General features: G+C 41.1%; 2 protein-coding genes and 1 pseudogene across 2 annotated transcripts; all 3 read left to right on the top strand.

Moving 5' to 3' along the window:
* Nucleotides 1-24,996: 24,996 nt before the first annotated feature.
* LOC111749961 (granzyme A-like) lies at nt 24,997-40,142 on the top strand. The gene is made up of 5 exons (XM_023545453.2): nt 24,997-25,074; nt 32,394-32,541; nt 33,859-34,000; nt 37,486-37,758; nt 39,468-40,142. Exons 1-5 carry the CDS (start codon nt 25,014-25,016, stop codon nt 39,618-39,620), a joined length of 777 nt encoding a protein of 258 aa, XP_023401221.2. The 5' UTR covers nt 24,997-25,013; the 3' UTR covers nt 39,621-40,142.
* Nucleotides 40,143-46,945: 6,803 nt separating this feature from the next.
* LOC111749992 (granzyme A-like) lies at nt 46,946-55,937 on the top strand. Its single transcript, XM_064271938.1, has 5 exons — nt 46,946-47,073; nt 50,601-50,739; nt 52,599-52,734; nt 52,926-53,198; nt 55,710-55,937. The coding sequence occupies exons 1-5, from the start codon at nt 46,974-46,976 to the stop codon at nt 55,869-55,871; spliced, it is 810 nt and encodes a 269-aa protein (XP_064128008.1). The 5' UTR covers nt 46,946-46,973; the 3' UTR covers nt 55,872-55,937.
* LOC135228202 (small ribosomal subunit protein eS1-like) lies at nt 47,080-50,592 on the top strand (annotated as a pseudogene).
* Nucleotides 55,938-60,948: the final 5,011 nt, after the last annotated feature.

Genomic DNA, 60,948 nt, shown 5'->3' on the forward strand with positions numbered 1-60,948 from the left:
GCTTGATCCCATTGTTGGAGGGCAATAGGGAGTGGTGGGAACTATGGCAAATTGGAGAATGAATGCTCCTTCTAAAGGTGCCTTCTACTTATTGCCTACTTATTGCTCATGAATGGGATCGCAGACCTAATGTTGCCAGATATTCTGATTTTTCAAGAGAAAACAGATCCAGATTTTTATGACAAATCTTCACATTTTAAAAAGATGAAAACTAACTTATTTTTTAAAACGCATTGATCCATACCGTGAAGATCAAACTAAACACACAAGTGATCAGAATGTAATCCATGTGTAGCCAGCTGACAACCTCTGCTTATTTTTCTAAGCAGGGATTTAGTGCTTTAAATTCATTTCTTGGAGAGAGATAAATGTTCTCATGTGAGCAATTGCTCGCAGGAAACCAGGAGTCAAGATGTGAATCTTCATCATAGCTGGAAAAATGGAACTGGACCAGCCTGGAGGAAGCTCAGACTGCACAGCTCTGTTGACTTACTTGTGGTGCTATTTAAGAATTAATAATCCAGCCTTGGAAAAATGAACTGATGGAGGACTCTTGTAAATAACAGGAGTGTCCTTTGGGGGCCTAAAGGTAAGACCAGCTGCTATGGGTTAGAGTTAGAATTTTCCCTATAATGTTTGGACATTCCTACTGTCAACCAGAAAAAGAATTTAGAAGTTGGAGGATGAGCCCTAGAGTGGTGATGGGAAAATTTTGCAAACTGACCTAAGCCAGTTTGTCCATTGCATACACTGTCAGGTTCTAGCTGGTAAATATCTGCAGCCTCTAGTTTAGAGGTGACAGCAGCATGTCTTCTCCCTCTATAACCTCCTACCAGGCGTTTCATTTCAGCGCTGCAATGAAAGCAAAACTGAGACAGAATTCTGCGACTAATACAAACCTTGTTCAGCAAGCAGGACGAAAATACCCAGGAAATTTCTAGCTGTCCTTTAGAAACTGAAACAAGCACATTGCATGATAGGTTCACCCTTAGGTAAATACAAAAATTTTTTGACAGGAGTATTAGGACAAACTCCTACTATTCAGTGGTACAACATAGGACTAAACAGTTTTTGTCCTAGAGTTCTATCATAAATGTATAGACTCCCCTGATTCTTATATTCTGTTCAAGCAAGAGTTAAGATACCTGTACAGCCTTTATAAGCAATCATACATGTTAACATTTCATCAATGAAAACATATTCCTATCATCCCTTGTACTACCCAACCAAACCTTCGGAACAGATTTAGATAATGATATTGGAAGCATTTGCTGCAGTCACCTCTGAGTGAAGACTTCTGATTAGAGTCCTTCAAATGCTAACTTCCCCTCACGTGTGGATTTCCCCTACCAAAACCCAAGGTGTGAATTAATGTTGATACACACATGAACATATACACACATATGTACACACACGAACACATACACATTCCTGCACACACACATAATACAAAGTCACACACATGGCACATCCATCCAAGCACATGCATGGGTACATGCACACACACATATGAACACATGCACACACACAAACACATGCACACACACGTGCATGTACACACACACACACACGAGCATCACTGGCTAAAAGCTCGATCTCTGGAAACTACTTTTGAAGCTGTACGTACTCCTTCATTGATATTTTGACCTTCCATCAGTTACTTACCCTCTCTGTACCTTACTTTCATCTTCTGTAAAATTGGGATGGTAATAATGCCTACCTTACAAGATTGTTATAGGATTAAATTAGTTAATACATGTAAAATGTTTAGAACAGAGCCTGATATAGAGTAAGCTCACATGAGTCAGAATTGACTCAACAACATACGGGTTTCTTTCGGTATAGAAATGTAAGAAGTCTCTGGGTGGCACAAGCAGTTAAGTGCTCAGCTGCTAACTGAAAGGTTGACGGTCTTAATCCACCCCCGGGTGCTTTGGAAGAAATGTCACAGCCATTGAAAACCCTGTGGAGTGCAGTTCTACTCTGAAACACCTGAAGCTGCTATGAGTGGGAATCGAATTGATGACAATTGGTTTGATTTCATTTTAGTTTCATGGAAGTGTAAGCAGTTTGCTTTATTACAGGTGTAAATATTGTTAGTGATCATTTAAAAGTAAATGAAAGACAGCATACACAATAGAGAACTCCTTCCTCTCTGTTGAGTTTGGGTGGGCAGCATGAGGTTGCTGAGAATCTGATTCTGAGGAGCAGAAATAAGCTGGATGGAGCTTCCGGGTGTGGGCAGGAGGACATCGGCCCCTTCTGCAGAGCCACAGGCTGGGATCTGAATGGAGACAGGGTGGAGGAGCTTATGGACTCCAAGGGCAGCCACATCAAGTAGGCAATTGCAAGTCACTCTTTGTGTTATAATTCCCTTTTATTACCCTTGAGACATCAATAAAAATCTTACTACAAGTGACAGCCTGGCCAAGCAATCCTATGGAGAATTAAGAGAAAGGATATGTCTGCATTTGGGCCAGAGAAATAAAAAAAGGGGGAGAATTGGCCTGAGGAGCTTGTTGGGGTGGGGGAAGGTCCAGTGGGCTGTGGTTGAGCAGAGTCAGTTTACATCCAAGTGACTGGAAAGGCACAGATGCAGTATGGAAAACCCCCAGACAACCAGACAGGAGAGAATCCTAAAAGGAGGGAGTTGAGGCACTCACACAGTCGCAGACTTTAACTGTTAACATAATAACCTTTAAATTCTCAGACTACTGAGACCTAAGGGCTGTTTGGTTCACACACATAATATGGATAAGTAAACTAAAGCTCAGTGATGATAGCCTAAGGTCACACAGCTAGTAAAATAACACGGCTAGCATCTGCACCAAGTTGGGCTGATCTTAAAATCCATGCTTTGTGAGTATGTTGACTAAGGGGGGTTTCTGAAAAAAAGAGTGTGGAGGATTAGGCAGATTTAGGCAGACTGTATGAACACTATGGGGAGAAATTTTATAAATTGAACACTCTAAGGTGATACCTAGGAAGAGATATTAGGAAATCGCAATTGGCAAGCTAGAGGGTTAGGAGGAAGTAGAAGTATTTTTTGCCAGGAAGTGGCTGGCCAACTGACCAAGAAAAGGGTAAGTCATGTGATCATTGAATGAGGACAGGTATAAATGATCATCCGTTAGGCAGAGTCCACTGAATATACACAAAGTTCACGATTCTAGAGGAAAAACAGAGAAAACAAAAAAGCACACTGTCCAGAAAAATTGCTGCTTGGCAGGTGGGCCCAACTGGCCATGGGCCACAGTCTTTTTTTTTTATCCCTGGCCACAGCTTCAATGTAGAGAGGAAACTTCCCTGTGCCAGGGAGCTAGTGCCAGTCACACTGTGCTAGTGACCAGATCTGTAACTTCCTGTGTGTCTCAATGTGCTGGTCTGCCTGCACAGGAGGCGAGGGATCCCCCTGAGAGCTGAGGTGTTGCCTCGACCTTCAAGATGATCCCCAGCTCCCACTGAAGATGAGATAGAAGTGCAGTGTCCTTGAAAGCAGGACAGTCAGTGGTGTGCTGGTGAATGTTTAGTGACTGGCTCTTGGGGCAAAAATTCTGATTGGCAGTGTTTACCAATTTCTGTGGTATAAATGCTCCAACCATGGCCAATTTCAAGCTATCAGTGTGACATCACTGAATGTGGAGTCGGGTGATGACGCACCATTACATAGTACAGAAACGATAGACGTAGGTAACCTCTAAAGCGTAGATACCAGTAACCAGGAAGTAGTGGGTTTTGAGTATTTACTACCTATGTTTTTTAGAATTTATTTAATTGTGTTTATCTAATTTAATTTTTAATATTGGCTGTTTAACGATGGGCTTGCAAAGTGCATGAAAGTGTAACAATTGACTCTAGTGAACTGGGACAACTCCAGCACGCCACTGAGTCAGTGTTTTACGGATAAGTATTGACTAAAAGGTGAACTAGCGAAAGGATAGGCTTTTTACAAAGGGACAAATCATCTGAGCAGTTAACACAAAAAACGAAGTAGCTCTAAAGCAGTCTCAGGTGTATTTTTACTTACACCAAGTCAGTTTGCAAATTTTTATCAGAATTTGCTGTACTGGTTTACTTTATGATTTGTCAAATTGCAACTTCTGTCATTCACTCATCCCTCTACAGAAATACCATAACCCATCCCGTCTTCTACATATCTCCATTATTAAAAAAAAGAAAAATAGGCATCATCTTTATAATTTTATCTGTCTCACGTATAAGCCTAGAGCGGGACAGAGGTTGGGTGGGGAGAAGATTGAAGATGAACAGGATAAGCTGGTGGTTAACATCGCTTCTACCACAACACAGTCACTCTGTATCAGTAATTTTAACACTGCACTCAAAAAACAGATGGGCAGACAGACACGTGCAGAAATCAGCAGGACGTACTAGAGCATTAAAAATCAAAGAGATGGTGGATAATCCCTGCTCAGGAGGAGTTTTGTTCATCAGTGTGTCCCAGTGCCCAACACAGTACTCCGCAGGACCGTAGTACATCAGTGACCATTGCTTCTCCGTCTTTCAGAGGCAAGCTCAGTGCCCTTGACTGTAGAAAAGCCTACTTACTCTACAAGAGGGAATGATAAGCAAATGAATTTACCCTGCGAGAAAATTCCACTCCCTCCTACAGCAATGGCTCCCACCTGTGCAGAGCTCTGAGCAAGCTCTTCTTAAGAAAGTTTATCTTGTTTGGAGGGTTTACATGGAGTTTATAAATTGTACAGCTCACCTCCAAATGTCCATGAATTATTAAGAAGGTAGATCCATTGGTGCACTCAGCCGCTAACTGAGAGGTTGAATGTTTGAATCTACCTGGAGGTGCCTCGGAAGAAAGGCCTGGCGATCTACTTCCAAAAATCAGCTCCCTATGGAGCACAGCTCTTTGACACTCATGGGGTCGCCATGAGTTGGAATCGACTCAACCGCAACTGGTTTTATTTTGTAACAGCTGAATGAGCAACCACATCAAGCTCAGTTTCTCCTTAGACTGGTACTGGCCTCAACCACGATGGATTTAGTTTCTCACAAGAAATCTTCAGGTTAGTTTACAAAGTTGCTGGCCACCAATAGAGTCTAGCCACTGGCTGGCTCCAAAGCTTTAAAGGAGATTTTATTATTCTCACCAGAAGGTATTTCCTTAAGGTCTAAGTTTTGTCCCTGGGCAAAGCCCCCCTCCTTGAGCTCCTGGCTATAAATTTCATCTGATTTAAATTGTTTTAGTGAATCTGCTGTCAAATATTTAAGAATGTTGACATTCTAAATATTTAGTATGTTATTATTAATATCAAAGGTGTGGTGAAACCCACGCCAAATGGTGCACTACGGATCAGTAAGTAAACACGATTAAGCCCGTGTGTACCTGGCTTACTGGGAGACAGTGTAGAGCATACCTTAGAGTTATCCCAACCAAGGAGTCGCTTACCGAGGGCTGTTTCCAGGGGGTGTTATCTCCCCAGTATTTCAAGCCCGCCCTGCTCATGGGTAAAGTGATTTCCAGCAGCCAGAGAAAGCTGTAGGCAAAGATTTGCAGGTGCTTGTAGTTGGAAGCTGTTGGTTACCATACACATGAATGGTAAATCCTGAGGGTATGTGGTCAGGGTACAATAACTATATGGTATTTCATCACATTACTATACCATTGTTTTTCTATTTGCTTTGAGAAGCATAGGAATTAATCACCTAATTTCAGAAATTTAGAATAGGTACCAAAAAAAAGGGACATATTAAATTGTTTTATAATCAGTGCTGTGAAAAGCTGAAGAAGGTATCATCGTTCGAAAGGTATTCTTAATTTTTCAGCACCCTGTATGGCATCCTGTACCTACTTAATTTATGGAATTATCATCCACAGCCTGTGAAAATGTTTTAGCAATAGCCATTCTGGGGCTCTCTGATGTTCTTCCCATCCTTACTCTAAACCCATATGCACCCAGGGTCTTCCTCATGCCAGAATAAAGGCAGTGTTAGATTAAAAAATACAATGTTTTTACTTCAAGCCCTTTCTCCAAGACACAGTTCACTTACAGTTGTGTGTTTCCAGTGTTTGTGAAGAGGGGCCAACTTAGGAAGCCAGGAACCTCTGCCCCAGTGTGCCCAGTGCTGTCGAGTCGATTCCGACTCATAGAGACCCTATAGGACAGAGTAGAACTGCCCCATAGAGTTTCCGAGGAGCGCCTGGCAGATTTGAACTGCCGACCGTTTGGTTAGCAGCCGTAGCACTTAACCACTACGCCACCCTTTAGTGTCCCAAAAAAGTTGGGCACATAGGTTTGCTGGTGGTATATGTGTTTAGAGTTGCTTGCCTGCCCCCTTCAGGATAGTTGTCAGGAAGCCATCAATGAAGGCAGTGTTCAAGGTGGTCTACAGGCACACTTCTTCTCTAACTACAAAGGGACAAAGATATCTCTGGTCCCCAACTCCTTTCTCATTAGTACTAATGGAGGCAAGGTTGGAGCTCACTGCTGTCTTCCACATGATGCAGGAGGTGGATGAAAGGAAACCCTCCTAATCACACTCAGTCAACCCATGCTCCTACAAATTGAAGTGCTTGCTGTGCCGGCACACTCTCGCCTCTCCCTGCATTTCTGCATGTGCTCCCTCCACCACTCTCCCTCCACCTGGAGACCTTTCCACCCTCCAGTCTCTGTGCATCCAAATCCAACTCCACTCAACGCTCATATCAAAGGCCCTCTGCTCCACGATTCCTTACCTAAGCCCCACAGTTAGAAGTAATTTCGCCCTCTTTCTGGAATCCTAAAGAGCTTTAGCAACACTTGGCTTTTAGCATTTAACATTTTCTACCTTGTATTTCAGGTACTGATATTTCTGTCTTATCTCTCTTACTAAACTCTAACTTCCTTTAAGACAAAGCCTGTGTCTGATTTACCTTAGTGTCCCCCACAGAATGTTGGTTCAGCATCTTTCTCATAATAGGAGCTCAGTAAATATCTGGTGAATTAATAAGTGAACCAATGATTGAATAAGCGAAACCCGACAAGAAAAGACCAGCAAGCCTGGGAAAAGCTGTGCCACCAGCCACATTGGTTTTTCAAATACCTCTGCTTCTGGTCATGCCCTCCTCCCAGTCACCTCCTTTGCAGGAAGTGGATGCCATAAGGGAAGGGCAGGTCATCATCTTCAAACCCCTATCTCTACCCCTGGAGCATTTGAAATGCCAGGCAAGCCATAAACCCCATGTCCTCCTCTCTCTGCACCCCCCTTTTCCCATGGCTTACACTTGAAACAGGAGAGCCCAGATTCAACCAGGTAAGAGGCCTGAATATAGACCACAAATTTTCCAACTGTTCCCCAGAACCCTATAGTTCCAAGAAGATGAAGGAGCCATGAGAAGGAAGCTGGGATGGCAAGGCTCTGGGGACCACCTCCCAACACACACACATACTCACATTGTACTTCAGCCAGAGTGGTTCTGAGTTTCCTCTATTTTGCCTTTTAGTTTTCCACAGAAGATTTCCTGAGGAAAATAATAATGTCCTCCTCCTAAAAGTATATACATATTTGAAGAACACTGGTCTAGCCATGTGCTACATGTATAATTGGACTATGGACTCCAAGAGGGCAAGAAGCCAGAATTGTACCACTATCCCCTAACACCGGGCCCAGTGCCGTAAACTTAATTAGAAACTGTCTCAGTGGCACCAAACAAGATGTACCAAATACCTGGATCCTAGTTCCAGCTCTCTAACACTCATCTAACTTACTTACTTTGAACACGTCATTAGGAAATTGATAGAAAAGGACATTATACTTTGTAAACTAGAGGGTCAGCAAAAATAAGGGAAATAGTGAGATGGATTGCCACAACAGCCACAACAATGGACTTAAACGTACCAACGATCATGAAGATGGCGCAGGATCAGGCACTATTTCATTCTGTTGTACAGGAGGTCACCATGAGCCTGAGCCAACTTGACAGCAGCTAACAACTACAGTTCCAGCGCTAAAGTGAACCAATTGGGCAAATCCCTTCTCTGAGCTTTGGTTTCTCCATTTTTGAAATAGAGGGGTTGGTCTAGAAGACTTTAGTCCAATAGAACTTTTTTAAATGATGAAAATGTTCTATAGCTGTGCTGCCCAATATGGTAGCCACTAGTCACTTGTGACTAGTAAGCACCTAAAATGTAGACAGTGAGATCAAGGGACTGAATTTTAAATTTTGATTAATTTTAAATAGCTACATGTGGCTATCATATTGGACAGCACATTCTAGAAGATGGTCTCTAAGAATCCTTCCAGCTCTGACATTCTAGATCTTTCTAAATAACCTACCTCTGCCTCAACCTCACCCCTCCCACGTCAGGCCATTGTGGCTCTAACACCTTCCCCAACCATACACACATATAGAAGTGAAAGACGTTTGAATTCAAAGGACAAAAGTTAGAAGCAAGGATGGCGAGACTTCATTTCATGTACTCTGGACATGTTATCAGGAGGGACCATCCCTGAAGAAGGACATCATGTTTGGTAAAGTAAAGGGACAGCGAAAAAGAGGAAGACCCTCAACGAGATGAATTGACACAGTGGCTGCAATGATGGGCTCAAGCACAGCAACAATTCTGAGGATGGTGCAGGAACCGGTAGTGTTTCATTCTGTTATACATAGGGTCGCTATGAGTCAGAACTGACTCAGGGCACATTAACAGTCAGACAACTTCCTTGAAACAAACAGTAGGTGTCTCCCTTAACCTGAGACATCCGCTGTAAAATTGCAGCAGACGCTGTAGCAGCTGAAGCAGACTTTGGCTTAGTCAGTGCTGTGGCTCAGCTGTAACCAGGCCCAGGAACTGAGTCACTCCTCTACAGGAAACCCCTGAATGCCAGGCTACTAGACAGTTTCCCCAAGAAGCAGAAAATTAGGCTGCTTCCAGGCCCCTAGGTAGCTGTCTAGTCAGTCCCTTGAGATTTCTTACCAACCCCAAGGTCCCCTCCACAATTCCTCAAGCTTCCCATACTTTGCCCAGGACAAAGTCACAAAGAAAATATGGATTAGCATACATTTGTCCAAGACTGCATTCTGCAAATTATTTTGGCAAGACATTCCCCTAGCCCCTGAGGAGCTTCAGGTACTTCGTCTCAAATTATCCTCCTATTGAAGGGGCAGAAACAGTAGCTGCAAAGAAAATAAATGGATTTGAGTGGGGGTAATCCACAGGGCACTGAGGGAGTCAGAATCCAGATTTCCTGTAGCTCTCCATCCACTGTAAACACAGGCTGACTTGGGTTGATTGGCTCCCTTGTTTTAGGGAGACGATTTCAAACATCACTTATATCACTGTTGTGCATAAATCACCATTGCACATTCTTGCACACACTTATACATGGATCATTTGCACAGATATCACTACTGCAAGGCACAATTGCACAGACATACTTGCACAGACATTACCCTTACATAGACATCACTCTCATACACTCTTGCACAGAAATCACTGTTGTACAGACACTCTTACCCAGACATCACCATTGCACAGTGGTTGAGGCCGTGGACTCTGGCATTGTCCCGGATGTGCATTCCAGGTACATAATTCACCGGCCATGTCAAGTTCCTTGCCATCCCTAATCATCAGTTTCCCCATGTATGAAATGGAGCACTTGGGAAAACTGCAAGAGATAATCCCTGCAAAAGCTCTTAGCACAGTGTCAGGCTTCTAGAAGTAGGTTAGCTATTACAAAAGAAGAGAAGTTGTTTTTTGTTTTTGTTTTTGTTTTTGTTTTTTCTGTAGCTTGGGTATATAAGAACTGCTGTTCCATCTTGACTCTTCCAAAAATCATGCCACTCTTGACATTTTTCTCATTCATTATTTTCTCAGCTTAATTGAAATTAACTAAAGACATTTTAATCCATCTTCTCTTTCATAGTTGGCCGGCTCATATCACACACATACACGTACACACACTTCCTTTTATCTCACCCATCCCCTACACCTTACCCCACACCCCACTATTCAGGACATTTTGGAACCCCTCTACATCCCTTCCCAGGTGTCAATTAAGAAGATAAGGTGTTCTCATTCACTGTTTGTCCTCAAATACTTTCCCTGAGAAGTAACTAAATCTAATCTAATAATGGGTCTGGTGGGCAAAACAAAACTACAACCGAAATGCCTAGTGCCCACAGGATATCCCCCTCCCCCCAATAATGAACCCTATTGTTCCAGAACCTAAGATTGTGGCAGGTGTGGTTTTCAGCCTCTTCAGCCTGCAGAAGGTTTACTGTAGTAAGATGTGGTGGATCTAACTCAGACAGCTAGGAAGTTACTACTCCCATACAACAGCTGTGCTTTCAAGTGGTTTAATACCTGGCCACAAAAAGTGTGTCTCTATTACTCTCTATAAACTCTCTAAAAAGCTAAATACATCTACGTGTTTCTTCAAATTCACCCCAGATGAAAAAGATCCGCTATTCCACAGATTATTAAAATACTCTAAAATTGAATTAAAAGGTTTTTTACTTGGTAATTTATTGTACTTTATTTTTATGCAAATAGCACACACCTTCTATGTTTGTTTGCCAACTGATCCCTTCCCCCAGGAAGTTTCATAAGTGCTGCGTGCTAATTTTTCTCCACCCAACTCACTGCCGTCACAACATGTAAAAAAAAAAAAAAAATGACACAGCAGCATTTCTGAAAATACTTCACAGGGGGACAGAGCAGTTGGCAAATAAATGTAGAAGGCATGTGTTATTTGCGTAAAAATACATTTATCAGTAATTCTTTTGGAGAGTTGATATGGGAAATTTGGTGAACTGGCAAGAACGGCCAGAATATATTAGAAGAAAACTTTTCTGTCAAAAGGTACAATTAATATAAACAGCACAGAAGTCAAGGACTGTATTGTTTGATATACAAAAGTATACAAAATAACATGTGAATCCTTACGTGTCCATCATCCAGCTTTATTAATTTTCAAATTTTGCCAATTAAAGGACTTTTGGAATACAGATTTAATAAATACATTTTACCATTATCCAAATTATGTGTTTTTACAATAAATAAATAAATTAATCAGGCACGTGGTAGTCTTGGGGCAGGGTTAAGTCTCAGAGAAATAAAAAGAGGACCCTACCTGTGTTCGGGCCATGTGGGGCTGCGGAGGTATGTTGCCTTGGGCCAAATCACCTGGCTCCAAGTGCTTAGAGAAGGTGTTTGGGTTGGGATAGAATAGTGGGATCAAGTGAGGGTATTTTTTTTTTTAATTAAGCTTTAGATAAAGGTTTACAGAACAAACTAGTTTCTCATCAAACAGTTAGTACACACATTACTGTATGACATTGGTTAACAACCCCACGACATGTCAACACTCTCCCTTCTCAACCCTGGGTTCCCTATTACCAGCTTTTCTGTTCCCTCTGCCTTCCAGTCCCTGCTATGGGCTGGTATGCTTTTGTTTCGTGGGCCTGTTCAATCTTTGGTGAAGAGCGAACCTCAGGAATGACCTCATTACTGTGCTGAAAGGGTGTCCGAGACAAAACTCTCAGGGTTTCTCCAGTCTCTGTCAGGCCAGCAAGTCTGGCCTTTCTTTTTAGTTAGAATTTTGTTCTACATTTTTATCCAGCTGTGTCAGGGACCATCTATTGTGATCACTGTCAGAGCAACCAGTGGTGGTAGCCAGGCACCATCTAGTTGTACTGGACACAGTCTAGTGGAGGCCGTGGTAGATATGGTCCATTAAGTGAGGATATTTTTAAGGTGAGGGAAATAACGGCGTATTTGGTGCTATTAGGACTGACTCAATAGGAAAAAAAAAAAAATATGGCTGAGGTAGGAAGAAGAAAGAATTGCTGGTGTGATGGCCTTAAGTAGGTGAGAGGGGATGGGGCCTGCACGAAAGTGGAGGAACTGATTCTAGGTGGGAGCGTGGAGAGCCTGTCTATAGCTGTAAAAGGGAAGTGTGTGAGTACAGATGTGGAAGTGAATGGGGTTGAGAGAGCCTGTGAAGTCTTCTGATCACTGCAATATTCTTAGTGTGGTAGGAAACAAAGTCATCACCTAAAAGTGAGAATGGAGAATAGATATCTGAGGTTTGTAGAGAGAAAAGGAAGTATGAAATAGTCATCCAGGAGAACAGGAAAGTGAACAAGCTGTTATACGATTGCCAGAAAGCGTTAGAAGCCCACTGAAGGTTCATGATCATGGATTATCGAGAGGCCAATCAATGAGTTGTGCGATTTTTCTTAGATGCCTATTATGAGTAATAGGTGAAGAGTTCATTTTAACTAGGACTGTAGTTTCATCAAGCAAATATGGCCAAGTGATGGAGGGCACTGGAGTTGCAGGTGTATGCAGAGAAGTGATTAAATGACTGACCATAGAATGTAAGCAAGGTAAGGACAGCAGTGAGGGCATAGACAGAGTGAGGGAGTATGATAAGATGGGAGTATGGTAAGTGGACTGTGGGTCCCGGTAGAATTGAAGGATTTATACTACAGTGTAAAAGAGAGATGACTGAGATTTTGAAGGAGATACAGCTATTGCTGATGACAGGTCTAGGGAATAACCACGGGTGTACACAGGTAGTGGGTAAAGTTGTGTGAAGTACTGATGGAGAAAAGTTCAAGGAACTGAGAGCCCAGGATACTGCAAGGATCACCTACATGTATATTGAAATCACCAAAAATTAAGACAGAAGTTTTCAACCATTTTATATGCATACAAAAGCTAGGCAGTGAAAAAGGGAGACCAAAAAGGAATTGACACATTTGAATTGTGGTGCTGGCCAAGAAGATCGAATATACCATGGAGAAAAACAAACGAAGCAGTCTTAGAGGAAGCACAGCCAGAATGTTCCTTAGAAGCAAGCATGGCAAGACTTGTCTTGCTTATTTTGGACATGTCATCAAGAGGGACCAATCACTGGATAAGAACATAATACTTAATAAAGTAAAAGCCAAAACCTCCTCAATGAGATGGATTGACACAGTGGCTGCAACTACGAGCTCAAACACAGCAATTATCATGAGGATGGCACAGGATCAGGCACTGCTTCGTTCTGTTGTACCTAGGGTCACTATGAGTTGGAACTGAATCAACAGCACCAAACAACAAAATTATCAGAAAATGAGGGAGACTGTCCAAGTGGTTACAGTAGATGAAGCAGTAGTGAGAGACAGTGAACGATCTAGTCTGAAATATGAGATTCAATGTTGGGGGCTGGGTACATCTGGAAACTTCATTACCTAGAAAACCCACCACATAGAAACCTCTGGTCCTAGACCACATCTAACTGACAAAATTGCAACCAGAAAGACTTGATGGAAACCTCATAAAAGTCTGTTCTCACGAAAACAGTATTCAAAAGTCCACCGAGGCAAAAAAGTTACAAATCGCTCCCCGCTCCCCAAGCCCCTGCCCACACCACTTTGGGGAAAATTTTGTTCCCACACTTGTCATTCTTTGCCAGGAAGCATGGAAGGGGAGGTGCCACTCTCAGGTGCCACAGGTCAGGAAAAGTGTAGAAGCCCACAGCCATCTCCACTCCTCAATCTAGCTCAGTCTTTCCTGACATTGGAACTCTCTGCCCCCAAATCCTTCTTACTTTTTATGGAAAATTCGTTACCACTAAATTAATTTCCCCCCACATGTCTGTCAGTTTGTCATACTATGGGGCCTTGTGTGTTCCTGTGATGCTGGAAGCTATGCCACTGGTATTCAGATACCAGCAGGGTCACCCGTAGAGGACAGGTTTCAGCTGAGCTTCCAGACTAAGACAGACTAGGAAGAAGGACCCAACAGTCTACTTCTGAAAAGCATTAGCCAGTGAAAACCTTACCAATAGCAGCGGAACATTGTCTCATATAGTGCTGGAAGATGAGCCCCCCAGGTTGGAAGGCACTCAAAAGATGACTGGGGAAGAGCTGCCTCCTCAAAGTAGAGTCAACCTTAATCACAAGGGTGGAGTAAAGCTTTTAGTACCTTCATTTGCTGATGTGGCACAACTCAAAATGAGAAGAAACAGCTGAAAACATCCATTAATAATCGGAACCTGGAATGTATGAAGTACGAATCTAGGAAAATTGGAAATCATCAAAAATGAAACGGAACGCATAAACATCGATATCCTAGGCATTAGTGAGCTAAAATGGACTGGTATTGGCCATTTTGAATCGGACAATCATAAAGTCTACTATGCTGGGAATGACATCTCGAATAGGAATGGTGTTGCATTCATTGTCAAAAAGAACGTTTCAAGATCTATTCTGAAGTACAACGCTGTCAGTGATAGGATAATATCCATACGTCTACAAGAAAGACCAGTTAATACGGCTATTATCCAAATTTACACACCAACCACTAGGGCCAAAGATAAAGAAATAAAAGATTTTTATCAGCTGCTGCAGTCTGAAATTGATCAAACATGCAATCAAGATGCATTGATAATTACTGGCAATTGGAATGCGAAAGTTGGAAACAAAGAAGAAGGATCAGTAGTTGGAAAATATGGGCTTGGTGATAGGAACAATGCTGGAGATCGAATGATAGAATTTTGCAAGACCAACGACTTCTTCATTGCAAATACCTTCTTTCACCAACATAAACGGCGACTATGTTTTATACACATGGACCTCGCCAAATGGAACACACAGAAATCAAATTGACTACATCTGTGGAAAGAGACAATGGAAAAGCTCAATATCATCAGTTAGAACAAGGCCAGGGGCCGACTGTGGAACAGACCATCAATTGCTCATAAGCAAGTTCAAGCTGAAACTGAAGAAAATCAGAGCAAGTCCACAAGAGCCAAAATATGACCTTGAATATATCCCACCTGAATTTAGAGACCATCTGAAGAATAGATTTGACACATTGAATACTAGTGACCAAAGACCAGACGAGTTGTAGAATGACTTCAAGGGCATCATCCATGAAGAAAGCAAGAGGTCAATGAAAAGACAGGAAAGAAAGAAAAGAACAAGGTAGATGTCAGAGGAGACTCTGAAACTTGCTTTTGAGCATCGAGCAGCTAAAGCAAAAGGAAAAATTCATGAAGTAAAAGAACCGAACAGAAGATTTCAAAGGGCCTCTTGAGAAGACAAAATAAAGTATTATAATGACATGGGCAAAGAGCTGGAGATGGAAAACCAAAAGGGAAGAACAAACTCGGCATTTCTCAAGCTGAAAGAACTGAAGAAAAAATTCAAGCCTCGAGTTGCAATAGTGAAGGATTCTATGGGGAAAATATTAAATGATGCAGGAAGCATCAAAAGAAGATGGAAGGAATACACAGAGTCATTATACCAAAAAGAGTTAGTCGATATTCAACCATTTCAAAAGGTGGCATATGATCAGGAACCGATGGTACTGAAGGAAGAAGTCCAAGCTGCTCTGAAGGCATTGGCAAAAAACAAGGCTTCAGGAATTGATTGAATACCAATTGAGATGTTTCAACAAACAGATGCAGTGCTGGAGGTGCTCACTTGTCTATGCCAAGAAATGTGGAAGAGAGCTTCCTGGCCAACTGACTGGAAGAGATCCATATTTATGCCTATTCCCAAGAAAGGTGATCCAACCGAATGTGGAAATTAGAGAACAATATCATTAATATCACACACAAGCAAAATTCTGCTGAAGATCATTGAAAAACGGCTACAGCAGTATATCGACAGGGAACTGCCAGAAGTTCAAGCTGGTTTCAGAAGAGGACATGGAAGCAGGGATATTATTGCTGATGTCAGATGGATCCTGGCTGAAAGCAGAGAATACCAGAAGGATGTTTACCTGTGTTTTATTGATTATGCAAAGGCATTTGACTGTGTGGATCATAACAAACTATGGATAACACTGAAAAGAATGGGAATTCCAGAACACTTAATTGTGCTCATGAGGAACCTGTACATAGATCAAGAGGCAGTCATTCAGACAGAACAAGGGGATACTGATTGGTTTAAAGTCAGGAAAGGTGTGTGTCAGGGTTGTATTCTTTCACCATACCTATTTAATCTGTATGCTGAACAAATAATCGAGAAGCTGGGGTATATGAAGAAGAACAAGACATCAAGACTGGAGGAAGACTCATTAACAGCCTGGGTTATGCAGCTGATCCGACCTTGCTTGCTGAAAGTGAAGAGGACTTGAAGCACTTACTAATGAAGACCACAGCCTTCAGTATGGATTGCACCTCAACATAAAGAAAACAAAAATCCTCACAACTGGACCAATGAGCAACATCATGATAAACAGAGAAAAGATTGAAGTTGTCAAGGATTTCATTTTACTTAGATCCACAATCAACAGCCACAACAGAAGCAGCAGTCAAGAAATTAAAGACGCGTTGCATTGGGTAAATCTGCTGCAAAGGACCTCTTCAAAGTGTTGAAAAGCAAAGATGTCACCTTGAAGACTAAGGTGCGCCTGACCCAAGCCATGGTATTTTCAATCACATCATATGCATGTGAAAGCTGGACAATGAATAAGGAAGACCGAAGAAGAGTTGATGCCTTTGAATTGTGGTGTTGGCGAAGAATACTGAATATACCATGGACTGCCAAAAGAATGAACAAATCTGTCTTAGAAGAAGTACAACCAGAATGCTCCTTAGAAGCAAGGATGGCGAGACTGCATCTTACATACTGTGGACATGTTTTCAGGAGGGATCAGTCCCTAGAAAAGGACATCATGGTTGGCAGAGTACAGGGTCAGTGGAAAAGAGGAAGACCCTCAACGAGGTGGATTGACACAGTGGCTGCAACAACGAGCTCAAGCATAACAACGATTGTAAGGATTGTAAGGATGGCGCAGGATGGGGCAATGTTTCGTTCCGTTGCGCATAGGGTCGCTATGAGTCAGAACCAACTCGACAGCACCTAACAACAACAACAAATTAATTTTAACCCCTTTTATCTACCCTTTCCTTCCCATCCCCACGGCTTCTGCTGATTCAAATCTGGATAATAATTTCCTAAACTGTCTGTAGCCTCATTCCCTCCTGTGTCACTGAAAACTTTCAGCTTCACTCCCCAACCACGAGTTTCTACCACTCCCCTCCCATCAACTACACTCCTTGATAAGTATTCACTCTAGGTATGGGCTTTGCTATGCAAACACTGCTCCAAGACAACTTGCAAATTTTCCCCTTCCAGCAGATCACTGCCTCTTAAACCTTTTATATACAGACACCTATATGTGCCACGGCTTCCACATTGCTACCAGAGTGATCTCTCTTTAATATAGACATAACCATGCCCCTCTCCTGCTTAAAACCCTTCACTGGTTTCCCACTGCCCCTGTGAGAGTCTATATGCTTGATTTATCACGGTGTTAAAAGTTCTTCATAATGTTCCCATCTCTCTAACCTCATCGCCCACACTTAGGTTCCTGAAACACTGAGGTAGTTATAGTTTTCTAAATAATCCAGATCCTGAGCACCAGGATTTATCTATTCATCTAGCACAGTGCTCAGCATATAGGAAGCTCTTACTCAAGTATGAATTGAATGAAGGTACCAACTGCAATCATATTCTATATCAATTCCATATGGTAGGAAAATTGTTCCACATCATCTTCAAGTTTCTAGAAAGCTGCATATCTATATCCTACCATGTTGGTAAGGCAGTAACTGCTTCTCATGTCTGTTAAGGGCCGGAACACAGTAGACCTCAATATTTGATGGATGGATGGATGAAGGGATGGAGGGATGGAGGGAGGGAGGAACGGAGGGAGGGAGGGAGGGAGGGACGGACGGACAGATGGAGGGACAGAGGGATGGATGGACGGATGGATGGACGGATGGATGGATGGACAGATGGAGGAATATTAGGAGAGCTACCTCTCTGCAGCTCAAAATTTAGTCTTACTGTCCATTTGGAAACCTTGGTGGTGTAGTGGTTAAGGGCCACATCTGCTAACCATAAGGTCTGCAGTTTGAATCCACCAGGCACTCCTTAGAAACTCTATGGGGCGGTCCTACTCTGTTCTATAGGGTTGCTATGAGTCGAAATGGACTCAACGGCAAGGAGTTTTTGTTTTTTGGGTTTTTTTGTTTGTTTATTTTTTTGTTGTTGTTTTTTGGTCTGTTTGGTTGAACAGTGGCATTTAACTTGGGCAAATAGGAAAGAGGGGGCATGAAGGGGGTGAGAGTGTGAAAATGAGATGAAATCAATGACCTGGAAGTCTTGGTGAGATCAAAGGATTGGAGTTGAGGAATCTAGAGAGAGTGAGCTGAAAAGATGGGAGATGGTACTAAAAAGCATACACGAAATTGAGATTTGGGAGGGGATGTAAATATTGGTGGTTTTTTTTTTTTTTTTTTTTTTAAGGTCTAGGGTATGACCATAGGAGTGAGTGGCTGAGGAAGGTTGAAGTCCCCTCTCTCTAACTCCCTCATAATGCAATCCCATGTGTTCTCTCGATTTGGACTGATACGTATTTGTCAGGTCCTGCAATTTCTTTGGCATGTGAGCTACTTTCCCCCTGAGCAGGGACCATACTCCTTGACTAAAGCTATGCTGAGATCTGACTCCGGTTGTCAGTATGAAGGCAATGGGGAGTGTTAGGGGCAGATTCTTCAAAAAGAAATCTCATCTTCTAAGACACCTGTTTCAGATGAGTTCACTACATGGTCTCCAAGTAAGGCAGGTTTTTTTCTCAATCAAGAGGGCAAAGGCTGCAGCTAGCCCAGAAGATTCGGAGGAATTTGAGTGTTCAAGATTCTCAGCTTGTCCTCACAAACATCCCCATCCAGGTCTCAGGGTCCCACTCTTTTCCCTTCAGGGCCTCAACTTTGACCTAGGAAACATATTGAGGCTGCACACTCAGTCTCCTTGGCAGTTTTTTCTCCATTACAATCAGATCCTGGCTCTGATTTTTCAGATCAATCTGAGCTGCAGCTGCAGATGATGAGCATTTCATTAAAAAAAAGCTGCCATAAAAGCCCTCTGGCTTGCACTGTGGGCCTTAAGTTGGCAGTTGACTGGCCTGGACTACTTTGTCTGTTCTTAAGGCTCCCAATGCCATTAACAGAAGCCTGCCCTCTCCATAACCCTTTTAATTATCATAACTCCCACACTGCCACACTGTTCACTGCAGCAACTACTACACATCCTCCTTTTCACCTTCTACCTATAAAAAAAAAAAAAAAACTATAGGAAAAATACTTAGCATATTACTTAATGGTTGTAGAGATCAACTATAATTTACTAACGGTGGTGTACACATTAATGCTCCCCCCAGGATGCCCTATCCTAATCCTCAGAACCTGTGAATGTGTTAGGTTACATAGTAAAGAGGATTTAAGGTTACAGATGGAATTAAACCTGCTAATCAGTGCACCATAAAATAGGGAGAGTATCCTGAATTACCCAGGTAGGCTCAGTGTAATCAAAGGGCCCTTGAAAGTAGAAGCAAGAGGCAAAACAGTCAGTGTCCAGGTGATGCATTTGAGAAAGACTAGACCAGCCATTGTTGGCTTTGAATGTGGAAGAGGGCCACAAGCCAAGAAATGAGAGTATCTTCTAGAAACTGGAAAAGGCAAGGAAATAGATTCTCCTCTAGAGCCCCCAGGAAGGAATGCAGCCTTGCCAATATCTTGATTTTAACTTCGTGAGACTCGTGTCAGAATTCTGACCTACAAAACCACAAGATAATGAATCTATGTTGTTCTAAGCCACTAAACTTCTGGTCATTTGTTTCAGCAGCGACAGGAAATTAATTATTGTCATTGGGTGCCTCTAAGTCAGTTCTGACTCACGACGACCCTATGTACAACAGAACAAAACACTGCCAGGTCCTGTACCAGCCTCACAATCCTTGCTGTGTTTGAGCCCATTGTTGCAGCCACTGTGTCAATTCATCTCATTGAGGCTCTTCCTCTTTTTTGCTGACCCTCTACCAAGCATGATGTCCTTCTCCAGGCATGGTCCCTCCTGATAACATGTCCAAAGTAAGTGAGACGATGCTCACCATCCTCCCTTCTAAGGAGCATTCCAGCTGTACTTCTTCCAAGACAAATTTGTTTATTCTTCTGGCAGTCCATGGTATATCCAATATTCTTCACCAACATCATAATTCAAAGGCATCAATTCTTCTTTGGTCTTCCTTATTCATTGTCCAGCTTTCACATGCATATGAGGTGATTGAAAATATCATGGCTTGGGTCTGGTTCACCTTAGTCCTCAAAGTGACATCTTTGCTTTTTAATACTTTAAAGGGGTCTTTTGCAGCAGATTTGCCCAATGCAGTATGTCATTTGATTTCTTAACTGCTGCTTTGATGTGGGGCATTGATGTGGATCTAAGTAAAATGAAATCCTTGAAAACTTGGAGAAATATTTTCTCCAAAGAAATTAATACACTAACCTAATTCCTTGTTTTAGGACATTTAGATTATTTTCAATTTTTTTTTCATGATAACCAATAATGCAATAAACTTTCTTATAAAAAAAAAAATATATATCTTTATACATCTCCATAATTATTTTTTCACTCCTGTCTTGGATTGAATTCTGTCCACCAAAAAATATGTGTCAGCTTGGTTAGGCCACGATTCCCAGTATTGTATGGTTGTCCTCCATTTTGTGATTGTGATTTTGAGAGGATTAGGGTGGGATTGTAATACCACCCTTACTCAGGTCCCCTCCCTGATTCAAGGTAAAGGGAGTTTCCCTGGGCTGTGGTCTGCACCAACTTTTATCTCTCAAGAGATGAAAGGAAAGGGAAGCAAGTAGAGAGTTGGGGACCTCATACCACCCAGAAAGCAGCACCAGGAGCAGAGAGCACCATTTGGATATGGGGTCCCAGTGCCTGAGAAGCTCCTCAACTGTGGGAAGATTGAGGAGAAGGACATTCCTCCAGAGCCAACAGAGAGAGAAAGCCTTCCCGTAGAGCCAATTGCCCTGAATTTGGACTTAAAACCTACTTTACTGTGAGAAAATAAATTTCTCTTTGTTAAAGCCATCCACTTGTAACATTTCTGTTATGGCAGCACTAGATGACTAAGACAACTCCTCATCTCCTCTCCCCAGCCCCTGGTATCTATCAATCTTCTTTTATCTTAATGGATTTTCCTATTCTACGTATTTCATAAAAGTGGAATCACACAATATTTGAGCTTTCGGTTCTGATTTATTCACTTAGCATAATGTTTTCAATGTTTATCCCTGTGGTGGCATGTATAAGAACTTCATTTCTCTTTATGGCTGAATAATACTCCATTGTATGTACAGTAGAACCTGTGAAAGCCAAAACCTATATAAGGTGGAAACCTGCCAGAGAGGGAAAACTCACTGAGTGTGTGTCTTAGTTATCTAGCACTGCTATAACAGAAATACCATAATTGTGTGTGAAATACCACAAAGAGAAATTTATTCTCTTACAGTCTAGGAGGCTAGAAGTCCAAATTCAGGGTGCCAGCTCCAGGGGAAAGCTTTCTTTCTATGTCGGTTCTGGGGGAAGATCCTTGTCATCAATTTCCCCTGGTCTAGGAGATTCTCAGCACAGGGACCCTGGGTCCAAGGGATACACTCTGCTCCTAGTACTATTTCTTAGTGAGATCTTCCTGTCTCTCTGCTTGCTTCTCACTTTTATATCAAAAAAGAGATTGACTCAAGATATAACCTAATCTTGTATATTGAATCCTACCTCATTAACATAACTTCCTCTAATCCTGCCTCATTAACATCAGAGAGGTAGGGTTTACAACACATTGGAAAATCACATCAGATAACAAAATGGTGGACAATCACATAATACTGGGAATCCTGGCCTAGCCAAGTGGCATACATATTGGGGGGGCACAATTCAATCTATAAAATTCCACCCTTTGGCCCCCCAAAATTCATGTCTTTGCCACATGTAAAACACATTCACACCATCATATCATCCTAAAAGTCTTAAATCAACTCCAAGTCTAAAATCCAAAAATTCCTCTTCATCTGTGAAATCCAGAGTACAATTTACCTGCTTCCAAAGTACAATGATGGAATAGGCACAAGATAGACATTTCCATTACAAATGCAAGCAATTGGAGGGAAAGAAGGGATAACAGGCACCAAGCAAGTCGAACGTATTACATTAGTTCTCAAGGCTTGAAAATAGTTCTCTGTTCTCTGAGACCATTTAGCAATGGCCCTGCCCTCCAGGTTCTGGGTGTTGGCCACACTCTCCAGGTTCTGGGTGGAGGCCCCTTGGCTCTGGACTTCAGCTCCACTTTCCAGGCCCACTGGAATGGCATCTCTGCTCCCTAGGATTTGGGCAGCCCTATTCTCCTAGTCCTTCTGAGTGGTGACCCCACCCCTGAGTGGTGGCAGACCCCTTTCTTCTGCACCTTGGGCATGGCAGCCCCATCCCCTCAGCTTCGGGCAGTGGATCTGACCCCATCCAACTGGCACTCATGAACAGCAGCCCCACACTCCAGAACTGAGTTGATGAAGATCTGACTCTTTGAAACTTAGGAGGCTGTGGCACTGCCCTTTGAACCCCTAGAGGCTATGGCTCCACTCTTTGAGACCCTAGAGGTCGTGGCCCTAACCTTTGAGGCTGAGGTAGCTCTGTTTCCTGTGTTCCTTGCCTCTTCAGCTTCTGCTTCCTGGTTCCTTGGCCTCTCAGCCCCTCAGGCCTCACTGCCTGCATCTGCCCTGCTGGGCGAAGTGTTTCAAAGCTCTTAAACTCCACTAATAAGTGCCTGGAGGCACCCTGGTCTGCCAGGAAGCCTCCAGCCCAAAGGAACTCAGCTGTCTTGCTCCGTGGGTAGGCTCAGGCATTATCTCATGCTGGTCTCCTGGTTCTGCTGCTGCCATTTCTCTGCTGCCGCCATTCCTCTGCTGCTGCTTCTCACCATGTGTGCCATCTCCAATGTAACAGTTCTCTTCACTTCCTTCTGAGCCTTCACCAGAATTGTCTTTGATGTCCATAATTCCACCAACAATCTCTTCAAGGCAATCTAGGCTTTTACTCTCTTAGGCACTTTAAAACTCTTCCACCTTCTACACGTTCAGTTTCAAAAGCACTTCCACATTTTAGGTATCCATTAGAGCAGCACCACACTCTTGGTACCAAATTCTGTCTTAGTTATCTAGTGCTGCTCTAACAGAAATACTACAGGTGGATGTCTTTAAAAAGAGAAATTTACTTTCTCACAGTGTAGAAGGCTAAAAGTCCAAATTCAGCGTGCCAGCTCTAGGGGAAATCTTTCTTTCTCAGTTCTGGGGAAAGGTCCTTGTCATCAAGACTTTCCTCTGGTCTAAGAGCTTATCTCAGCAACCCCGGGGGCCAAAGGATGCACTCTGCTCCTGATACTACTTTCTTGGTGGTATGAGGCCCTTCTGTCCCTCTGCTCGCTTCTCTCTTTTAAATCGCAAAAGAAATTGTCTCAATCTACAACCTAATCTTGTATATTGAATCATGCCTCATTAACATAACTTCCTCTAATCCTGCCTCATTAACATCATAGAGGTAGGATTTACAACCAAACCAAAACCAAACCCAGTGCTATCGAGTCGATTCAGACTCCTAGTGACCCTATAGGACAGGGTAGAACTGCCCCATAGAGTTTCCAAGGAGTGCCTGGTGGATTCAAACTGCCGACCCTTTGATTAGCAGCCGTAGCACTTAACCACTATGCCACCAGGGTTTCCAGGATTTACAACACATAGGAAAATCATACCTCAGATGACAAAATGGTAGACAATCACACAACACTGGGAATCCTGGCCTAGCCAAGTTGACACATATTTTGGGGGGACATAATTCAACCCATAATGCATGTTTATGAGGTAGAATTCTTAATATAGAGCTATAGAAAAGTGGGTAAGCACCTTGTCACAGGTGCAAACTTGTGAGACCTGGAAAAACAAGACAGTCCCATCAAGTTCTGGCTTTCACAGTTTTCACCGTAATATCCACCCTTGTGAGCGTGGAGTGATTTTGATTTGCATTTCCCTAATGGCTGAGGACATTGATTATATGTTCATGTACTCATTGGCTATTTGTATATCTTCTTTGGTGAAATGTCTGTTCGAGCACTTTGCCCGCTTTTTAATTGGGTTCCAGAATTTTTTTTAATTCATAGACACAACTTGTTAGGCTAAAGGCCCTGCAAAATTTAATAGCCCTTTACATGTATTACCTTTCAAAAAGGTAGATAGTAGTTCGAAATATCATCAACACATGAGAATTTCCAACGAGAGAGGGTATACTTTTTTTTTTAACTTTTTAGCAAGTCGATAGGCAAAAACAGTGCCTAAATGTTTTAAATTGCATTTGTATTATTGATAAGCTTTTGCCCTGTGCATATGCATTCTTCTATAGAATGGAGATACAGCATCCACTTTAACTTCTTCTTTTGTAAATTACTTGCTCAAATTTTTCTTTTTAAGCATTCATCTTTTTCTCATTTCTTTATAAAACAATCCACTTGTGTCACATATATTGAAAATGTTTGCAATTTGACTTTTATATTTGATGTTTTAAGGTACAGAAGTTTTTGCTTTTTCATAATTGAATCTACCAATCTTTTCCTTTACAATTACTTCCTTTGATGTCAGATTTCAAAGTATCTTTCTCAGTTCTACATTTACATAAATATTCATCTGTATTTTCATTTAGTGCCTTTACACCTGAATGTTGTGACTTAAGACTCTAATTTCAGTTTTTCCTCAGTGATTATCCAGTAGTCTCAACAATGTTCAATATCTAACCTTTCTTATTAGAATAAGTTAAAGATACTTCAAATTCTGATATAGACTTGAATTCTCAGCTTTTTAAATGAATTGTCTTTTAAAGTGAGAAAAGTGTCAAAAGAACAATTTTGTATTTAATTTTAATTCCTCAGTCTCTGTGGTTTCACGTATACCCTTTCAGGTAGAAGACATTTAACCCAGAAAGAAATGACCACTTCTGAAGAATAAATAAGTAACCACATCATAGCTAAAATATCAAGATCTTTAGCAGCACAGAAGAAAAATCAAAAAAAAAAAAAAAACCACATCCTTTGTGTTTCATTATATATCAGCAATGTAAATACCTGAAAATACATGGTGTCCATATGTGGATAACAGAAGCCATGAAGTTTTTCTTTCCTTTCTCTTTCCTTACTGCCTCATTTCTCCTTCTAATTCTTGGAGGTAAGATATATTTACATGTGCTTTTCAGTTTTGCTCATGAGAAAGTGGGATTCTATATTAGTTTTAATTTATGTTTAACATTATGTAACAAGGAAAAAAAAATCCTAACTTAGTTTCCAATAATTTTTAATGTTATCATTTGTCTTTGCTATCAAAAAGGCATATTGGCTTTTTAAGACAAAAATATACCCTACAAGTCTACAGTAAAAATATGAAAGTATTAACTGTATCTAGTGGCTTTCATAAATTCACACCAGATCTACAGTGTAAAACCTTTAAGTAAAAAACTGGCAAAGTCATTAAATTGGGGATGTATAGATTTATTAGTGTGACTGTCCCACTCCCACTAATACACGTGAATAATAGCTCTAAGATAAATCTTAAAACTTTTGGTTTTGGAATTTGTTTGTGAATATGTCTGTTTCCAATAGTGAGGGTAGTAAAGAAAACAATATCAGTGTAAACTAATTTAGTGAAATATATGTAATATATATATTTAGTATGATTAATATAATTCATATATATTAATATATATTATTAATATTTTATATATAATAACACTTTGTATTAAGTGCATATAACACTTTAATATACAATAATACTTTATACATAAAGTATATTAATATTATATGTTAATATAGAAATATACACTATATAGATACATATTTGCCAACATTTAATAAATCTTATCATCAAGAATACCACTCTCCTAAGTGCTTTACATGAATCAACTCGTTTAATCTTCTTAAGTATATATTATTGTTATCAGCCCCATTTTACATATGAGGAAACTAAGGCACAGAAAGTTTAAGTAAATTTACTAAGGTCCTCAGCTAGTAAGCTGAGATTTGAACCCAGTGTTCATGTGTTACAGCTCAGTGATATCTTCAGAGGTGAGGTTCTTAACATGGGATCTACAAGCTCCTTATGAGGCCTTCAGTGGGCATCAGTAAGTCTGTGAACCTCACAAAACTGTATGCAAAGATTTACATGCATATGTATATCTATACTTTATCAGATTCTCAAATGGTTTTGTATTTTAAAAATCAAAAAAGGTAAAGAACCACTACTTTAGAAAAACAGCTTCGCAATGCAAAGAATATGGGTTTTGCACAATGTGAAACTGGATTAGAGCACTGCTTTGCCATTTATTTGTTGTGTGAGCTTGGGTAGGCTAATTACCCTATCTAAAAGTCATCTTTCTTATCTATACACCAGAATAATAATACCCTCCTTGCATTATAGTAAATACTAGAGCCAGTGCCTAGTACTAATAGGTGTCTGGTATATCACAGATGTTTTCATTATTATTGTTGCTGTAGTTGTTGATTTTTTTCTTTAATTTTAATGTTTTTGATCTTTCATTCCAAATAATAACCTCACCATGGAATATTGTGAGATTGTTAAGGTGAGACTGAAACAATCTAGCCCGTTACCAGTAGAAAGTTTATAGACTACGATGGGCAGGGATCAAAAAAATGGGGTTCCTGCCCATCCTGCCCTGACTATGTGATGTTGGGCGAATCATTAATCTTTTTGTTTCTTGAGTTTAAGAAAAGAGACTATAATTGCCTGAGACTTTCTACCTCCCAGGGATAGGAGATAGATCCTATGTTAAAGGTGCTTTGATTTCTGTTTTAATTTTTATTGTGCTTTAAGTAAAAGTTTACAAGTCAGCCTCTCATATAAAAATCTATATACACCTTGCTATATACTCCTAGTTGCTCTCCCCCTAATGAGACAGCACACTTCTCTCCACCCTGTGTTTCTGTGTCCATTTAGCCAGCTTCTGTTCCCCTCTGCCTTTTCATCTCCCCTCCAGACAGGAGCTACCCACATGGTCTCATGTGCCTACTTGAGCCAAGAAGCTCACTCCTCACCAGTGTCATTTTCTATTCCATAGTCCAGTCCAATCCCGGTCTAAAGAATTGGCTTTGGGAATGGTTCCTGTCTTGGGTTAACAGAAGGTCTGGGGACCATGACCTCCAGGGTCCTTCTAGTCTCAGTCAGACCATTAAGTCTGGTCTTTTCACGAGAATTTGCGGTCTGTATCCCACTGCTCTCCTGCTCCCTCAGGGGTTCTTTGATGTGTTCTCTGTCAGGGTAGTCATCTGTTGTAGCCAGGCACCATCTAGTTCTTTTGATTTCTTAAGGAAGGGAAAAAAAAAAAAAAAAGGAAGGGAAGTACTTCTTAAATTCAAGATACTATTATCCAAAGAGATCATGCAGAGTTGTGGAGGCTTTAGCAACTAAAACAATAGTAGTAGGTTGAGTTGGGGCCTTAAAAAAATCATTTTGAAAACCATTTGGCAGTTCCTCAAAAAGTTAAACATAGAATTAATATAACCCAGCAATACCACCTTAGGGTATATACCCAAAAGAATTGAAAGCAGGAATATAAACAGATACTTGTACACAAATGTTCACTGCAGCATTATTCACAATAACCAAGAGATGGAAACAACCCATGCATCCATGTACAATGAATGGATAAACATCACATAGTACATACATGCAATGGGTGATTATTCAGACAGAAAAAGAAATGAAATGGAATGAAGTTCTGATACATGCTACAACATGGATGAACCTTGAAAGCATTAGGCTACCATCCCCAAAGCCTACTCATCAGACATGGATTGGGCTGGACAATGGGTTGGAGAGAGATGCTGGTGAGGAGTGAGCTACTTGCATCAGGTGGACTCTTGAGACTATGTTGGCATCTCCTGTCTGGAGGGGAGATGGGAGGGTGGAGGGGAGACGGGAGGGTAGAGGGGGTTAGAAACTGGCAAAATGGTCATGAAAGGAGAGACTGGAAGGAGGGAGCAGGCTGACTCATTGGGGGAGAGTAAGTGGGAGTATGTAATAAGGTGTATATAAGTTTATGTGTGAGAGACTGACTTGATTTGTAAACTTTCACTTAAAGCACAAAAAAATATTTTTTAAAAAAAGCATTAGGCTGAGTGAAATTAGTCAGGCACAAAAGAACAAATAGTATATGATGCCATTTATATGAAATACCTAGAATAGACAAATGCATAGAGACAGAAAGTAAATAAGTGGCTACTATGAGCTGGGGGGAGGCAGGCATGAGAAGTTATTGCTTAAGGAATACTGAGTTTCTGTTTGGGGTGGTGAAAGCATTTGGAAGTGGATAGTGATGATGGTTACACAATACTGTTAATTTAATTCATGTCACTGAATTATACACTTAAAAATAGTTACAATGGCCATCTTTGCTATATATATTTTAACACAATAAAATAAAAATGTATATATGTTAGTTATCTACTGTGGTTTAACAGAAATACCACAAGTAGATGGCTTTAACAAAGAGAAATCTATTTTCTCACAGTCTAGCAGGCTGCCAGTCCAAATTCAGGGCGTCAGCTCCAGGGGGAAGCTTTCTCTGTCTGTCAGCTCTGGAGGAAGGTCCTTGTCATCAATCTTTCCTTGGTCTGGGAGCATCTCTGCCCAGGACCCTGTGTCCAAAGTACATGCTCTGCTCCTGGTGCTTCTTTCTTGGTGGTATGAGGTTCCCATGGCCCTCTGCTCGCTTTCTTTTATATCTCAAAGAGATTGGCTTAAGACACTACCTAATCTTGTAAACCTCATCCATGTAATTGCTGCTAATCCATTTTATTACATCATAGTAATAGGATTTACAACATATAGGAAAATCACATAAAATGGTGGACAACCACATAAAACAGTGGACAATCACACAATACTGAGAATCACGGCCCAGCTAAATTGACATATTTTGGGGGACACAATTCAATCCATGACAGAATATATCTAGCCAAAAAAATCATTTTGCTAACAGTTACCATTTTAAAGACTACCTCTAAGATCAAGTATGGATTTCAAAAGGCATTTAAACGTAATGAGTTGTTAGGCTCAATTACCACTTACTCTACAGGCAGTCTTCCTTCTCATAACCCCCAACATGCTGCCTTTTACTTACATCATACCTAACCTGAAGTTTCCCTCAGCCCCTAGCTGGTGAAACCTTGCACATCTTTTAATCTCCTTCAGGAAAAAAAAAAAAAAAATTCTGCTTTCTTCATAAAGACTTTCCAGCCTTCCTGCCAAGAGAGATTTCTTGCTTCTCTAAACTCCTATAGCTCCTCATTCATATCTTCTCAAGGCACTTACATGCTGCCTAGCATTGCAGTCATTTGTCTATCTGTCCACAGCTTCATTCTTTGTGTCTTTCTACTACTAAGCTCTTTGAGGGCAAGAATTGTGTTTTATTCATCTTTGCATCCATTTTTAACAGGTCGTTGATGTGTGCCATCAAGCCAGTTCTGACTCATGGCAACTATATATATACAAGACAGAATAGAACTGCCCCACAGGGTTTCCAAGGCTGTAAATCTTTATGTAAGCAAATCGCCAGGTCTCTTCTTCCATGAAGCAGCTGGCATGTTAGAACTGCCAACCTTTCATTTGGCAGCTGAGCTCTTAACCATTGTGCCACCAGGGCTCCTTATTTTACCAGTGGTCATGCAAAAGTAGCCATAGAGTAATTGCATGGAAAAAATTGAATGAACATGTAAATTGCTTAAGAAAGAAGTTCTGTCCTGATTTCATCCTGGAATTAGAAGTGTAGGTGGAACACAAATGTTCACAGCAGCACTGTTCACAATAGCCAAAAGGTAAAAACAACTTAAGGGTCCATCTATTGATGATGGATAAACAAAATGTGGAACATACACACAATGGAATACTACTCAGCCATAAAAAGAAATGAAGTCCTGGTCCATGCTACAACATGGGTGAACCTCAAAAAACTTAAGCTCATTGAAATATGCCAATCAAAAAAGGACAAATATTGTATGACATCACTTATATGAAATAGCAAGAACGGGCAAATGTATACAGACCAAAGTTTATTAGTGGTTACCAGGGGCAGAAGGGAAGGTAAAGGGGGAGTTTTGTTTAGTGACTGTTTACGTGATGGGAAATTTGGCAATGATTATGGGTGGTAGTTGCACAACGTGATCATAAAAGAATAAGAAAAAACACAGATACCACTAAATTCTACACCTAAAAAATGCTGAATTGGCAAATGTTGTGTTCTATATATATTTACAACAATTTAAAAAAAGAAGTGTAAGCAGAAGTTCAGTTAATGAATTTGCTTTTTGTCTTTCCTTGTGTATATTAACCAATATTTACTTTTTAGCTACAACATAAATTTTAATGTTGTGTGCCATCAAAGACTCATAGCCACCCTAGATGACAGAGTAGAATTGACCCATAGGGTTTCCTAGGCTGTAATCTTTATGGGAACAGATTGCCAAGTCTTTTCTCCCCTGAAATGGCTGGCGATTCGAACCAAGTGTTTAACCATTGGGTCACCTACCCACTGCTGTCGAGTTGATTCCAACTCATAGCGACCCTATAGGACAGAGTAGAACTGCCCTACAGGGTTTCCAAGCAGCACCTGGTGGATTCAAACTGCAGACCTTTTGGTTAATAGCTATAGCTCTTAACCACTACACCACCAGGGTTTCCATCAGAGGGCTCCTTAATTCAGCTCAGGAGTTTCTGAGTGGTACAGTTAAAAGTTCTAGGGGGCTAACCAAAAGACTGGAGGTTCGAGTCCACTCAGAAGTGCTTTGGAAAAAAGGCCCAGTGATCTACTTTCAGAAATTCAGCCTTTAAAACTCTGTGGAGCACAGTTTTACTCTGACACACATGGGCTCACCATGAGTCAGAACTGACTCAACAGTAATACTAGTAATGGTTTTTCAGCTCATCTGTCTTGCCTCACTTTCTATATAAAAAATATCAAATAAGGGGAAAGGATTAAGATAAGTAAAAGCCATTAAAGACCTAGAACTGTAGTACTTACAAGGTGTACCATTGTATTCTGGGCAAGGCAAATAGCTCAGTGAGCCAGACTAATACAGGGCTTGTAAAACCAAAGCCATGGATTTAGTTTCTTTATAAACCAACAAAAACAAGAGTTCTCCAGCCACACCAGACAACATCTCTGTCCCCAGGAATCACTTCACAAATGGACTTCATTAGCCAGAATACAGAGCAGGCAATAAGGTAAGAGAATATTGTGATTCCCTAGCCCCAACCTGCAGGACAGCCAGCCCTGGACTTGAGAAACTTATTATAAACACCTGAGCGGAAAGAGGGAGCAGTCCAGAGACTCAATCTCCCCTATGAGCCCTCTGCTCCCAAACCAGAACACCTGGGAAGTGACTGACTGCCCTGAAGAGTGCTTTCCTTTTCTCAGGGGTTATGATGAGAAGGTGCCTTTACTTACTCAGATAAAAATTTTACTAATAAAGAATTTTCTCATCTATGACATGTTTTTTTTATGACATTCCAGGAGCCTCTCAATATCCTGGCCTCTGAGTCAGAGGGTGGAGAATTGGCCTGCCTGAAGGTCAGAAAAGTTAAGTTTGTGAGCCAGAGCCCAGTCATGGGTGTCCTTCAAGAAGGCCACAGCCCCACCCACCACCTCCAGCCCCGGACCTCACTGTACTCTTGGCTGTCTATCCACACCTCTTAGCAAATGAGTAACGATCCCATACAGTGCCCTCTGGTGGCGCAAATGGTTAGGTGCTGAACTACTAACCAAAAGGTTGGTAGTTCAAACCCGCCCAGAGGCACCTGAGAATTAAGGCCTGTATCGACTCAACAGCAACTAACAACAAAATGTCCTCTGCTCCTAATACCTGCCCAAAGGGGCAGAAATAGGATAAACCACTGCTCTCCAAGACTTGATCACAACCTTAAAAATTCCGCAACTGCTCCAGGGACCACCCGTATCAGAATCACCAGGAGTGTTTCTTTAAAATGTAGGTTCCCAGGTTCCCCTCCCAGGTTCTGAACTATGGACCTAGGAAATCTGCATTTTAAGGAAGCACTCTGGGTGATTCTTTGGGAACTGAAGAGAGATATCTCTGAATATTTATCACATTTACCCTATCCATTTCCAATTTTTTTTTTTTTTTTAATGAGAACTCAAATTAGACATGTGGCAGAAAAAACAATTTAAACACCTGATGTGATAGAAATGTTTATAATAAAACTTACCCAAAAGCCAAGTGGCAAGTTTATCACGAAAAAACACTATTAAAAGTGTCAGTGTTACAGGGAGCGTAAGGATAGACAAGACCGCTGCAGAAAAAAGCACCACCCTGGCACCGGTCTCCACTGCTGTGAGCTTCCTTCCCTCGCACGGAGTGCATGTCTGTGTGCTTGCGTTAAATCTATTCACTATGTCCAAACTTTCTCAGGAGGAAGCATGACTCGATAGAGTAGGATTTCACTCCAGATCACTCTTTTAGTTTTTTCAGAGCCCCACGAGGGAATCACAGGAGGATATGAAGTGGCACGGCATTCAAGACCCTACCTGGCTCTACTCAAAGGGAGCAACAACTGTGCAGGGGCTCTGATCAAAGAAAACTGGGTACTGACAGCGGCTCGCTGTCAGCTGTGAGTAGTTCTGTACTCCTCTGATTCTCGAGGCAGATTGGGGAGGTGAAAATGACTCTCAAGCCCAAAACCACAATTAGGTTGGGATGGAAAAGATAGTGGGCAAGTACGTTCAATGCGATGTTCTATTATACTACACAAAGGCCAGATCCTACAGAAATAAGATCAAAATTATGACCATTTTTGCACACAATTTTAAAGGTTTTTCACTAAAAATGGCAACATTATTAAAATTTTGAAAAAGACGGAAGGTGAAAAATAACACTCATAATCTCATCAACCACACGCAATCACTGTTAATGTTTTGATATATCTTGTTCCAGACCTTTTTCACCGGGATATTTTTACATAGTCAATCAAAGTGAGCGTCCTCTAGGATTACAACTGTTTTTCTTACCAGAAATTGGCATTGCCTCATGTTTCTACATATTAGACTGAGCCATAGGGAATCGCTGATGTTTGACAATTTTAAAAAATATTTTCCTGTGGATCAAACTAATGGTTTTCCCAATCATGATTTGAAAGACAGGATAATGGTTATCAAACGCATATGTTGCCATTTTCTTATTCAATACCTGTTACTGGTAACCCATAATGCTATTCCCTTATTCACTTTAGCATAAATTGTATGAGCAAAAGAAGAAGCTTAAGACTAGTTTCCCATAGAGAAAATTCAAACAGTTTCACATTATAATGTTTTGTAAAATAAGAATTTGTCAGGTAGGAACTTCAGTACAATTTACCCTGGAACCGAAGTTAGCATGCTTAATTAATAGGCCTGCTTGGTGCAAAGTCTGCCCAGCCAGTCAGGAAATTCTTTTGTTCCCATGTCCATGAGGTGTCAACAACCTAGAAGGAAGGCCAAATTCTAAGCAGGTAGAGAAACTGGCAGCTCTTCGCTCCCTGCCTGCTCCCTACACCTCTCCCCCACCCCCACCCCCACCCCTTGCCCATGCACTGCACGCCAGAGAGAAGCCCCAAATCCAGGCAAACCTCTTTGGGCAGCACGCAACCATACTTCTCCAGACCATTATGACTCAATGCTCTTTCCTGTGCCAAAAAGCCTGGGGTTCCCTCCTTGTTGCTTTTTCCTTGAAAAGATGTTGTGAAATTGAAGCAATTTGTGATAACAAACATCTTGGGGGTTTTAGGTAAAAGGTGCTAAAACACCAAAAGAGAAAAGCCCCATAAGTTCCTGTCTTACTGTGCTCGTTTATAAACAGGAAACCTTTTGAAAGAACTGATCAGATATGAATGAAGTCCATAGTTCAATTTCATCCATTCTCTTACATAAAGTATATGTTATTGTTTTTTCAGGGAGAATAAAACTCAGATTTTTCTTGGGGCCGGCTCTATATTCCATAAAAAGAACCATAAGCAAATATTTTCCATTAAAAAGAATATTATCTATCCATGCTATGATTCGCTCACATCTGAAGGAGATCTTCAACTGCTTCAGGTAAACATGGGTTTATATTTATATATATATACATATATACATATGAAATTTAGCAATTTGGTCATTTTAATCTGAAACTAGAGGTTTAGCGCACCCAGCCTCACAGCCAAGATTGGCTAATGCCTGGGAGTATGGGGTAAGAAGCACAGCTGAGACCCAGCACTACGTTCCACAGATGTTCCTTCTTTTAGAATTCAGTTCAGTTCAACAGATGTTGACAAAAGTCCTGTGTTGTCGTAGGACCTGGAAATCCAAAGTACTGATGCCCAAAAATCGAAGACCACAAGGAACTCATCTATCGTCAAACAAAGTTGGGTTTATTGATGGGTACACCATGAGGAATCATGGGGTAGTTCAGTAAGAGCATGTTCCAGTATCAATTGTAGTCAAGTTGATTATGACTCATGGCAACCCCATGTGTATCAGAGGAGATCTGTGCTATATAGGGTTTTCAATGGTGACTTTTTGGAAGATCACCAGGCCTTTCTTCCAAAGCACCTCTGGGTGGACTCAAACCACCAACCTTTTCACTTAGCAGCCAAGCACATTAACCATTCGCACCACCCAAGAACAGCAAGAGGGTGTTAAATCAGCTTATAATAGGATTGGAAACCCTGGTGGCACAGTGGTTAAGTGCTACAGCTGCTAACCAAAAGGTTGGCAATTCGAATCCACCAGGCGTTTCTTGAAAACTCTGTGGGGCAGTTCTATCCTGTCCTATAGGGTCACTATGAGTTGGAATCAATTTGATGGCAGCAAGTTTATGATAGGATTTGAGCTTACAGTAAGTGATTTAGGGAAGGGTTTAAGGAAGTAGGGGCTTGCTCTGAACTGGGTGTTGTAAGGGAGTGGAGTAATTCAATAATTAGGCATCTTCATGAATCTTATTTGGGCAGTGGAAGAAATTGACAGTTGCTACAGCTGTGGTTGGTAAAGAAGTAGCAGTCACTCATTTTAGCCAGGAGCGGGGGTGTATGGACATTTTTGTGGTTTGCACAATGATCTTGTGTTTGCCTATACTCAAACGTAATTGCAGAGCAGCCTTATTTTGCTCTCTTCATTATGGTCACCTTGTCTGATGTTTGTGATCTATAAGATTGTTTATGATCTACAGGAAAAATCACACCCCAGCTGTGAGTGCCGGGCTGGAACTAACACATTAAGGCTTAGCAGTTAGTGCCATTCTTTCTTCTTTCTCAGAAGATCAATAATAATTAGGTCCTTCCCTGAAAGTACTCATAGTCTAGAGGAGGAGATGGCCAAATCAATCAACATCTCTGATCTAGTGGCATTTTACTCATCAATGACAGAGCTGAGAGCGCTATGGGAGCACATGCGAAGTAGGGGCCAGAGAAGTCTTCCTAAAGAAGGCGACTCTAAACTGAGGCTGGAAGATGAGAGAATGAGTGGAGGCCAGAAAGGAGAAAAGGAGGAAGGGGACTTCCAGGTAGGAAGAACAGCTGTACAAGAGGGAATTCTGGAAAATACAAATGAAGGAAGGGGGCAGAAAAGGGAGTTACCATGAGATTCAGGACACAGACCATGAAGCCTGCCTTGCAAAACTGCAGCCATATTCTAATCCCCAGTGAGGCAACTCTCCCCTCCCCCTACCTGCTCCCCACCCACCCCTTACCCCTTACCCCTACTCCCACGCAGCGGTTACTCCCTGGCTCACTTGCTTTCTCATTTTGCTCCATAGCACTTAACATCCCCTGAAATATTCTAGGTTTTATTTATTTGCTTGTCTGCCTCCCCCAATGTAATTTAATGTCCAAAGGATAGGCATTTGTATCTGTTTTATTTACTTTTATGTCCTCCATCATTAAAATATTGCCCAATTCCTAGTAAGCCCTCAAAAAATAGTTCTGGAATAATTTTGAGTAAGAGATGGAACCAAGTCAGGCAGTAGCAAATGTAATTGAGTGAAGGGAAGGGATTCTAGACTCAGGTTTAAGCAACTGGTAAAAGCAGTCAGGTCTACATCAGGGCCTAGAAATCTTACCATTACAGGATGGGTGGGGTGAGTAGGGGAGGTGAGAGCTCAATGCTGTTGGAGTAGGGTCAGGAAAATCCCCATCACCTCTGACACTGTGGCCGATAGTGTGATGCCGTTAGAAAAATCATAAAGAGGGTGTCAAGACTTCACCACGGGTAACCTTCCAGGGTTAAAACCTAATTGTGTGGTCATCACTCCCCTGTGTGCTTGACTATAAGGGAGTTTGAAAGGACCACTCCTTAAAAACGTATGCTTCCCAGAATTCAATTTTGATCAACTCTTTAAGACCCAAAGCCCCTTTCAGGGTTTCTCTTTCCTCCTTATTCATTTAACCAGATGGACAAGCATGAGGGCCATGAGAAAGCGTGAGTGGGAAGAAGGAGGGAAGGAGCACGTGGGCATTTGCAGTCATGTTCTCTGTAAAGACCTTCATCTGTGGCCATTTCACCCTCTAAGTGTTAGCATGGTGGGAGTGGGGAACATCAGCAATGCAGAGGGGGCCCTACGTTAGCAGAACAATCTTACAGGATGGGCCTGAGAACAGTACAATGATAGGACTGTGACAGTTGCCATGGCTGCTGCACTCCTGTGATTTTAGAAGGTCCGCAGAACAAAGACCCTCTGAGCTCCAAAATGAGCTTGAGGGAAGAAGATAGGAAATAACTGTAATTGTCTCCCTCTACTCTCTACTCAAGGAGCCCTGGTGGCACCATGGTTAAGCAGCCAGTGGGGTAACCAAAAAGTCAGTTGTTCAAACTCACCAGCCACTCTGTGGGAGAAAAAACCTGGTGATTTGCTTCCATAAAGATTGCAGCCTGGGAAACTCTATGGAGCAGTTATACTTTGTCGTATAGGGTCACTATGAGTCGGAATCAACTTAACAGCATGCAACAACAATAACAACCCCCTACTCAAACTTGATCATACTCCCTACGCCCTTGCTTTCACTTTTTGGAAACAATGTGGTGAATGCAGAAGAGGGCTTAGGAAATGAAAGGAAAAGGGAGAGGGTGGGTGAACAAGTGAAGGCAAGTAGACCCTCGGGCTGGTTTGGACAAGTTCAGAAGTGGGGAATCCACACTAGAGTGGAAAATGAGGACACTGGGCACTTTCTCACCCTGTGCCACAGCAGGGCTATTTCCTTCGTTGGTCCCCATACCAGTCTATTCACAAACCTAAAAACACCTGAATTAAATAATGATTGATCTCACCACTATAACTTTTCAACCACAAAACTGCCAACCACCACCAATATAATGTTACCATTGACAGGTCAGCTGAACTGGTTTTGCCTAGAATAGCCTAGCAAGATATATCTGAAAAAGTGTGCTGTCATTTTTAAAAAATTAATTACTAAGTAGTCAATTAGGTTGAAATATCTCTTCAGTCATGTTCTTCATAAGCAGGATATATATTCCAATCGGAGATATCTTCTGGGTTTTGTTACTGTGTTCCTTGCCTAAAACTGCATCTCCTATCTACTTTCTAGCTTGATGGTAGGGCAACGATTACCAAAGATGTAGGAATCCTTCAGCTACCCAAAACAGGAGAAGATGTCAAACCCCACACCAAGTGTCATGTGGCAGAATGGAGAAGCACCAGAAAAAACCCAAAAGGAATTTTGGATACCTTGAGAGAAGTCAATGTCACTGTGACAGACCAAAAAATATGCAAAGATGAAAAGTATTATAATTTCAAGTCAGTTATTGACAAAACCAGGATCTGTGCTATTGGCAAAAAAGGTGAAAATGATGCATGTCGAGTAAGTAAATTAAAAATTCAAACCATTTTTTGGCTATAGAAAATAAAGTTAAAATAGAATGCCTAGGAAGAACAAGAGGAGCCCTGGTGGCATAGTGATTAAGCACTTGGCTGCTAACCGAAAGGTCGGCGATTGGAACCCACCAGCTGCTCAGCAGTAGAAAAATGTGGCAGTCTGCTTCCATAAGGATTACAGGCTTGGAAACTCTGTGACACAGTTCTACTCTGTCCTATAGGGTTGCTATGAGTCAGAATTGACTCGATGGCAGTGGGTTTGGGTTTTTTTGGTAGGAAGAACAGGGTAGACGATCGTTATTACTTTTTATGAAGAAGGCCTGCAAGGAATACTGTTTGGCACTGACGTGGTGGCGGTGGTATGTGCACCTTTGTTCAGTGTGAATTCTTCTGTGCAGAGAGAGAGCATTTCTTCTTTAGTAATGGCAATTTCAGTATACCATTTAACCACCATTCATGAATGCTCTCCATAATAATGACAGCTGGCATTTTTCAAGTTCCCGGAACTACCAAGTTCTTTATTATGCCATTTAATGCTCAAATAACCCTATGAGATAACCATTATTATCACCCCTCTTTTGAACTAATTAGTTGCCGTTGACTTGACTCCAACTTACGGCAACCCTGTGTGTGTCAGAGTAGAACTATGATCCATAGGGTTGTCAATGGCTGATTTTTCGGAAGTAGATCACCAGGCCTTTGTTTTGAGGTGCCCATTATGGGTGGACTCGAACTCCAACCTTTTGGTTATCAACCCAGCGAATTAACCATTTGCACCATCCAGGGACTTATAGATGAGGAAATTAAGGCACAGAAAGTTACTTTACTTTCTAAGTTAAATAACCTATCAGGGTGGTAGATCTGGATTTGGACCCAGGCTATCTGACTCTCAACTCCTATACTGTTTTGCCTCTTATGTGCCAAGGACAGGTTTGACTAGGGTGGAACTTATTTAGAGCTCATGGCCCAGAGGCAGTTTTACAAGGTCAGAGAGAACAAGAAATGAAGGCTGATGGATCTGGGAATGAATCTCCAAAGATTGTATGAAATAGCACCGAGTACTCCTTGGTCTGAGAGATGGCTTAGCTAATGTCATTCATCAGAGCAGGGTATAGTTGAGATCCTACCTCAAGCGTTCTTGTAGCCCCAACATTCATTTCTTACCCTAATGTCTATTAACCAAGAAAAGAACATACAATCAGACTCAGGGAGACAATTATTTTTTCACAATCAAAGTTTTCCTATATTGTTCTTTCTTTGTTTTACTGAAATATAGCTATCTGATATATAGATATATTTGCACATCTTCTCCAGAATTGCCTTTTTTAGAAGGAAAATTATTTGGAAAGATAAATTAATGTGTTAATTGATGCTGAGGGCAGATGGTTATTAAAAGAGATTTTTAAATTAGCCTGTAAATAAGGAAGGAAACCCTGGTGGTGTAGTGGTTAAATGCTACAGCTGCTAACCTAAAGGTCGGCAGTTTGAATCCACCAGGCACTCCTTGGAAACTCAAAGGGGCAGTTCTACTCTGTCCTATAGGGTCTCTGCGAGTTGAAATCAACTCAACGGCAATGGGTTTGGTTTTGGTTAAATAAGGAAAGAAAGAATGAATGAGTGAGTGAATGAATGAATGTATAAATACATCATCTTTGGAAAGCACTCACATTTAAAATACATGACTTTCTGTTCCAGGTGAATGCTGGAAGTCCTCTGATATGTGGTAACATTTTCAGAGGTGTCACTTCCTTTGGGAAGTGTTGTAACCCCCAGAAACCTGGCGTTTATACTGCCCTTACAACAAATTATCTCAACTGGATAAGGAAAACCATTGGAGGTGCCATATGACATTCCTCCTTCCAAGTAGAGAGGTCAGGTAACCACCAGGAGATGTCAAGTAAAGGAGATTTTAACTTGGCCTATCTCAGAAGGACCTCATCAACCGTCTTAACTTGGTGAACAAATTACAGCTTCCCTGGAACAAAACCAGCCAATAAAAGAAATTGCTTTCTGCTTTCACACCTACATGATCAGCTAAAACTGTATCATCACACTTATTCTCTATCCATGGCAGGATGCCTCTTGAGGAAAATTTCCCAATTTAGTGACTCTTTGCTTTATTTAGAATTTTAGGACCGCCACTTTTATGTTTGTCCTCAAAAAAAAAAGTCAATCCGGGGAAAATTTAGAATATTCTTCATTTATCCAAAGGGTGCTTCAAAATATCTGTGGCTCCCTAAATTACAGCCGGATACTCTATTCGATGTCAATTTATACATGCAAGCACTAGCTTAAATCCATGTTTTTCTCAATAAATTGGGTACATAATAAAGAAAAATGGCTTATTTTACCGTGTACTATTTATATCTCGTCTTTTTGTGGTGCTTTTAAACTCCAAAGAGCTGATTTAAAATAAACTCCTTCTGTAATAATTCCAGAGCCTCTGAATGGAACAAACACTTAAACACTCAACTACTGACTGAAAGGTTGGCAGTTCAAACCCACCCAGAGGCACCTCAGAAGACAGTCATGGTCATCTGCTTCCAAAAGGTCACAGCGTTAAAAACCCACACATGCGGTTACCATGAGTCAGAATTGACTTGATGGCAACTAACAACAACAATGTAATAATTCTGACTTGGAAGTCCACTGTGTGCCAGGCATTATGCCTAGCAGTGTAAATTTGGAGGCAACGAAAATGTGATCACTGCTCTCAAAGTGCTCGAACAGTAGTAGAAGACAAGAAGAAAGCCATGAATAAGAGGACATCTACTTCAGGTTCTGAAGAACACATAACAGAATAAAGCTGTCTACTGTGTTAAGAAGTTGATAGGGGAAAAAATAGGTTTCGCACTTCGATCAGCCATCACAATTAGCCCCAATAGTCTTCTTCCTGAGATCTGCACTATATTTAGATTAAAAAAAAAAAAACAAAAACCAAACCTGTTGCCATCAAGTCAATTCCAACGCATAGCGACCCTATAGGACAGAGTAGAACTGCCCCACAGAGTTTCCAAGGAGCGCCTGGTAGATTCAAACTGCCAGCCTTTTGGTTAGCAGCCATTGCTCTTAACAGCTATGCCACCAGGGTTTCCATATATTTAGATAGACCCATAAAAATTTCAGATTCCTGACTGACATTGCCACGGACATCACAACAGCCTGGTGGAAAGAGCACTGGCCTAGAAGTCAGAAGCCAGCTTCATCACTACATAGTTTCCAGACTTTGAAGAGGGAATTAGCCTGTCTTTTCATTTTCATATCTGTAAACTGGGAATAATAACAAAAGCGTCTAAAACGAGATGTCCTTAGAATTTGAGGCCAAGAGTTGTCCATTCACAAGTTTTGGTGAGAATGTGGAGAAATTGGGATCCTCATTGCTGGTAGGAGTGTAAAATGGTACATCCATCATGGAAACAGATTCATGAGAGTTCCTAAAAATATTAAACATAGAGTACTGTATGTTCCAGAAATCCCACTCCTAGGTATATACCCAAGAGAAATGAAAACACATCCACACAAAAGCTTATACATAAATGTTCATAGCAGCATTACTCATAATAGCCAAAAAGGAGAAACAAAAAAATGCCTGGCAATTGATGAATAGATAAGTAAAACCTGGTATATCCTTATAATGGGATATTGTTTGGCACTAGAAAGGAATGAAGCACTGATACATACTACAGTACGGATGAATCACATTATGCTAAGTGAAGGAAGTCAGTCACAAAATATACTGTATGATTCTAGTTACACGAAATGTCAAGAATAGGAAAGTTTATAGAGACAGAAACTAGATTAGTGGTTGACTAGACCTGAAAGGGGGAGAGGGGGACGTGAGAGGGAGGATAATGGTGAGTGATTGCTAATGGGTATAAGGCTTCTTTTTGTGATGATGAAAATGTTCTAAAATTAAAATATGGAAATAGTTGCATAACTTTGAATTGCATTATATAGTTTAAATGTTTGAAATTTATGGTATGTCAATTATATCTCAATAAAAGTTGACAAAATGGAGGAATAGCAATCACATTCATGTAAAAAGAAACAAAACTGTCAATGTTTCTCCTAAGATATTTTCGGTAGCTATAGTCAACCAAACCAAACTCACCAAACCAAAACCAGAAGCAGGGTATCCCATTTCCATTACTGAAAATGATTAACCTTTGACGCAGCAGTAATATCTGGGAAAAGGAAACAATAGGGCTCTCTCCTGCCGGCATTGGATTTCTGAAGAAGCAACTACCAGGTCTGAAGTTGTCAGGGTGTTAACTGTGAGGTTGGTTGATTCAACGCTAAATGTCCTGACAGAATATGAAACCGCGTGTATTATAATGAATAAATAGCACATCCTTACCTCAAAAAAAGATCTCAACACATTTATAATAGAAAGCAAAATTTATACTGTTCCTTCAGCAGCTGGAATTGATACTTCTTAGAGGGAGACATTCCCCAATGTTACAGCAAAACAGCTGTGTCTGGCTCCTGTTTTTCCTTCCCAGCCGATTCTGGAAGGAAGGAATGAAGAAGCAAAGGAAGAAGGAAGAAAAGGAGATACTCTGATTTGTCTAAAGTTGTACTGAACTCTCCTACTATAATTGTGGAGGTTGTCTATCTCACTTTTCAATGCTGTTAGAGTTAGTTTTATGTATCTTGCACCCCTGTCATTGGGTGCATAAATATTTAATATGGTTATATCTTCCTGGTAAATTGTCCCTTTAATCATTAGATAGTGTCCTTCCTTATCCTTTGTGATGGAGTTAATTTTAAAGTCTATTTTGTCAGAAATTAATATTGCCACTCCTGCTCTTCTTTGATCGTTGTTTCCTTGATACATTTTTTTCCATCCTTTGAGTTTCAGTTTGTTTGTGTCTCTAAGTCTAAGATGTGTCTCTGTAGGCAGCATATAGCTGGGTTATCTTGTTTTATCCAATCTGCAACTCTCTGTCTCTTTATTGGTGCGTTTAGTCCGTTTATATTCAGCGTAATTATAGATAGGCATGAGTTTTTTTTATGAGTTTAGTGCTGTCATTTTGATGCCTTTTTTTTGCATGTTGTTAACAATTTCATTTTTCCACTTTTTTGTGCTGAGAAGTTTTTCTTTGTAGATTGTGTGTTCTTTTTCATTGTAGTTGAATTTATTTTTGCTGAGTCCTTATGTTTATCTTGGTTTTTATTTTGAAGTATGGAATTGCTAGTCCTCTTTGTAGTTACCTTCATATTTACCCATATTTTTCTAGTTAAAACCTAACTTGTATCACCCTATATCGCCTTGATTTCCTCTCCATATGGAAGATCTATGCCTCCTGTATTTAGTCCCTCTTTATTGATTATTGTCATCTTTTACATAATGACATCAATGATTCCCTGTTTTGAGCTTTTTTTTAAAAAATCCTATTTCGTTTTTGTGATTTCCCTATTTGAGTTGATATAAGGATGTTCTGTTCAGTGTCCTTGTGTTGTGTTGATATGTAATATTATTGATTTTCTGACCAAAGAATTTCCTTTAGTAATTCTTGTAGCTTTGGTTTGGTTTTCGCAAATTCTCTAAGCTTGTGTTTTATCTGTAAATGACTTAATTTCACCCTCATATTTGAGAGAGATTTTTGCTCGATATATGATTCTTGGCTGGCAATTTTTCTCCTTCAGTGCTCTATATATGTCATCCCATTGCCTTCTTGCCTGCATGGTTTCTGCTGAGTAGTCTGAACTTATTCTTATTGATTCTCCTTTGTAGGTGGCTTATCGTTTATCCCTGGCTGCTTTTAAAATTTTCTCTTTATCTTTGGTTTTAGCAAGTTTGACGATAATATATCTTGGTGATTTTCTTTTGGGATCTACCTTGTATGGGGTTCGATGAGCATCTTGGATAGATATCCTTTCATCTTTCACAATGTCAGGGAAGTTTTCTGCCAACAGATCTTCAACAATTCTCTCTGTATTTCCTGTTATCCCTCCCTGTTCTGGAATTCCAATCACACACAAGTTATTCTTCTTGATAGAGTCCCACATGATTCTGAGGGTTTCTTCATTTTTTTTAATTCTTTTATCTGATTTTTCTTCAAATATATTGGTTCCATCTCCCCAATTCTGCATTCCAATTCCTCAATTCTTCTCCTCTGACTTCCTATTGCGTTGTCTAAGTCTATAATTTTATTGTTAATCTTTTGAATTTCTGAATGGTGTCTGTCTACGGATTCTTGCAGCTTATTAAATTTTTCCTTATGTTCTTGAATAATCTTTTTGATTTCTTCAACTGCTTTATCTGTGTGTTCCTTGGCTTTTTCTGTACATTTCCTTATTTCATTTCTGATGTCATCCCTGATGTCTTGAAGCATTCTGTATATTAGTCTTTTATATTCTACATCTGGCAATTCCAGGAATAAATCTTCATCTGGGAAAGGTCTTGATCCTCTGATTTGGGGGTTTGTAGAAGCAATCATGGTCTGCTTCTTTATGTGATTTGATATCAACTGCTGTCTCCAAGCCATCTATAATTTATTGTAATGATTTATTTTATATTTGCTCACTAAGTCTGATCTTCTTGTTTTGATTTGTTTCAATATACCCAGATGGGCTGCTAGAGTGAACTACCTTGATTGCTGGAGCCTTTAAATCACTTATGTCCTGTTACCAGATGGTTAGAGCTATTACCAGGTATATGAGCCTATGACCCCATTCACTGTTCTTGAACAGAATCAGCTCAGGTGTCCTGATAGTGGGTCACCTAGTGTGTGGTGTAGGCTCTCACCTGCTATCTTAGAGGAGTAGTGGTGATGCTTGTATGCACCGGTTTCTAGTAGCTGCAGGGGGTCATGCTCCAAAGAGGGCAGGGTGCTGACAACCTTCCCCCAAGTGCCAGTGAGGAAGGAGCGTCTCTGTTCTCTAGAGCGCTCTGGTGGGTGGGCTCTGCAGCTGAACCTTAGGCACCCAATGCTTGTATCTCTGAAGACTGGTAGGCACCACTATCCTCAGACCCCTTTAGGAGGTGGCTAGGTGGTGTGGATGGAGCCTCAGCCCTCAGTTCCCTGCTGTGGGTCAGTGAGGGCTCTGTTTAATAGGTAGAGTGGCATCAGACCTCCAAAACCTACCTGTCCTCTGCTCTGCTGAAACAAATACAGTCAGACCTCTAACAGAATTGCCTTTGCATTATAATAGCCACCTGGTTCCATGTAGGGGTGAAAGCCAAAGACTGTGGATCTCTTATGCCTGGATGGAGCTGCTTCTGTTCTGATCTTCCAGTTTAGGGAAGTCAGAAAAGAATTTTTCCTCTGATTGTTAATTACTGCTTTTCCCAGGCCAGGAGAATGGGTTGGGGGAAAAAAAAAAAAAAAAAGCAGAGCACTTCTCTCTCTGACCCAAGGAATTCGAATGTTAATGAAGCCAGCTGGGGCAGGGAGGGGAGGGATCAGATAGATAGGAGAGAGTAGTGTGGTAGAATAAACAAAATCACTTATCTTGTGTGGCGAGGGCTGTTTTATCTGAGATTCCAAAGGGGTATGTAGCCTGTGTGGCGGGTTGGGTCCCCTCCAAGATTCCCCCCAGGGTGTTAGGGCTGTGTCCCTTATTTGTCTCGTCTCAGGAAGCTACCATCAGCTCCGCCGCACTCGCTCCAAAGCCCAGCACCAAGGGATCTGAGCTGGGGCACTGCACGCACCAGGCTCCAGAACTAGTTCCTGTTTCCGCGCGGCCTCTTGTTCCCCTGTCAGTCAGGTCAGTGTGTAGCCTGTGTGCACTGGCTGGGTCCCTGCCGAGGCCGTCCCAGGGGCTTAAGGCTGCATCCTGTGCTTGCCTTGTCTCAGGAAGCCATCATCAGCCCCACCACACTGGCACCAAAGCACTGCACCAAGGGCTCAGGGGTAAGGTGCAGCGCACCGGGATCTGGAACTAGCCGCTGCTTCAGCACAGTCTCTCGCTCCCCAGTCACTCAGGTCAATTCCTGAGTTCCGTGTTTTATGGTCAGGGTTTGTAGATTGTCATGTACGTAATTGATTCACTTGTTTTTTTGAGTCTTTGTTGCAAGAGCTTTCAGCGGAAGCTTCTGCCTAGTCAGTCATCTTGGCCCTGCCTCGCCTAAAGTTGTAAAATCAAACAATCAGAAGGCTGGGAAGCAGTAGTTACTAATACTGAACATATTGATCAAAGAGTCTATAGAATAATCATGATCAAAACGGGGAAAATGTGGCACATAATTTCAAATTCTCAAGGAATCCAGACTTTCTGGAGTCCTCGAGGCTGGATGAACCCCCCAAAGCTTTCACCCTGAGATAATCTTTAAACCTTAAATCATCGTTAAAAAATATCCCCTGAAGTCTTCTTTAAACCAAACATAGTTTAGCTTAATTAGTAAAGAATGTTTGCCTTGAGCATTGTTGTCAAGAACTATCTATATGGTATCAAACAACTTTTAAAGAACTATCTATACAGTATCAAAATGACAACAGCAACTTGAAAGGTTATATAGGAAGCTTAGGGAGTAGTGAGTTTATTTCAATGGGGGAGAAACAATTTGGAAAAGGAGGGTAAGAATGGTGTACAGTTTGAAGAATGTAATAAATGTCACTGAATTGTACACGTAGAAATTATTGAATTGGTATATGTTTTGCTGTGTATACAGTTGTTTCAACAGCAATAAAAAGAAAGTTGAGAAGGGGCCATACCAGCCTGTGACCCTATACCTGCCATACACTCCAGTCAGGAGCATTCTCCACAAAGCGGGGATGGAGAATCAAGGCAGGAACTTAATAGTAAATAAGGCTCCCTCCTGCTTCTCCACTCATGCTTGCCCTATTAATCCCAGGCGGAATCGATTCAATGGCACTGGGTTTGGTTTTTGGTTTTTTAACTCAAGAAGATAGCTAGAAAGAAATTTGGTTGGTGACCAATTTTTTGGACCTTTTTAAAGCTCTAATTTAAGTCTTAAAAGAGCTTCCATTCATGGATACTCTTCTTGGGTACCATGTTCTGAGGGCAACAAAGTCCCCATACCCCCACCAGCCTGTTGACTTACAAGATTCCACCTCTACCTCCTGGCAGAAGCAAGCTTGCTTGCTGGTAATGAGCGATTATTCACAGTTCTCACTTGTGTTTCAATTTTGAACGCTAACTATGAAACTGCAAAGAAAGAAAGGAAAGGAAACCACATCTTCTGTGCTCTCTATATATAGGTTAGCAGCAGTCAAGAACAAAAAACAGATTTTCATGTTGACTGATGTGAGTACACCAGCCACAATGAGGAGCTCCTGCACATTTCTGGCATCCGTTCTTTCGATTGTCATTTTTCTCCTGCTAATTCCTGAAGGTAAGACTGCTTTTCGTCATTTCCATTATAACCATTGAGCAAACTGGAGCACAGTGTCAAAGAATATTCGGCAATATTAAGTCTACTAAGAGAAGATTCTTTTTTTCCCCGAGCCTTAATACTTTTAGGATTCTTTCTTGGCTTCTAAACATGTATCTTTATTTTCGAAGGAAAAACATTCTCCTTTCTTCCTTACAATTTCTTCTTTACAATGTCTTTGCAGTGGACCATAGAACCACCTGTGTTTATTGCTACCAATTTGTAGCTTGAAAATTGACCAAAAAGATTGTGTAAAAACACAAGCAAAGAAATTTAAAAGGGTCCTTTTGTTGAGAAAACGAATGGTACATTTAGGAAAGGAATAGCAGTGCATGACTCGGTTAAGCCTTTTTTGCAGCAGAAAATGCAGACACATTTTAAAGACAAGACAGACACGACCTCCACACTAAAATGAACCAGGAATGACTCAAATTTTTATAATGATCTCTCTAAGCTACAGTCTCTATGGGAATACATTAGGGAAAGTTCCCATAACAACTCTTTGGGAGCTCTATAGTATTTCTTTTATTAAGTTACATCTTTGTGTACTAAATGGTTACTAACATTCCTGGGTTTATGTAAGCTCCGCATGCATTGATTTGAACTGCTGTAAAATTCATGGCATTATCACCGAAAGGGTAGTTCTATATTTTCCTTGTTGAACCTCCTAAGAAATGAGGATTACTCTGGGACTGGGCTGAATTGGGTTGACAAGCAATGTGGAGCTAGCCATGGTTTTTCTCTGGGATCTGTCAGCTTGTGGAAGTGGGAAGGGTGAGCAGAGATTGACACAACAACCTGTCTTGCCAGAAATTACTGAGGAAGTTCACTGGGTTATCTTGTACCTGAATATGAGGGGAAAGAAATCTAAAAATAGCCCTTTTGGCTCTCTGAGCAGCACCATGGCAGTCAGCAAGAATAAGTGCCTTACAAAAGGTGGTAAAAAAGGAGCCAAGAAGAAAGTCGTTGATTCATTTTCTCAGAAAGATTGATACGATGTGAAAGCACCAGCTATGTTCAATATAATATTGGGAGAACACTAGTCACAAGAACTCAGGGAACAAAAATTGCATCTGAGGGCCTCGAGGGTCATGTTTTTGAAGTGAGCCTTGCTGACCTGCAGAACAATGAAGTTCATTTAGAAAATTCAAGCTAATTACTGAAGCTGTTCAGGAAAAAAACTGCCTGACCAACTTCCATGGCATTGATCTTACCCATGACAAAATGTGCTCCATGGATGAAAAATGGCAGACCATGACTGAAGCTCATGTTGATGTCAGGACTACCGATGGTTATTTGCTTCATCTGCTCTGTGATGGTTTTACTAAAAAATGCAACAATCAGATTCAGAAAACGTTTTATGCCCAGCATCAACAAGTCTGCCAAATCCAGAAGAAAATGATGGAAATCATGACCCGAGAGGTGCAGACAAATGACTTGAAAGAAGTGGTCAATAAATTGATTCAAGACAGCATTGGGAAAGACATAGAAAAGGCTTGCCAATCTATTTATCCTCTCCATGATATGTTTGTTAGAAAAGTAAAAATGCTGAAAAAGCCCAAGTTTGAATTGGGAAAACTCATGGAGCTTCATAGTGAAGGTAGTAGTTCTGGAAAAGCTACTGGAGATGAGACAGGTGCTAAAGTTGAACGAGCTGATGGCTATGAGCCGCCTATTCTAGAATCTGTTTAAAATCCAGATTTTTAATGGTGACAAATAAAAGATCTTATTTGTGAAAGAAAAAAAAAACTAAAAGTAACGAGATGGATATTTGGGCCAAAATCGTGGGCATCTTATAGGTGTGTCATAGTATGACCATGTTCAGGTGTGTTAAATTCTCCACAACAGTGACAACGGGGCAGATAAAAATTCCAATCATATCTTTTCTTCAAAGGGAACAAAAGTACCTTGCTCTGCTCCACTGTGCTTCCTATGGTCAAAGAGAGCACTGTGGGCCCATAAAGGAAACAGACACACAAATGCAAAGGCTGATACTCTGGCCCAGTGGTCTCAACCCTGCCACACATTAGAATAATCTGGAGAGTTTTAAGAGTTGGTGACATCCCAGGCCCAGCCCTAGAAGGATTCTGATAGGCACTGGGAATTGTTAGTTTTTTAAAGGCTTCCCACATGCTCTAAACCCTGCCCCAGACCCTTCTAGGAGTGGTTGGTTACAGGAAAGATGGGCTTATTTCTGAAGCTGGTATATGTGCTCACCAAAGATAGGACTCTGCAAAAGAGAATATTCTATTGAAAACTGAGTTTATTGAGTTTATAGTTTCTGCAGAGAAGGTCCAAATATGCACCTTTGGGGTTATCTGTCTACATGTGATTCACCCAAGGAAAAATTGAGATTTGGGTGAAGTTCTCTTAGTTTCCTTGCCCCTTTTATTTCTAGAGCCTAGAATTTTGCCTTCCCAACTCCCTTCTGGAAATGAGATCCCACGTAGTCACTCTCTTCCCCCTTACCTCACCCTCATCAACCTCATGAAAGGTTTCTATATCTATATTGTTTACCTTTCCGAGAATTTGGTAGTGAGTTAGCTTTCATTATGGGATAGTAAGCACTGTGACTTATTCAAGGAACTATGAGCCTTGGCCTACAGTTAGATCTTTTAGGAGAACGCAGGACATTTGGTCTAGGAAGGAGAAGAACTGAGATCATATCACAGTGGAACAAGGTTCTCTCAGCTGGCATGTATATCCTTTGCCTTGTGTTTGGGTCTTATTATTCTTTAATGATGGGCCTATACTCTTAGTGTATCATCAAGGAAATTTTTACTGAGGCAGAATTCTCTATAGCATCTTCCCCCTCCCCTACCTCATTGCAAAAGACCTTAGATTAAACCATGAGGTTCACTCTGGAGATTCAAAGGTAGCCTCAGGAGCAACAGATGTTATTCTCTCAATTTATGAATGAGGACAGTGTGAAGTTCAATAACCAGAAGTCTCACAATGACCAAAGAACTCATGGCTTGGGTCACAGCTAAAAGGTGCTATTATCAGCTCATAAGGTGTTTTTTGCAAGAACTTTGGTTGAAAAGGGAAGTTCTCAGGCTTCTTAAAGCACTCTCCTCCCCAGATTAATACTATGACACAAGACAGTGGTTGGGGTGCTCACGGTTTCCATCACCACCAGCATCTCCTGTAACAACTGTTACCGGTGTAGACCAAGGCACAGCTCTCTGTCCTTTGCCAGGCTTGAGGCCTGAAGATGGTGATTTGGGATAGATTTCCAGCCTAATAATCCTTGGTATGGCCATTGACACAGCTTCTGTAGGTTAAACTGCAGGACTGTCTCAGAAAGTCCAACAGGAGTGGGATTTTCATTCAGGTGTCTAAGGTCTACATGAAGTAAAAACAGGAAAAAACGCTTTCACCCATGCTTCCTCTCCACCTGGGAGAATTGTGGCTGGCCTTGGAAACACAACTTTATGTAGAGCTCTTTGGGTGAGTACTGACCTGAATTGCTTTTTTCTATTTAACAGATTTCTGTGCTAAAATCATTGGAGGAAATGAAGTGCATCCTCATTCAAGACCCTACATGGTCTTCCTTAATGGAAAAAAAATCTGTGGTGGGGCTTTGATTGCAAAAGACTGGGTGTTGACTGCAGCTCACTGTCCCCGGTAAGAGCTTCGGTTTTAAAAAATATTTGTGTATATATTCTAATTTTTGGTGATATTAATAAAAAGAGATAGGAATCAACTCGATGGCACTGGGTTTATTTATCCCACGAAAACCACAGGAGGCTCATGTGTGTTTTCACATCCCTTAAATCTCTGGGACTTTGCCCTACTCCCAAAGTGAACCAAAAACCCATTGCCACCGTGTTGATTCCAAATCATGGTGATCCCAAGTGTTAAGAGTAGAACTGTTCCATAGGTTTTCTTGGTTATAATCTTTACAGAAGTAGATTGACAAGACTTTCTTCCTTGGTGCCACTGAGTTGGTTTGAACTCCCAACCTTTAGGTTAGCAGTTGAGCACAAACCTTTTGCCTTAACTCAGCAGGGAGTTAAGCTCAGACTCTGTCCCAAAGAGGCCAGTGAGGAAGCAGCATCTACAACTCTTTCTGTTTGTCTCCGCGAGAGCCTCTGTATAGGTGCTGTGAGGTTTTGCTTCTGGTCATGACTGCGTGACCCATAGAATTCACCACATCATGGTAGGCAAAGACTTTCAGTGCCCCCTCAGAGGCCTGGGCACAACTGTCAAGTTGCTTGTTTGGAATGCCTTCCTATCCCCTTAGGAAGTATCTCTTACTCCTTCAGCTATTTGTTAAGCCCTGTCAACCATTCCCTTCGGCTCTCTTCCAGGCCTGGTCTTTTCTCCACCCACATTGGATGGCCCAGGATTAGAATCAAACCTCTAATCCTAGGCCATCCAATATCATAGCCAACAGCCACATGTGACTGTATAAATGTACATGAATTTAAAGTTAAATAAAACTACAAATTTAGCTCCTCAGTCATCCTAATGCCATTTCAAGCACTCAGTAGCCATGTGTGGCAAGTGGCTGCCATGGTGGACAGTGCAGATTTATAGAATATTTCATCACCAAAGTATGCCCTACTGGAAAGCACAGTTCTAAAGTCTTAAGTGAGACTGAACTCAGCTGATGCTCTGGAAAAACAGAGCGTGAATAGCTGGTTGATGCATTTCATACTAGGATGTGAATCATGACAGCTTTAATTCTTCCCTGGTTTCCAAGAAACCCTGGTGGTGCAGTGGTTAAGTGCTACGGCTGCTAACCAAGGGGTCAGCAGTTTGAATCTGCCAGGCACTCCTTGGAAACTCTATCGGGCAGTTTTACTCTGTCCTGTAGGGTTGCTATGAGTTGGAAACGACTCAACAGCAGTGGGTTTGGTTTAGTTTGGGTTTTTAATTTTCCCAGAGAGTATTTTGATTTTGTCTACCAAAATGAACCATTAGCATGGAATAAAATAAGGGGAAACTCCTGGGTCCCTACTTCAGGCCACCATCCCCCCAACATACATGACCTCAAGGCCATGCAACTAGAGTCTTTACTGGGCAGTCTCCTTCTGAAAGTTTTCCCTTTTAAGGTTAAGTTTGTTGCTCTCTTCCAACAATCCCTTTGGTCCATTACTCTACAAATATCATGCGTTCCCAGGTGTCTTTTTCTTCTGTCTCCAGACCACTGAGACCTTTGTTTTCCAGTAATCTGCAGCATAATTCTCTGTCACAGCTAAAGGGGGACAGCCCTAAAACCCCAACAGAGACTCGCAACACTTGGCTTAGCTACAATGGAGTTCAATTGTTTTTCAATGAACTTAGCTTGGTTTATTGTAAATAAACTGGTAATAATGATAAAATTTGTAAGCATCTTACTCTTTTATTCTTTAAAGCATATAGTTTTTGTTTTTTCTGAGCTGCAAACAATTAACTTCACAACAATCGATCAGCACATAATATGTTCATCCCCCGGTTAAAACAGTAAGCTCAGCTAAGTGGTGCTGTATCTGTTTCAGTCCTTCTCAAGTCATTCTTGGAGCTCACACAATAAGCAAGAATGAGCCAGAAAAACAAATAATGTCCTGTAAGAGAGAGGTTCTCTATCCCTGCTATGACCCAGAAACACGTGAGGGTGATCTTAAACTTCTACAGGTATGTACCTTTTGATTGTCTTCTTAAAAACCAAGGATCTCCTACAATCTCACCACCTAAATGGAAATTTTCCTTGGTGCCCCTATTAGCTACAGACTCAAATAATGGGATCCCTGAGGGTGGGGCTAGAATGTAAGTAGAAATGTGGATATTTTATTTATTTCATTCTCTTTATTCTTGTCTCCCAACAGCTGAACAAAAAAGCAACACTTAATAAAAACGTGGCAATCCTTCCCCTACCTAAAAATGGGGAGGATGTGAAGCCAGGAACAGTGTGTCGAGTTGCAGGGTGGGGGAGGACTCAGAATAATTCTCCTCAGTCTTCAGATACCCTAAGAGAAGTCAATATCACTGTCATAGACAGAAAAATCTGCAATGATGAAAAGCATTATAAATATAATCCCATGATTGGACTGAATATGATTTGTGCCGGAAACGTCCGAGGTGGAAAAGACACATGTAATGTAAGTAAAAGAAGATCTGATATTTTAGCTGCTGTGGGACTGAGTCATGCAGACACAGAAAACATAATGTAATGCTTTGTCTTTTTTTTTTTTTTGTCTTATAGTGGTGTTGGCTTATACAGGGTCCTAGTGCTTTTTGAAAGAGTTATTGATAAAACCCCAGTCAAATAACTTAATGTCCTCCGCTCAAGTGAATTGTTCATCAAAAATAAAAAGTTCACTGCTAATGTGTGGGTTGACCCACTACATCTTCTAGATTTTATACTAGAAACCACTGTTTTAGTTATCTAGTGCTGCTATAACAGAAATACAAGTGGATGGCTTCAACAAACAGAAGTTTATTCTCTCATAGTCTAGGAAGCTAGAAGTCTGAATGCAGGGTGCCAGCTCCAGGTGAAAGCTTTCTCTCTTTGTCAGCTCTGGGTGAAGGTTCTTGTCATCAAGCTTCCAAGGAGCTTCTCAGTGCAGGGACCCTGGGTCCAAAGGACCCACTATTCTCCCAGCTCATGTTTCTTGGTGGTATGAGGTCCCCATGTCTATCTCGTCACTTCTCTCTTTTATATCTCGAAGGAGGTTGGTTTAAGACACAACCTAATCTTGTAGATTGAATCCTGTCTCATTAACATAGCTGCCTCTAATCTTGCCTTATTAACATGGAAGGTAGGATTTACAACATATAGGATAATCACATCAGATGACAAAATGGTGGACAATCACACAATACTGGGAATCATGGCCTAGCCAAGTTGACACATATTTTGGGGGGACACAATTCAATCCATGACACCACTGAGAAGCAGTGTTTCTCTTTTTTTCTCATTTTTCTTATTAACATACATAGATCTAAACATGAAGATATGTAAGACTCAGGAGAACTAAAGTCAGGGCTCCTATAGGGCCTTCAGTGCCCTTTTTTCTATCCAAATCCCCACCCCCTATCAAATTTCTCCCCCGCTTAACCAGGGCAAGTCTGAAATGCTTGTCATCCCAAGCCTGGCTGAGAATCTGGAGCTGGATCCCATAGGTTTCCAGAGTCAAGCTTAACCCCCAAAAAACAACTTTCAGGGGTGGCCCACTCCATAGAATGTGTAAGCCTCCATATGAGTCCCCTGAAGAAGAGTGGGTAGGGACCTGCTTAAAGGCAGGAGTAGAAAAAATACTTTACAGTGTTTTAAGCTATGAGTACTGGCATCTGATTTTTCACCCCTCCGGAGGACTATTTACAGCCTCACCTGAAGAGAAGGGATATGCAATGTGCATGGCTAGGAAGTTATCAGAGATTGAGGTCCTTCAGGATCAAGTCTTAGCAAATCCCAAGTAAAGAGGGAGTCTGACTTCAGCACTCTCCCACTTTCTCTTCTTTGCCATCCCTTCTACTCCTCCACCACTCTGGGCAACTAGGAATGCAGAAGCTTCATGTTCTTGGAACCACATGCAACATCTTAAGGCCACAGCAGCACCCCACAATGCTGGTCCCTCTCCTGCCAGCCACCTCTCTACCATCAAAGCTTAGCAATCCTTTTCCCTTTCTCTCAATGCCCAAGACTCCTTGGAATTGGCTGTTGATGAATTAAACCTAAAGGACTAATTCTGAAAATCCCAGGCACTCTAACAGGCAAGGGAAATACGCTTGTCCAGGGAGGACCCAGATTCTCACATGGTCCCTTACTTCATACACTCATAAGGCCAACTTTTGTGTGAAACAGAAGGATCATTGGTGCCTTCCCACTGGTAAGGTGGAATTGGGTCCCTCAGAGTCTTGCATTTGAAGAGTTCTACATACATGCCTCTCCAGGGGCCTTCTAATATTGATAGTCTTCCCTGAAGCCACACAGAAGACTCTAGACTTCAAACTCATTTAAATATGCTGATTCTAGAGTTCCAGGAGGGAATACAAGGTCACACACTGGATGACCCAGTCAGCAACTTACCCCTAGCCAACACCTCAGTCCTATGAACTCAGTGAGAATCTAAGCGTAACCCCTGGTTTCCTGGAGCTTCCATCTAACACCAGAGGCTCAGAGGCGATCTGGGAGAGCAATTTCTATCTACTTGAGATGGGTGAAGGGGAGGGAAAGGTTGCTTTGGTTTTGTTTCTTTGGGAGAAGGGAAGACAATTATCTGCTGGAGGAGCCAGAAAACAGTTTCATGGTTTTCGCTCTTTGCCTCAACATCCCATCTGCATTTGACTATTTTATCCTTTGAGTTATTAAGCATTTAACAGGAGTGTTTTCTTTCTGAAAGCAGGGGATCAGATAATCAGTCTCCAAATTAACTGACACCATAAGCTAGAGTAGAAGTCTCATTTCAATTTTCACTGGTTCATAAATCAACTGAGTGAGCCAATTAAAAATAATAAAATCTTTCCAAACATTTCGGTTTTTTTAAGCACTCATTTTCACTTCACTCAAGATTGGTCTTAACTCCATATTGAATGACATAGAATTTCTTTCATTTCATGAATGGTCATGTTCCACACTGATCCCTACCACCCTTCTTGTTTTCCCATAGGGAGATTCTGGAAGCCCTTTGATATGTGAAGGTATTTTCAGAGGCATCACTTCCTTTGGCCTTTCAGAGAAATGCGGAGACCCTCGAGGACCTGGCATCTATACACTTCTCTCAAAGAAATACCTCACATGGATAACTAAGACAATCAAGGGGACAGCTTAAATAACTGTATCTCATTTGCTATCATTTCTTTACTATAAATAAATAAAATCAATTTGCTTGGCTATATCCACTTCTCTCCTGTAACTTTAGTAAGCAAATCTCCACTTGCAAAGTGAAGCAGAATAATACAGCAAGCTCATGAATAATGCAAAGAAGAGATTAGGGGACCAATGTCACCAGTGTCATCCATGTGTCAACTAACATGGGAATTTTGCCCAAATTATTCATTTCACTTTCTCAGTGGGAGTCAGCAGATGTGACATTAAAATCAGGCCTGTCCAGCAACATGTACAGTGAAGGGCTCTGCAATTCTACAGGAAACAGAAACAACCCATCTGGAGCATTTGGGTTGAAAGAAAATAAGTCTGCCCTTCAAAGCCCATTGTTCTGTGTCAACCCCTGCTGCTCATATTTATATCCAAGAACATGAGTTAATGGGAGAAATAGAAATGTTTTACAGTATTTCCCAAAGACAGGTGAGGAATAGAAATCAAAATTCTGAAGAATACAAATAAAACAGTTGGCCAGCCAAGAAAATTATACACCAAAAAGTTAGCCTCCTATATCAGTAGCTTGTACATAAGCCTTGGATTATCCAGGTGATTTCTTGGTTCTCCATGTCCCTGAGCCTGGATAGGTTCGATCAACACGTGGTTACAGTGGCTGCCATCCCACAGTAAGGAGTCTAAGTGCTGAATTGTGCCAGAAAGGTTTCTTTGGAAAAATCCCTACAGAGCTTATTCAGCATTTTGAACTTAGTGGATAATCATCAATGCAGCAGCCACTTCAAGGTGTCACTGTGTGAACTGATTCCTTCAATTTCCATCAGCTCTTTTAGAACACAAATGTATATATTGTCCCAAATGAAGAGCATACAGCAATGCTGTGAGAAAAAGACATTTTCTTTAAACAAAGAAAGAAGCATGGCTTAAAGACTGATCAAAATACCAGCATACTGGTTTTCAACTATGCCTGTCCATTAGACTTACCAGGCTCTTTAAAATTACCAAGACCTAGGCCCCACCTCTAGAGATTCTTTTTAATTGGTGTTCGGTACAACCAGGCAGCAGTATTCTTTAACAAGCTTCCTAATAACACTAACCAAAAGGTTGGCAGTTGGAATCCACCAGCTGCTCCTTGGAAACCCTATGGGGCAGTTCTGCTCTGTCCTGTAGCGTCGCTGTGAGTCAGAGTCGACTTGATGGCAAACAGGTTTGGTTTGGGTGATGATTCTACTGTGATTCCCTGCATTAGAAAATAAGGTCTGGCGCTCATATTTAAAAGAGAGGCTAAGAAGAGCGTGACTGGAATGATTTCTGGTTTTTCTTTTTTTCTTTTTCTATAACCCCTAATTCCAAGTTAGGATTTTAACTTGAATAGAAGGATGGCATATTCCCTGCTGGCAATGCTTATTACAGATTTTGAACTCCACTTAAAAATCAGTGGTATGCGTTCCTCATACATTGCTGATAGGAGTGTAAATTGGAACAACCTCTTTTGAAAGCTGGCAGTATATACACCATCCCATGGTCTGGGAGTTACACTCTTGGCTATATACCAAACAAAAATGGTTGTTTTTGTCCACCAAATACACGTTCAAGAATGTGCATAGCAGCTTTATTCCTAAAAGTCAAAATTGGAAATAGCTCAAATATCCATCCACAATAAAATGGGTAAGGAATTGTTGTACATTCATACAATGGAATATTACAGAGCAATGAAAAAGAACAACATGAATTAATCTTTCAAACTTAATGTTGAATGAAAGAAGCCAGGAACAAAAGAATATATATACTGTATGATTTCATTTATGTGAAGGTCAGCATTAGACAAAATTAATCCATGGAGACAGAGGTCAGAAAGTGGAAGGATGTTGACTGGGAGGGGACACAAGGGAGCCTTTTAGGTACCGGAAATTGTTTATATCAGAATGTGGATGCTGGTGACAGTTATCCATTCATAAATAAAAATTCATCAAACTATACATGTAAGACTCATGTGCTTTATTACATGTGAATTATTACATAACAAAAAAAATTTAATTACAAAACTTAAAAATCAGTTTGACAAAGAATTCTGTTTTTTTGTATTATCTGGAAGTTCACTTGTTTCTTCTCTAAAACTATATCCCAGACTTCGCACCAAAACTAAAAGCAAGTGAAAGATATACTGCTCTCTTTTTAATGAAAGCTTCTTGTTCACACACCCGTATTAATTGAGAGCATTAATTGGTCTTTGGTCACAATATGGTGTCATGAAAATGAGAAGACACAGGTGCCCACAGAGTGGTGGGGTATAGAGGAAGTAGCCTAATCATCCAGCTTCCTGCTAAACATTTTCTTACAGTTTATACCTGGCTAATTAAGAAGATCAAATTTAAAAGCATTAGCTTAAAGAAGAGTGTACACTGCAGGAACGCATCACATTTGTAGCTTTTGGTGGCCTGAAAGTTTCTAAGAATTACTAGAACTATCAAGCAGATTTTCTATGTTAAAAAAATAAGGAAAGGCAAGGAAGAGAATGTGTTGACAAATGAACAGGGATTTGGACCTTGTATACCCAATTTCATTTTTCAATTAGCAAGGTTTTCGTTTTATGGATTTTTTTTCTTTTCCTTTTTTTGCAGAGTATGGGGGTGGCGTTATATTGGTAAAAGACATTGTTTTATGACAAGACAAACAAATCAATATTTGCTATCTAAAAAAAAGCATATGCAAAACATCCCAAGGAGCACCAAAAAGTATAAGGTGTGCTCACTCAGCTCCATGAGATCCCAATCTAATTGTTCATGGAAGAAATAAGTGTGTTAACCCTAAAATAATCAAATAATTACTATTTACATAGTAATAAAAGATCTCAAAAACAATTACAGTAGTATATTAATATCAAATAGGTGAAACCGACTAATGCTGAGAATCCAAACCCAGGTGACATAATTTCAAAACACTTCTTGGAGAGGTTAGGACTTGCTCAGATGTGCAAGGAAGAGGGGGAGAGGAGCAGGAATTCCAGGCCAGAAGAAAAACTCCAACAAAGGTACCAAAGCAGGAAGTCACAAGATGTAGATAAGCGTTAATGTAGGAGATGGGTGGGAAATAATATTAAGATGACAGAACAGTGGGAAAATGGAGTTTGAAGAAACCTTATTGAAGTTCCAAATTGACTAAATTCAAGTTCTTATTCTTGCAGGTATTGGGATGCACTCAAGGTCACAGAGTTTCTCACAGAGCCAGGGCAAGGACATCAAGTCCCCTAATTTCAGATCCTGGGCTCAGGACACAAGGTGGAGTCCAAGGGGTTTAGGTAATAGTGGGAGCCCTGATGGCTCAGTGGTTAAGAGTTCGGCTGCTAACCATAAAAGGTCTGCAGTTCAAATCCACCAGCCGTTCCTTGGAAACGCTATGGCGCAGCTCTACTCTGTCCTACGGGGTCGCTAAGAGTCAGAATCAACTCGACAGCAACGGGTTTTGGGAGTTTATGAGCAGAAGACTGATGGGATCAGCACAGTGCAATCAGAAGTTGAACCTGGCAGTGGTGTAGAAACGAAGAAGACTAAACCAAGACTAAAGAACCAGTCAGAAACAAATTACACCAGACCAGTCATCAGGTATTCGGAAATGACCAGGATGTGGCACAAGGAAAGACAGCAAGGGGTGAACTGAGGAAACATTGGAACAGGATAATCCAGAGGCTCCCAAGTGACCAAATGGCCAGGATAAGGATGGAGCCATTAAGAGGAAAAAGAGTCTTAGAGAAGAGCTCTCCCACTCATCTGTCAGTTTATTGTACTGTGGGGGCTTGTGTGTTGCTGAGATGCTGGAAGCTATGCCACTGGTATGCAAACACCTGCATGGTCACCCATGTAGGACAGGTTTCAGCTGAGCTTCCAGACTAAGACAGACTAGGAAGAAGGACCCAGCAGTCTACTTCTGAAAAGAATTAGTCAGTGAACACCCTATGAATAGCAGCAGAACATTGTCTAATATAGTGCCAGAAGATGACCCCTTCAGGTTGGAAAGCACTCAAAATACGACTGGGGAAGAGCTGCCTCCTCAAAATAGAGTCGACCTTAATGACACGGATGGAGTCAAGCTTTCAGGACCTTCACTTGCTCATGTGGTATGACTCAAAATGAGAAGAAACAGCTACAAAAATCCATTAATAATCAGAACCTGGAATGTAGGAAGTATGAATCTAGGAAAATTGGAAATCATCAAAAATGGAATAGAACACATAAAGATCAATATCCTAGGCATTAGAAAGCTGAAATGGCCCGGTAGTGGCCATTTTGAATAGGGTAATCATATGGTCTACTATGCCAGGAATGACAAAGAGGAATGGTATTGTATTTATCATCAAAAAGAACATTTCGAGATGTATCCTAAAGTATAATGCTGTCAGTGATAGGACAATAAGCATATGCCCATAAGGAAGAGCAGTTAGTACGACTATTATTCAAATTTACCCACCAACCACTAAGGTCAAAGATGAAGAAGTTGAAGATTTTTATCAACTTCTGCAGTCTGAAATGGATCAAACATGCAATCAGATGCATCAATGATTACTGGTGATTAGAATTACCCCCTGTGTCTTGGAAACTCTGAGGGCATAGTGGTTAAGTGCCACAGCTGCTAACCAAAGGGTCGGCAGTTCAAATCCACCAGGTGCTCCTTGGAAACTCCATGGGGCAGTTCTACTCTGTCCTATAGGGTTGCTATGAGTCGGAATCGACTCGACGGCACTGGGTTTTTTTTTTTTTTTGGTTTGAGTGATTGGAATGCAAAAATTGGAAACAGAGAAGAAGGACCATAGTTGGAAAATATGGCCTTGGTAATACAAATGATGCTGGAGATCTCATGGTAGATTTTTTTTTTTAATTAACTTTTATTAAGCGTCAAGTGAACATTTACAATTCCAATCAGTCTGTCAGATGTAAGTTTACATACATCTTACTCCCTTCTCCCACTTGCTCTCCCCCTATTGAGTCAACCCTTTCAGTCTCTCGTTTCGTGCCAATTTTGCCATCTTCCCTCTCTCTCTATCTTCCCATCCCTCCTCCAGTCAAGAGTTGCCAACA

Source organism: Loxodonta africana, chromosome 2 (genome assembly GCF_030014295.1).
Source record: "Loxodonta africana isolate mLoxAfr1 chromosome 2, mLoxAfr1.hap2, whole genome shotgun sequence".
In the NCBI taxonomy this organism is placed as follows: Eukaryota; Metazoa; Chordata; class Mammalia; order Proboscidea; family Elephantidae; genus Loxodonta; species Loxodonta africana.

Excerpts from the sequence above, each read along its gene's own strand:
- LOC111749992 (XM_064271938.1), top strand. The coding sequence starts at position 46,974 with ATGTTGACTGATGTGAGTACACCAGCCACAATGAGGAGCTCCTGCACA. Across the intron at positions 50,740-52,598 it reads ACTGCAGCTCACTGTCCCCG|TCCTTCTCAAGTCATTCTTG; the intron begins GTAAGAGCTTCG and ends TATCTGTTTCAG. Across the intron at positions 53,199-55,709 it reads GTGGAAAAGACACATGTAAT|GGAGATTCTGGAAGCCCTTT; the intron begins GTAAGTAAAAGA and ends GTTTTCCCATAG.
- LOC111749961 (XM_023545453.2), top strand. The coding sequence starts at position 25,014 with ATGAAGTTTTTCTTTCCTTTCTCTTTCCTTACTGCCTCATTTCTCCTT. Across the intron at positions 25,075-32,393 it reads TCTCCTTCTAATTCTTGGAG|TTTTTTCAGAGCCCCACGAG; the intron begins GTAAGATATATT and ends TCACTCTTTTAG. Across the intron at positions 32,542-33,858 it reads ACAGCGGCTCGCTGTCAGCT|GGAGAATAAAACTCAGATTT; the intron begins GTGAGTAGTTCT and ends TTGTTTTTTCAG.